This window comes from Grampus griseus (genome assembly GCF_964374135.1).
Source record: "Grampus griseus genome assembly, chromosome: 17".
Classification (NCBI taxonomy): domain Eukaryota; kingdom Metazoa; phylum Chordata; class Mammalia; order Artiodactyla; family Delphinidae; genus Grampus; species Grampus griseus.
The window spans coordinates 78,489,969-78,562,057 of record NC_139011.1 but is presented as its reverse complement, the minus strand read 5'-3'; the positions used below and the strand labels follow the sequence as shown (position 1 = coordinate 78,562,057).

General features: G+C 43.4%; 1 protein-coding gene across 1 annotated transcript; it reads right to left on the bottom strand.

The window, feature by feature from the left end:
* Positions 1–34,735: 34,735 nt before the first annotated feature.
* Positions 34,736–51,662, bottom strand: OPRK1 (opioid receptor kappa 1; the record flags this gene model as incomplete). Its single annotated transcript, XM_082675254.1, has 3 exons — positions 51,400–51,662; positions 40,235–40,587; positions 34,736–35,268 (listed from the first exon to the last, which is right to left on the bottom strand). The coding sequence occupies exons 1-3, from the start codon at positions 51,654–51,656 to the stop codon at positions 34,736–34,738; spliced, it is 1,143 nt and encodes a 380-aa protein (XP_082531380.1). The 5' UTR covers positions 51,657–51,662.
* Between the last annotated feature and the right edge of the window lie 20,427 nt (positions 51,663–72,089).

Sequence of the window (72,089 nt, the reverse complement as noted above, 5' to 3'; positions counted from 1 at the left end):
AATTGACTCAAGCAAGGTTTATCAATAGATAACAAAATTATCAGGTGGAAGATTTATTGGGAACAAGGATATTTGTGTGATGCCAAAATGTCGCTCCAAAGATTACTTGCTAATTTCAAGGATAGAAGATATACATGTATAAAGGAGGAATCTGGTGGTATTATCAAGGAATCAAATTTAGCATGACTAATGACAGGACAACCTGACATTAAGTGCTGTGTGATACTGTGCACTGTAACTTATACATACATGTATGCATACACACATACTGTGCACTCCAACACACACACATATACATGTATGCATACATACATACCATGTACTATAACATATACACACATATTGCATTCACACATAATGTACACTATAACATATACATACATGTGTGCATACACATATACTGTGCACTCTAACATATATACATGTATGCATACACACATACTGTACACAGCATCACTGTGGCATGTTTAACTGTAATTTAATCAGACATTTGACTAACTTCTGGTTAACAGAGAAAAACCAAGAAAGGACCCAAGAAAATATTTGAAGAGATTATAGTAGAAAACTTCCCTAACATGGGAAAGGAAATAGCCACCCAAGTCCAGGAAGCACAGAGAGTCCCAGGCAGAATAAACCCAAGGAGAAACATGCCGAGACACGTAGTAATCAAACTGACAGATTAAAGACAAGGAAAAATTATTGAAAGCAACAAGGGAAAAACGACAAATAACATACAAGGGAACTCCCATAAGGTTAACAGCTGATTTCGCAGCAGAAACTCTACAAGCCAGAAGGGAGTGGCATGATATACTTAAAGTGATGAAAGGGAAGAACCTACAACCAACATTACTCTAGCCAGCAAGGATCTCATTCAGATTCAATGGAGAAATCAAAAGCTTTACAGACAAGCAAAAGCTAAGAGAATTCAGCACCACCAAACCAGCTCTACAACAAATGCTGAAGGAACTTCTCTAAGTGGGAAACACAAGAGAAGAAAAGGACTTACAAAAACAAACCCATAACAATTCAGAAAATGGTCATAGAAACATACATATCGATAATTACCTTAAATGTGAATGGACTAAATGTTCCAATCAAAAGACACAGGCTCGCTGAATGGATACAAAAACAAGACCCATATATACGCTGTCTACAGGAGACAATGATCAGATTTCCTGTCCAGGAAACATTTCCTCTGATCTTCAGACTTGTTTGTCTAACTGCTCCCCACCGACTGTACTCAGATGTCTCAGAGCAGCCTTATGTGAACAAGCCCCAGGAGAACATTTGTGCTTCACCCAAACCTCTGCCCCTCCCCCCCAATCAACACCTCGCCCCTTCTGGAGGTTTGTTCTCAGTTTCTTTCCCTTTTCCTGCATCTGTGTCCAGTTTATCAGCTTTGGTTCTGCCTTTAAAGTAGATCTTGAATAAGGACTCAGGGCTCTGCACTTGTCCCCTGTCTCTCTCCCTCTCTTTTTCCCTCTTCCTCTCTCCCTCCCGCTCTCTCTCCCTCCTCCCTGAAGTCACCCTAGCACAAGCCACTACCCTTTCCTGAAACACCCTGTAACCAATGTCCTGCCTTCACTCTGACTTCTCTCTGATTCACTTTCCATCCACGTAGCAGCAAGACTGATTCTATGAAAAGGTAAATTGTTCCGTTTGCTGCCCTGAATATGCCTCTTAAGTAGATTTTCATCACAGTTTGGATGAAATCCAGATTCCTTGCTGTGTTCTGGGGGACCGCATGGTTCCACTCTGCTCACCCAGCCCTGCAGCGCTGCCCTCACCCCCAAGCCCTGCAGCGCTGCCCTCACCCCCCAGTCCTTCTCTGTGCGGTGCCTTTGCACCTGCTCTTTGCTCGCCAGCGATGTCAGCCAGCTCTCACCTGGCCAATTCCTCCTCGTCCTCAGACTTTGTCCCCTCAGAAGATCTTGCCCTACTACTTACTGCTGTTCTCTATTTCGACTCCCTGTTTGTTTCTGTTACAGTTTCTAGGTATTTTATTTCTTTATTTCCCTGACTGTTATCTGCCATCCCCACTGGAATGAGAGCACCCTGAGGGCAGGCTTGTGCTTCCCAATTACCTGAATCTGTGATACACGTAAAATGGAATCTGTCACATAATGGGGTTAAATTAAACAAACAAGGCCATGAGACTGGGATGGCTCTGGTACCTTAGCATCCTAAAGGGAGCAAACCCAAACCTAAGCCTGTAAATGCCTCAAGGTTTTGAAATCAAACCCTGAAGACGATCACAGCTCACCTTTCCCAATAAGGTAACCTCTTACACAACCAAACAAGTAACTTCCTTGCTTTATTTCCATGTCTTTTCTGTGGGTGGGAGGGTCCTAACCACTCCTGGTTTGGTGCTGCCTGATGCTAGTGGATTTTTTCTCAAATAAACTCTTACATTTTTTAATATGCCTCAGTTTATCTTTAACAGCAGGTACTCAATGAATGTTTTTGAATGGAGGGATAAATGACTGAGTAGCTTTAAATCCAGGCAGTTAGGGTTCGGGGAGCTTCACGGCATCTTTTATCATTCATACCAATTTTCATATCAATCGTTTAGAGTTTTGGTAAATTTTCTTTGCAAGTTTGAGTCCTGAAAACAATTTAAATTCAGAGTAGATGAAAGTCTATTTTTGAGAAAAGCCACCAGAGGGAGCACTGAGATAATTTTTGTAAGAAAAAAATAAAGAATTTTTCAAGTCCATTGGATCTTTTATATAAGAAATTTCACCAGGTTTCTTTCAGAATAGAAAATTTTCTTAGGACTATGTAACTATGTCTGATACAGTAAATCAAAAATTACAAAGTTCAACCCCCCAAATTAAAAATGTTGACAGTCACAGAGTTATTCTTAGATATCCACAATTAAGATAACTCTGGCTTGAAAAGTTCAAGTCATTATGTTAATCTTCTGTATACTTTGGAGTTTGAGAATATGTTTGGATACAATTACTAGGGAATTTAAATTTTCATTCTACGCTTATGTCTACAGGATTTAAACACCAGGATTTTTATTTAACAATAGCTATACTTGGATATCATTTTTATGTTATCTCAAACATTTGGATTTTTCCAAATACAATCAATTTAAACATAACCTTCTTTGTTCTGCTATATGAATGTTGATAAACCTGGTAATTAACCATAAGATAGATTAGCCTATTAGTAATTAATAAGTGATAACTAAGTGAGTAACATTTGTCTCCATATAACTCCTTTTATGGACGGCAATTTTTCTGATAAGTCTGGAGTCGGCAGTTCAGAGTTGATGCAATGATTCCATGATGCTGTGAATGTCCCGGGGTCCTTTAAACCCTTCCCTGCACCATTCCTAGCATATGCTGTTGTCTTGCCACTTCATCGTCACAAGGTGGCTGCCCCAATGCCGTCCTCTTTTCTTTCTTCCTTTCAGGACGAAAGAAAAGAGAAAGAGGAAGAGGTCGCACCTGTGCTGAGAAAGCAACAATTTCCCTGGAGATCCCCGAAGGATCTGCACTTACATACACATCACTGACATTACATATGGTTCACTCTTGGTGGTGTCCATTTTATGGGTTTGGACAAATGTGTAATGACATGTTTCCACCATTATAGAATCCTACTGAATTAGCGTCATCCCCACCCCCGCCATGTTCCCGGTGCTCTACCTACTCATCCCCTATTCCCCCAAACACTGGCAACCACTGATCTTTCTACTGTCTCCATAGTTTTGCCTTTTTAGAAGGTCATATAGGTAAAATCACACAGTGTGTCGCCTTTTCATACCGGCTCCCTTCAGTTAGTAACGTGCATTTAAGTTTCCTCCATGGCCGTGCCACGTGGCTTGCGGGATCTCAATTCCCTGACCAGAGATTGAACCCTGGTTCCCACAGTGAAACTGCCGAGTTCTAAACACTGGACCACCACGATTTCCCCCGAAAGCTGATTTCTTTTTGTACTGAACGATATTCCAGTGCCTAGATGTACCATAGTTCGTTAATCCACTCACCTACTGAACTGTCGACATCTTGGTTGCTTCCAGGTTTTAGCAATTATGAATAAAACTGCTGTAAATATCTGTGTGCAGGTTTTTGTGTGAGTAAAAGTTTTCAACTCATTTGGGTAAATACTAGGAACGTGAGGAAAAATCTAAATGAGAAATTCTTCCCCAGTTAAGCAAAGAACTGAAATTTATCTTATTTGAAATTGCTATGCATTCATGTAAAGGGAATGACAGACAGAAACATGGAGTGTGAATATTAAGAAAACTCTTTAAGAAGAAAAGTAAAAAGTAATGGAAATGCTCTTTCATAAAGGTAAAACCCCTTTGTAATACTTCAACATTATTTTCTGTTTATTTAGGTTTCATAAAACCTTTATTTGTGAGACTATGAATTTTACGGAAAGGGCATATTTATTCAGTAATAGCAAAGATAAATGGCTTTTTAAAAAGATTATATGCCTTAAATATTATTAAATTTCACATCTTCAGCGGAAGCTTCCTGGATTTCCTTCTCTATGAAAACTTTGTAAACGTTCACTAGGTGGCACAAAGAGGCCAGGAATACAGAGAGACCAGTAGAAATGCAGAGAGACCAGTACTTTAACAGATGCTGGGAAGGCTTAAGTGTTATCATGAAGGTTCCGTGAAAAGAATCTCAAGGAATACTCTGAATTGAAAGTATTAGGATCTAGAGAGATTAGAAAATCTTGCTGGGTGTGTACCTTAGGTGCACATTTGGGCTGAATGTGATTTCTGAACTGATATCTCTCTCCTTTTAAAAATCTAAGATATACTGGTCCATATTATGAAATTTAAGATGATATTAGTATATAAACGGAATGTCTAATAATCCACTTCCAAATCGTGTTAGAGGTTAAAATTCAAAGTATTACAATGATCAATTTTTATTTGAAAAATTAAAAGGTTTTATATTATAACATGAAAATAATGGTCCTTTACAAGACCCGGGTGCTTATTCACATTGTTCTTTTTTGACTGAGCCTCGTGGCATGCGGGATCTTAGTTCCCCACCAGGGATGGAACCCGTGCCCCCTGCATTGGGAGCGTGGAGTCTTAACCACTGGACCGCCAGAGAAGTCCCTCTTATCTTCTTTTCCAGTTAAGGGATAAATAAAGGAGATAAGCTGGTAACGGGTTGCAATTTTGGGTTTAGTTATGGTGGGCTTGATGAGTGTAGAAAACAAACAGCAATAAAATCAAGTCACGGTACCAAACTAAATGATACTTATAACGACATCCCCTTACAAAGCCTTCCCCTTACAAAGTGTCCTTCCAATATACGCTCGCACCCTCTTACCTGTACTCAGCACATCATAGTGCTTGCATCTTCTATTCACAGTTCGTTCACCTCCTGCACTTGACTTGCAGCTCCTTGGAGGCAGGAGCTGTGTCTTATCAATCACCATCCTTGTATGTAGGAGACACTCTGTGGGTTTTAGGGATGTGGATTCCGTATTGTCCCCCCACCCACAGATGTTGGTTTGTGTTTCAGCTCCACCACTTACCAGGTATGAATAAAATCCGTGAAGATCACAAGAGTAGCTCTTCCATAGAGTTTTGCAAATGAGATAACAGAGGTGAAGCATGGTATCTGGAACACAGGAGGATCTGCATGACTTGGCTGTACAGCTGAAACCAACACAACCTTGTAAATCAACTGTCCTCGGATATAAAATAAAGCTTAAAAAAGTTACCTGTTACTAGTATTGTTATTATTATTATTATTAAGAAACATGTGTTGAATGAATGAATCTTGATTAAATTCTCTGAAACCAACACTTATCATTTTGGGTTATTGATGCCGCTGTGATGTGGACACTTCTCATCCTTTGGTGCATAGGGTTAGGAACATGGTAAAATAAGTTAGTTGAATATTTTAAAAACCCAGACACACAATCTCTACAAATAAGTAGTCAGAAAACTTATCTGAAACTTGGGAATAAACAAAAGATCTGGCTACTCTTTCAGTGCAGAGCTGGACTTGATTTTATCGTCTGGACAATTTTCCTCTGCAGAAGCAAAGATTAGCTTGTAGATTTTTCCTGGCAGAGACACAAGTAATTTCTGTTCGTTCAGTTAACTCAGAGGTTGTGGTCTATGCTTTCGTTGGGTGGACACCGGTTTTATATGTAACGTAGCAATCTTATTCTAACATTTTCTTATCCAATAGCGTATATACACATAAGTGCTCAAGTGCTTTGGACCTGACCTACCATCTTACTGGCTCCTTCACTGATTAATATGTTAAAAGAAACTTTCATTTTATATCTGCACCAGAGTAATGATTTCATATGTTTGACAATTATACTCGAACGCAGCGCAGTTTAGCAATACTGTAGTAAGCTGTGAATCTCAACTCTGACAGTTAAGGAGTCAAGAAATCTCCCCATGAATCTGAGCTGGGTTGTACATCTAGGACTCTAATCCGTAACATCTGTATAACCATTTGGTTTTCTTTGATGACTTATACTTAACAGTTGGAAGTTAAGTATGAAGATATGACATGTTAAACATTTGTTGACATTTAAACAACCCTGATGACGTAAGTGTTTTTTTGTTTAATTCTCAGGGAAGGAGGTTTAGGAGAAAAAAGCAACAACAGTAACAAACCCACAAGGTTGTCGCAACTCCTTTGCCCTAGCAATGAAGCAACCACTGTTTCTTTGTTTCGTTTAGCTCACAGTACTGATGCTGGAAACTGTGTATTTGGAAACAGTATCTGTAGATGCCTTTGCTTTTGGTCCCAATTATAATCCTCTGTCCAAATATATAAGATAGTAACCAAGCTAACATCTAGATTTGGTTTAATGTTGGCAAAGGAAAATTTCCCTTGTAAAGAGAACAGTTTTGGAACAGCTCCATAAAGCAAGCTCAGAGTCAAAAGGCTCTTATCAAAAATAGTCAGTAACTAAATGCAAAGGAATAAGAGATCTAGGCTCTAGATTTTCCTGAAACATTCCTGATGGGTAAAGAACTTCTTGGCAAGATGAACACAGGATTTTTTTTTCACCAGAACCCAAACATTTTAGCATCCACCACACATAAAACCAATTTTGATTATCTGTATATACTAGTATTATACACTTTATTCATCAGAACATTCTGGCAGACCAGAAAACAGATTCCTGGCATAAGACAAAGGCGTTTTGGTTGGCATTATATACACATATACAGTAGTGTTTACTATAAATCATTTGAGAAACTTGAGGCTTTGGCTAAAACAGTGTTTGCCCGAACAATTTTATAACAACATATTTTTCTATGATTCTAAGGTACTTTAAATTTCTTAATGTCTCTAGTCTGTTACAGGTTTGAATATCTGTCATTGCTTTATAGTGCTTTTATTGACCTGCTAGTTAATAAAATATACCTGCTCTAGTATCTAATAAGCAAGTTTTTACTATATGAAAATGTAAAAATGCATGTTTTTATAGCTGAAGAGACTCTACTTTTTCCCACTTACTTTTGTTATTGTTTCCCAAGGGTGAAAGCACGTTGCTTTTGCAGTGGTACAAAAGGGCATATGAACATTTCTGATCAAAAGTACTTTAAAGGCATGAAACCAGGCCACAGTCACCCCTGGTGACACAAAGTTCTGAGAGGCGAATTATGAGCTGAAATTTCAGGTCATTTCCCAGCGTAGAAGGATAGTTTAGCTAAGAAGGGAAAGCAGAGAAATCATGTGCATTCAGCATGCTGACTTCCCCAGCACAGAAGAGCTCTCATCTAGAAAGGAGCTAGATTAGAAATCCTTTTTTTTTTTTTTTTTTTTAGTTTTATGTAGAGGAGGGCTAACAAATACTGCTCACAAAGGAAAAGATTGTACCTACCCACATCAAGATAGCCAGGGAGGTCTACCGTTCAGTCATTCTCGTTCATAATAGCAAATATCTAGACATATCCACCATGCAGATGTTTGGCAATCCGTGGGCAGAATACCCAAGGGGCCATTTATTTTGTTAGATTTCTATTTGGATATTTGAATACTGACAATAAGCTTAAACGAGTGAAAAAAGCTGAATGTATGCATCTCTTAATTAACATATTCATTCATTCAACAAATACGTATCTGAGGTCTTGCTGTGGGCAAGGTCTGAACTCATATGGAAGATACAGCAGGCAGGAAGGCAGGAAGGGTCCCCGTCCGCATGAACCACACGTGGGGTTCATATTCACTGACTGAGCATCCTCTCTGCCCCTCTGCACCAGGCTGACCAATATAGGAAGAAATATAGGAAAGGTTTCCTACTTCCAGAGAGCTCATGGTCTAATGGTGGAGAGGGCCACGTCCAAGTGCAGATGAAATGCCATGTCATCGAGATAGGTAAGAGGTGCTGTGGAGGTGGTTAGGAACTAGACCTGTAACCATGTTTTATCTCAATAGCTGCTGAAACGCTGTGTCACTCAATCACAAAGAAGCCACTTTAGAGCATTAAGCTGGGTATTTATTATCGATCTGTCGGTTTACGGCACACATCACTATTTGTCTTGGAGATGAGAGTTTACCACTGAGAGCCTATGGGGCTTTATAGAAATGAATACGTTAAAGAAAATGATAAGAGAAACAAATACAGAAATAAATGACAATGGATGTGGCTTCTGACTCAAAAACAAGAGTTCGAGGTAAAAAAAACAGGTTCCCTACATTGGAGCCCATCACGTCCCTGGGCCACTGTTGGAGGCTGGGGTTTGACTGTGGTCACCAGCCACAGGTACTCGGGACCTCACCTTGGAATTTTTTTCTTCTTCCTCAGCTCAGTTTGAGGACAAGAACATGAATAATTTGAGACATAAACTGCACAGCTGTAGAGAACTGTGTAAACCCAGGCAAACCTAAAGGATTCAGAGCCTACTGTTGGCCGAGTAGCCAGAAACCTGCTTTTGTCTTGAGTTATGGCTACGATTGCCTGAGACCTACGGAAGCAAGGTTCCTCAGTTGGATGTTCAAGGGGCGGAGCCCCACCCACTTCCCTGCAGGCCGCAGCTGTCAGGACTTACAGGCTGTCCCCTGGGTCCCTCTGACTCATTTCTGACTCCAGCCAGCTCCCCTCTCTGTTCCCACACGTCTCTGTGGACTCACTGGCCTGAGCTTTATGCTTCTCACTAATTGCATCTATGTCTCCATCCTCTCTCCAGGTCATCACAAATTACTGTTTCCAAACCCCATTTTTATCTTAGGTGCTCATGAAATGATTCTTTTTTAAAGACTGAAAGAGCCTCTGTGATCACATATAACTGAATACAGAACTAGCCTCCCTGTTTATCGGTTTCATTAATGGGGGGAAAAAATGGGAGAAAAATCAGTCCTGACAACTGGGGAGCCTCGTTTAGACAGAACAGCAAAGCTGACCGAACGCTCTGCTTCTGAACTGGATGCTTTGGTCTTGGGTAAACAGTACAGACATAGAAATTAATCATTCTAAAATGTGAACTTCGATTTAAAAAATATTTTAAGGAGTTGTCTATATTATTTACAGGATCCAATCTAAAACCTTTATCATGTCATTCAAGGTTCACCATAATTTAGTCTCAATTTAATTTATAATTCTTTTTTAAAGTTGAGGTGAAATCCTCGTAACAAAAATGTAACCTAAAAATGAACAATTTGGTGGTATTTAGTACATTCACAAAGTTGTGCAAACACCACTTCCATCCAGTTGCAAACATTTTCATCTCCCAGAGTAAACTCTGTTACCCACTAAGCAGTCTTCCTTCACCCCTCTTCCCCAGCTCCCGGCCACCACCAGCCTGCTTTCTGTCTCTAACGAGTTAACTATTCCGGACATTTCATATAAAGGGAATCATACAATATGTGACTTTTGGGTCACATACAAAGGGAATCATATAATACGTAACATATTTCACTCAATATAACGTTTTCAAGGTTCATCCACATTGTAATATGTATTAGTACTCTATTCCTTTCTATGGCTGAGAAATATTCCACTGTTCCGTGTTGTATTTACGCATTCATCAGTTGATGGACATTTGATTTCTACACTTGCCACCTTTGGCTGTTATGAATAATGCTACTATGAACATTCAGGTACAAGTTTTTATGTGGACATGCTTTCATTTCTCTTGAGTGAAAATGAATGGAGTTACTGGGTCATGTGGTGACTCTATATTTAACCTTTTGAGGAATTGTCAGACTCTTCCAAAGTGGTGGTACCATTTTACATCCTAATGGTAGAGTCTAACAGTTCTAATCTATCCACCTTCTCACCAACACTTGTTATTATCTCCTTTTAAAAAATCACAGCCTCCTAGTGGGGATGAAGTGGTATCACATTGCAGCTTTGATCTGTGTTTCCCTAATGACATTGAGCCCGATTTCATGTTCTTGTTGGCCGTTTGCACATCTTCTTTGGAGAAATGTCTGTTCAAGTCCTTTGCCCACTTTTATGTATGTATGTATGTACTATTTACACCTGATGTCACCGTCAGGCTCAACGGTGACATACATTTTTGAAGTTCTAAAACTTGCATTGAGTAATTTACTAAATTTTCGTTTATGTGGGAAGTCTGAAGCTGAGTAGCAGATTAATAGAAAGATTTTCATTGAAAGAAGGTGGTCATAGAAATAGACTGCACCATGGATCTAAAAGTGCGCCCATTTTTAAATTGGATCATTTGTCTTTTTGTTGGTGAGTTGTAAACATTGAATATTCTGGATCCTAGACCCTTATCAGGTATATGATTTGCAAAAATGGTTTCCCTTCTGCGGGTTGTCTTTTAATTTTCCTGATAGTGTCCTTTAATGCACAGAAATTTTTAATTTTGATGAAGTACAGTTTATTTCCTTTTTCTTTGTTGCTCATGCTTTTAGTGTTAAGTTTTAAATTTTAGATCAAAGAAAAGATGAAGAGTGAAAAAGCATCTCTCTGGCTCAGTGCTATTTGACGGCCTTCAAAAAACTTACAGGGAAGGGAATGATGAGTTGTGGCCAGCACTTTCTCTCACTGTTAACAAGCATGAGGAACAAACAACAGAGGCCTTTTAATGTTTATAAATGATACATTTTTCTGAGAACTTGCCACTCATCGGAAAGAGCATTTTTACTTCAAGAGGCTGAGATCTATCCTCAAGGATAAAGTGCAAATTGCTTGTTTATGATCAAAAGGCTGTTTTCTGGAAGTCTGCATTTTATATCTTTTCTTAGAAAATACTGTGGATGTTTTCCCATCCCAAATGGCAAAATCCTAATTCTAACAGCTACATACTAGACGAGGGTCTTGTGAAAGATACTAGCATTTATAGGGTACCTCCAGGTTTTAAGTACATGAGAGATCCTTGACGAGGATTGCCCATTTAATTAGAAATAGACTGTCTTATCTACATGATTGCATTGTTATGACTCTAGTTTAAGGCTTAGCGGGAGTATATAAAATATGCCTTACGTCTTTCAGTTTGTGGCTGGTAACTGGGGCGGGAGCCATACAATTTCAGCGGCTCCCGTGCAGCCCCCCTGAGGACGCCCTGGCAGGGGAGTCAAGGATGGAGGATGAGCCCTCTCTTGGCTGCACAGACAGCACCATGAAAGGACAGGGTGCTGCCCTCAGCTTCCACGGGCACGGGTGTGGGGCAGAAGATAGCTCCCTGCTCAGCCCTGCGGGAACCACAGGTGTGGAGCAGTTTGGAAGGGGTGCAGTTTTCCTGCTGGTGTCTGCCCGAAGTAGGGTGGGTATTGCCAGAAAGGTTTTCCAGTGTTAGACCATCCCAGTCCTTCGGCCAGTGGAGCAGGCTTTTCTCAGAGTCTTTTGAGTCTGTGCCATTGGCAGTTCTGGACCAGAGGCTCTGGAGCGCCATGTCTGGGTGATAAGGGACCCAGGGGACCCGCTGCTGTGCTGTCCTCAATCCAAGGTCCCTGGGCTGCCCTCCTTCCTTCTACCTTCCAGAGTCTTCCTATGCTTGTTTGTTTATTATATCTGGGTTTTTTAGTTGGAAAAGGGAGGAATTGGTAGGAATAGGGTCTTTGCCAGAACTAGAAATCCCCCCCCCCTTTTTTTTTTGGTGGTACGCGGGCCTCTCACTGTTGTGGCCTCTCCTGTTGCGGAGCACAGGCTGCGGACGCGCAGGCTCAGCAGCCACGGCTCACGGGCCCAGCCGCTCCGCGGCATGTGGGATCTTCCCGGACTGAGGCACGAACCCGCGTCCCCTGCATCGGCAGGCGGACTCTCAACCACTGCGCCACCAGGGAAGCCCTGAGGCTGGTATTTTTAACTTCCTCTTTTGGGATTTGGGGTGTACTCTTTTTCCCCTATTCAGAGGAAGTAGAGAGTGTCTTTATTTTTTTTCCCAGACAGGTAGCTCTCCAGTGTTGACACAGAAAACCAAAATATTCTCATTCTTAGAAACAGCTACATTTACTACGGCCAGCCTGCATAACCAAGTTCATTTATAACGTTGTTTCTATGGGAAAATGCATTTAAAGCTCCATAAACTCTCAGTAGAATGGAACTTCGGGAAGAGGAGCTGAATGTAAATTGGAAACACCTGCAGAGACGTAGCCTCCCGACCATGGGGCTCTTTCTCATAAATGTCATTCTCAGTTCACTGTGTTTCACACATCTTCTCCTGTTTGTCTCTATATTAGTAACTATTTCCCTTTTTGGTTATTAGGAGAATATGAAAGTTTAATTCACTGGAATCCTCTCCTTTCTTCCCTCTCTCCTCCCTGCCTTCCTTCCTTCCTTCCTTCCTCCCCTTCTCTCTCCCTTCTTTTTGTAGAGGAGGAAAAACTTTTTTTCTCTACGCTCTTCAGTCCAGAAATTGGGGCCTTGGGCTTCCCTGGTGGCGCAGTGGTTGAGAGTCCGCCTGCCGATGCAGGGGACGCGGTTTCGTGCCCCGGTCCGGGAAGATCCCACATGCCACGGAGCGGCTGGGCCCGTGAGCCACGGCCGCTGAGCCTGCGCGTCCGGACCCTGTGCTCCACAACGGGAGAGGCCACCGCAATGAGAAACCCATGCACCGCAACGAAGAGTAGCCCCCACTCGCCACAACTAGAGAAAAGCCGCTCACAGCAACGAAGACCCAACACAGCCAAAAATAAAAGAAATAAATTTAAAAAAGAAGAATGATAAAAATAATTTAAAAATAAAATTAGAAGAAAACTAAGTTGGAAAGGCAAATTTTATTTATTTTATTTTTTTGGTTGTGCTGCTGTTGCTGAAATATCGGCTTCCCTGGGCACCGAGGCCGAACAGAAATACGGAGACAGGGATTTTGGAGGCAGAGAGAGATGGCTTTATTTTTCTGCCAGGCAGAAAGGAAGACACAGCAGGTTAGCGCCTCAAGAACTGTGCCCCCCTCCTTGGGAATCAGGGAAGATTTTATATGTGGGGCTCGCAGGCCAGGGTCTATGATAAGAATCAAAGTAATGATCCAAAGCCTTGCATTCCTCCTTTCCTTTACGTTATTTCAAAACAGTCAGAGGTGGCGTCAGGCTGCCCGGTAATTGGGGTCCGGCAGTCTGGTAATTGTGTCCTTTGCCTCTGGTTTATCCACCGGTGACCTTGAAATGCAAAAACTATAGGGGGTGATTTGTTACGAGGGGTGTATAGAATGTAAGTGCTGGGGACATAATAAGGCTAAGTGAGAGGCACGGGATGTAACTCACACAGAGTCAGGGGTGACTGGTGCCGAATGTAAGTTACATCGTGTCAGGGAGTGAGGTTAGCTTTGTAAAGTAAAAATCTAGTTACTACAAATGAGTGACAAAGTAAAACAAGAAGTGATTAACTTTCAGGCCAGGTTATGCTTCTTCTCCAGCCTGTTCACTGTTCCCTTTATTTTCCTTGTTCTCAGGGGAGGGAAAACTTCATTTCTATTTTTGCTGCAGCACCACACAGCTTGCAGGATCTTAGTTCCCCAACCAGGGATTGAACCCGGGCCTCAGCAGTGAAAGCACCGAGTCCTTACCACTGGGCCGCCAGGGAACAACTGAGAAAATTGTTAAAAGATAAATCTGGTGAATGGCAGAGCAGAAGCAGAGGGTTTTTCTAAATTTGGCTTTGGGGAAGAAGGAGGTAAAATTTGAATGTGTTCCCCATGCCTTAGAGAGGAAGGAGGGACTGGAGGTTCTGGGGGTTTATGTCCAAGTCCTCTGGCACAAATGGGTCGAAGATGAAGCCAGGGAGGAAAGTATTGGGAGGGGGCAGAGGAGAGGTTTATCCCCCTGGGACTCGGTAGTGCTTGTTAAATAAAAAGAACCCGAAGTCCCAGCCTCCTTCTCACTCAAGTTGTTGCGCGTCCTTGGACTCATAGTGAGATCTGGAAAGCGGAAGTCGACAGCGGAGTCGTGATGTTTTAACGCACTCGATTGACAGTCAAGGATGTTCTTAGCGTTCCTGTTGTCTGCCTCCAGATGACACTCTGGGGACGAGTGATCCTTCAAATTTCTAATTAACAAGAGAAGGTCAATGGAAATTAACTGCACTGCATCCTTCATTATTGTTTTCAAAGGTGCAAAATGCTGGTGATGTCCTTTTTGTTCCGAGTGTTGCATTTATCGCTTTGCCTCATTTCTTACGTCCACTTGAGGCTTATTTTTCCCCAAACCACTAATTCTCTTCCTATAGTGGTGATTTTTATGTTAAGTTTTCAGGAGTATAAATCTTACAGTTACCAAGGGAATGCAGTGTCCTTGTAGCTTCTAAATGCCTATTATTGTTACTGTAATTATCATTATTTTCTCTTTGGCTGCTCAGCGCACCATGTGGGGTCTTAGTTCCCTGACCAGGGACGGAACTCTGCAGTGGAAGCGCAGAGTCTTAACCACTGGACCGCCAGGGAAATCCCTTATAAACGCCTATTATTTCTGAAGTAAGTGGCCTAGACTCCGAGTGTCAGTTGCTTTCCTCCTGACGGCTGAAGGTTAAGTGGAATGCTTCTACAAGCTTTCTTGCCCTTGAAACATCACCTTCTGCCCACACCCAGGAGGAATCTGGGCTGGTTCCTGGTGGGCTCTTGACTTCCCACAGTTCTGGAACTTGCAAGCAGCTCAGTGACTCGTGGAAATCCTCAATTGAATCTGGTCTTCCTTGTTTACCCTAAAACTGGAATGCCAGACGCAAAATGCTGATTTCACTGAAGGGAAGAGACTAAGGAACTCAGATTAACGGCGCACGCACGCCCTAGATTCCATGGCGCGATCCCACGAGAAGCACACAAGAAGTATTTGTACTGATGTGGCCTCTCCTTCCTCACAACCATCCGTGGGATGTCGACAGCAGAACTGCTGGCCTGAGATACTCTAAAACGTTCAGGCTCTTGGCGTGTGCAATATCACAGTAGAGATGTTTTATCAGGCAACACCGGATGTGAGTCATAGATAATTAAGCAGACTGAGCCACCCTGGCTTATGGGTGGGCAGATAATTTGAATTGGAAAATTTAATTCTCCCTGAATTTGCTACTGATCAGCAGGAAAATCAATCTGAATTTCAAGATCAGACACAACTGATCACCTAGAATCTCTTAGTTGTCCATTAAATACACAACTGGATAAACACATATGTGGCTGTCGTGAAATCATCAAATGTTAATTGAGACAAGAAGGGCCTTAGGAGTATTCTGGGGGGAGGCTCTGAGAGCTGCAGACGGGCCCCCCTGAGTCTCTGGCAAGTATCGCAGGAACCACCCAATAATGCCAGCCGGAGAGCACGCGGCGCTCCCACTGGACTGGACGTAGTTCATGTTCACACCAGCTACAGGGAATCAACTTGGTAAAACATGGACACAGCAGAATATCCCTCAGTCGATGAGTTAGCTCAAGCTGCCGTAACGAACACCGTAGGCTGGGTGGCCTCAACAACAGAAGTGAATATCCTGACAATTCTGGAGGCTGGGAGGCTTCTGGTGACAGCGCTCTTCCTGGCTCACAGGTGGTCACCTTCTTGCTGTGGCCTCACGTGGCGTTTCCATAGCCAGGAACAACTTTCTTCCGTGCAGTGACCAGGGGCTCAGCCACTCCCCAGACAGGTAGAAGGGGAAAAAGCGGGGGTGGGGGGAACACAGAAAGAACCTTCTGGGCCACATTCCTTGAGGTCACAGTCCAATATACAGAATGCAGTCACTGGACCATGTTTAACTGCAGAACTATTGGTGTGGATTTTGGTGAGCAGCTGACGGTTTCCATTCCAGAGACCCCCCAGTACCCATCATGCCCTCCACTGTACACATGTGAAACCCTCACCCTCCTCTTAAGAGACAACTCAAATCCCATCCGACTGCTGCACTCAGCTCAACTCTGGATCTCTGTGCCGTCTTCTTTGTTAGGTCCTGATGTAGTTCCCCATAGCCTGGCACTTATGAACTAAAAGGCAGGTGGTCTGTGCTCCACCTGCCATCCCCCATCCCATAATATATGATGGTAGAGCAAGGACAAGGTAAGTGAAGCAAAAACTCTATGCAGTAAAAGGACAGATAGTATCGCAGGGCAGTCCCAGGTTCACAGAAGTAATGGGATTCTCCTGGGTGGGTGTCAGGACTCTCCTGTGCCCTGGCTGGGGTCTGCTCTCTGGGGTACATGCTCTTGTCTAATGTGTCCCCTGGGTCCAGCCTCTGGGAAGTTCTTCCTTCTCCACCATCTTCCTTGGTCAGGTCTGAAGTGGACATTCACGAAGAACAAGAGTTACGATACTAGAACTTGTTAAATCAAATATCCATGTTAAATGTCAAGGGTATCAATGATAGATACAGAAATATAGTTTATAACTCCCAAATCACAGGGGGAGAAGTAAGACTAGTGAAAATCTGATCGAGTCAATGAAAAGGAGTTAGTGCACGCTAAGTGGAAAACACAAACTAAAACGGTAGGAAAAATCAGAATACATCTCTAAGTACACTAATGTAAACAGATAAAACTTACTAAATAAAAGAGATTCTCATATTGGATAAATTGGAGAATCCAGCTATATGCTTTTTACAAGGAAATCACACAAAACATAATTACACAGAAAAGATGAAAGTAAAGGGATGACAAATACTCCATGTTCATTGTGACATCATTTGCAGTTGTTCAAAATTAGAAATAATATACATGCCCATCAGGAGGGAATGGATAAACAAATACAGTTATTGCATTTGGTGTGAATGTGCTCGATTTACTCTTATCAACATGTATGAACCTTAAAAACATAACATTATGTGAATGAAACTTAGTAATGCAAGGATGCACAGTCTGACACCAATTATTTAGAAAAATGTAAGGTGTAAACAATATGAATATATACAAATATAGTACAAAGTTTTAAAAACATACATAAAAAAGATGCAAACTAACTTTAGGATAGTGGTAAACTATAGGTAGGGAGAGGAAAGAGATATAGGGTTGGGATTCGATTATTTAGATACTATTTATATCTTAAAAGTTGAAGTCAAATATGGTAAAATGTTAAGTCTGGGTGTGTATAATTTAATATATATTATATTATATTTCTATATATCTGAAAAATATACTACTAATAAAATAAGTGTTTGGGCTCATGCCCAAACACTAAGTCATCCAACATCATTATACCTTTCTCTCCTGCAAAACTTCCTAGTTAATATTTCCTTCATTCCAAGCTTCAATAAGTGCTTATTCCAGTTAGAAGTTAATAGATTCTTCCTTTTAATATGCACACTTAAATCCAAAACCCCCTTTGTGTTTCTGTTCTCTGTCCCAAAGGAGATGAGGAGAGTGGTGGGTCTAGGTAAGAGTGATGAATTTGAAGCACCTGCTCACTAGAATAGAAAAGCCCTGGGAGAATTCTAAAAGATAAGTTTAGGAACTTCCCTGGTGGTGCAGTGGTTAAGAATATGGCTGCCAATGCAGGGCACACGGGTTCAAGCCCTGGTCCAGGAAGATCCCACATGCCGCGGAGCAACGAAGCCCGTGCACCACAACTACTGAGCCTGAGCTCTAGAGCCCGTGAGCCACAACTGAGCCCACATGCCACAACTACTGAGCCCACGTGCCTAAAGCCTGGGCTCCACAACAAGGAGAAGCCACCGCAATGAGAAGCCCGTGCACCACAATGAAGAGTAGCCCCCGCTCACCGCAACTAGAGAAACCCCGCACGCAGCAATGAAGACCCAACGCAGCCAAAAATATAATTTTAAAAAATAAAAAATAAATTAAAAAACTGACCTGGTTGTTACAGGAATTCCAGTGTCTCTTTTCTCTGTCCTCTCCTTGCAAATAACAATCTACCAAGTTAAAACAAAAAAAAGTAAAATGTAATCTTTTTTGATTCTAATCAGAAACACTCAAAAGTTATATATAAAATCAACATATAAATGTTATTAGGTTAGGGCTTCCCTGGTGGCACGGTGGTTAAGCGTCCACCTGCCAATGCAGGAGACACGGGTTCGAGCCCTGGTCTGGGAAGATCCCACATGCTACGGAGCAACTAAGCCCGTGCGCCACAACTACTGAGCCTGCGCTCTAGGGCCCGCGAGCCACAACTACTGAGACCACGTGGCACAACTACTGCAGCCCACGTGCCTAGAGCCTGTGCTCTGCAACAAGAGAAGCCACCACAATGAGAAGCCCGCGCACCGCAACGAAGAGTAGCCCCCGCTCACCGCAACTAGAGAAACCCCGCACGCAGCAACGAAGACCCAATGCAGCCAAAAATAAATAAATAAATAAATTTATAAAAAAAGATAAATTTAATAGTTGGGGGCATAGAGAAGTAACTTTAGAAGAGAAAGAATATTTCAGGGAAGAGGTAATTTTGTTATTATTTTTGTTGGTGTTGCTGTTAAGCAAAATTATTTGGGTGAATTGATGACTCATCTTGATGTAATAGATCAGAGCAAAACAAGACCTAAATATCCCCGATTTTCAGTGCTTGAATTTTGACCATTAGACTGTAATTCTTATAAGTATGGAACATTTTAGATATTTCTTAATGACTAAATGTTTAAAAGCAGTGAATTCATTGCTTTTCAGAATGAATTAGAGTTAAGATCATTATCTAAAAATGGTTTTTCCATAAAAGTGGAAATTTACAGCTTACTTTAAGAATTTATTGAAAAAGCTCTTTTTGAACAATGTCAGAGAAAAAAAAATTATTGTGTCCTTCTCCTTTTACTGCATGTAGCATTTAATAAATTAGTATTTGAACATTTCAATGCAAAATATATAATATGTTCACATGCATTATTCAGATCTTCTTTGCAATTTATCAGTTTGTAAAATTGATATTTATACAGCATTTAAACTTATTTTAGTTTGAAAGATCATCTTTCTGGAGTTGGCTGTCATCCCAACCAAGGTTGCTGTGAGGCTTTCTCTCAGGTGGGTTAATAAATACAAGGGGAGGAAAAAACTTTAAGACAGTGTAATTTCAGTGTCAGGACATGCTGGCTGGCATAGCATAAATTATTAGAATAAATATGAAAGCAGTAAAATATATTTAGATGTGAGGACTTTGGTCGATAAACATTCTCAGAATAGCATAAGAAAACTACTGTTTTTCAACGTACACAAGTCTGCTTGATAAATACCGAAGGATTCAGTTTTAAAATCCAAAGGAAAAATAATAAAGTTTTAAAAATAATCAAGCCAAACAAGGATCTTACAAACTTGAAACCTGGGGAAAAATTAATTCTTATATGATTAGAATGTGTGGGGGAAGAAAAGGTTTTGCCTTTTACCCTCCTAGGTTCTTCGGCTGGGGCCCTGCAAATCAGACTGACAAAAGACACATTCATCAGAGAGAAGCAAACAGAAGTTTACTAACATGTGCAGCACGCATACATACAGGTGAGCGATGAGTAAAAGGGTGGTTAGAACTGGAGCTTCTATCTATAGCATCTTACCAAAGACCTATACATTTGTAGAGAAGTGACAAGACAAAGGAAAAGGTTTTAGGCTTCCAAGGGTGACAAACTGTGGGTAGGTAAACATGGGGGCAATTATGGAGTAAAGTATGTTTGTGCAGGTGCATCTCTGCACCTCATCTGTCCTCCATGTGGCTATAAAAAAAAAAAAAAAAAAAAAAATCCCTGCAGAGGGGATATATGGCAGTCCTGATTTCTCAGAAGTTTCTGCTTTTGGTCGAATAAGGGAAGCTCAAAAAAGGTATCTTTCTGCATCTATTGACTCTCAAATGTCTTCAGCTAAAAATAGTCCTTATGCCAAAGTGGTGTATTTTGGGGTGGCATATTTTGATTTTATAAAAATGCATTTAAATTAGTTTGGACCCTAACATTGATCATAATACCTACCCTTAGCCTAACATTAATCCTAACTCTATGAAATGACATTTACCTATTATTATGCTTCCTTTTGTGTTTGCTTACTTTGCTATTTCTCCCCAGAGGTGAAGAAATGCCTCTATGTAGGGGGCATCTTAAAATTTTATGAAAAATACTTATTCAACCAAAAGAGCTTAAAAATAGAAGTACGCTACAATAACGTTGGCTTACAAAATCTTTTGGCGTTACATCCTCCAAATGCTGCAGCCGCGCTTGTGGTCAAGTGCACATTCATTGGAAGGAGTTTTGGTGCTCTGGTATAAAGGGTAGACATTTGGGGGAGCTGAGACTTTTAACAGTGCTCCAAAAATGTTTCCTTTCCACGTGTTCCTCCCACGGCCCCTCAGGCACCGGCATGTACTTCAAAATATGCCAGCGTAGCCCTGCCCTCAATTTCAGTGGGGTTTCAGAAGGTAGAAAGGGTACTTCCCTGCAAGAGAGGCCCGGAGAGGCAGAGGGCTTTTAGGAGGACTGCTCAAATTATGCCACAGTTGTCACCTTCCCACTTTGCCCATGAATATTGTTTGCAAAATGAACACGTTCTTTTCTGGAACACAAAATTTACCTCTCAAGAGGTGATTTGACAAGTCCCAGACAGGAGTAATAGTTTTCCCTCTTGGTTATTTATTTGAGGATCGACATTTCAAAGCCCTGACCCACAGATCCTAGAACATTTTCAAGTAATGCTTTTACATGCAATCAACAGAAGTGCTTTTTCCTTGGAACTGAAGCTTCAGTGGCGCTTGGTGGTCTTTAATCATGAATTGTTCGTGATGGTTGCTGGCCTCTCACCAGGCACTCTGCCCAACTTCCCGCCATCTACACCAGTAATTGTACTTCACTTGTGCTGGAAGCTGCCAGCTATGTGAAGACAACTAGTTTCCCAAATAATTGGCCTAAAACATACTGCATTTTCACTCTGCATTGCATTTAATAGAAGTAAATCCCCCCTCCTGTGCACCACAAAAGACTTTTATTTTTGTCTCTATTATAGCATTGCTGTCATTCTATCTTAAATCATATCAAGCTGTTTTCAGACCTACCTCACCATTAGACTATTAATTCCTCACATGTAGGTATGTTTCTTATTCATTATTATATTTCTGACACCTAGAATATGGTACCTGGTATATATCAAGTGTTGTTTAAATATTGTAAATGAAATAACTTTCACCTTATGGTAGGGTAGGATAATTTGAGGGGCTCGTGTGTGCACATGGTGTTATATGGAGATGTATTTAAAATTCCACGTGTTGTAAGAATAAAAGTAAAAGATGCCTCCAGATGAGAGAAAGGATTTGAGTGAGAAGAGCTGTCAGTGGCGAGCAAGGGAAAGCCTTGTCTGGTTATTCCTTACTCTGGAAATGAACAAGTGCTGGAAACATTCCAGCAAGAGTAGCTTAGTGGTGGCCCAGACAGAGCTGCTTTCAAAGCACAAAGAAGGTTTTCAGCTGAGCCTCGCTGAAGAGCTCTAGGTAGCAAGACCTCTGAGATCACTTCTACACCCCCCTTTTAAGGGCAAGAGTCTACCTTGTAATAGAGACCTTGCTGAGCACCCTCCATAATTAGACACTGCTGGCCTTCGCAGCTGCTAAGTCAGCAGCGCAGGGCGGAGGTTAGGGTGAGGCCTCCTGCAGAGAACCACAGATCCTGCTAGGAGGGGGAGGGGTTGCCAGGACAACCTCAAAGCCAAGGAAGTTGGGGTTCTCTAGTGAGTTAAGTGCATGCACTTTGCTCGCAGTCAGATCTAGGTTGCATCTCGTTCTACCACTCAGCAGATTTTGACCTGAAGCAAGTTAAGTAAGTCTTCCTTTCTTTATCCGGAAAGTGAGGATGATTCCTGGCACAAAGTCAGCACTAAATACTTGATGTTATTATTTTTACGTTACTTTTATTATTGGAGTGGCAAGAGCTAGGCTAAAGAGAACAAAAAGGCTCCAGGATAGAAGAGCAAAACAGCCAGGAGCCCAGAGGGACAACTCGTTTATCCACAACTAAAGATAAACCGATTCAGGAAGGGTCAAGGATTCCACTTGGTTTTAAGATGTTATCAGCTCAGACTCAAAGTTCGAATCAATTTAAACTGAAAGATAGTAGCGCAGCTCAGCCAGATAATGTTGAGGAAAAGATAATAAGGGTTGTGTTCTCCACCTGCTCTGCCGTCCCAATTGCCTGTACTGTACAAACACGTCCATGTCTTTGCACTCATGGAATTTTCTTTATTTTCCTTTGCTTACATTTTCAAGGTTACTTCTGGAAAATGCTAATCTCATGGGAACAGAGGGTCTAGAGAAGGCTCATAACCCAGGGAGTAGACAGGGCTGAGCAGAAGTGAGCTCACAAGACAGCAAGGTTGTTTCTCCCTCTCAGGCTCCTCTCTAAGCCAGAAAGAAAGAACTGCCGAGAGACGTGATCTGGGCTGCCTTGTGCACGTCCTGAGTGATGACAAATCCAGTCCTACTGAGTTAATAGGAGCTGGCTTTTTAAATATCTTTTGCCAACATATACTGTTGTAAATAAACACCTGGCTGTGTCAGCCTTTAAACTTCTGTGGGTAAGTGAAAATTTACTGTTAGAGGGTATTTTCTTAGTCCCATACTGTAGATTTCATACACATTTAGCAGATGAAAGGAGAAAAGTTTCAAAATGTTGGGTCATATATATATATATATATATATATATATATATATATATATTTTTTTTTTTTGGCTGCGTTGGGTCTTCGTTGCTGGGCACGGGCTTTCTCTAGTTGCGGCGAGCGGGGGTTACTCTTCTTTGCGGTGCACGGGCTTCTCTTGTTGCGGAGCTCGGGCTCTAGGCAAGTGGGCTTCAGTAGTTGTGGCACGCGGGCTCAGTAGTTGTGGCTCGCGGGCTCTAGAGCACAGGCTTCAGTAGTTGTGGCACATGGGCTCAGTAGTTGTGGCTCGCGGGCTCTAGAGCACAGGCTCAGTAGTTGTGGCGCATGGGCTTAGTTGCTCCGCGGCATGTGGGATCTTCCCGGACCAGGGCTTGAACCCGTGTCCCCTGCATTGACAAGAGGATTCTTAATCACTGCACCACCAAGGAAACCAGTTGGGTTGTATTTGACAAAAGCTTTTTAAAAGCTTTAAATGTTACTTTAAATCCATTTCTTTATCACCCTTTTCCATTTTCATAATATCTCACTTCATTCCTGATGAGTGGGATGCTTTTCTACATATGCCTGGGACGGAAAACTCAGCTTACAAGCTCGTGGGAACGCTGCGCTCTTGCAAGTGCCAGGTCAAGACGTTAAGAGGGCTTTGCTCTCAGTCTTTTTCCCTCCAATTAACGTGCTGTTCAAGGAAAAAATCCCAAAGACCGTAGACAGCTTCTCCTTCTTTCCTTTCAAATCGACTGCATGATTGCTTGCAAATAACATTTGTTTTGCAAACTGGCTGCAGAATCTTTACGTGCAAATCATTATAAGCCAAACCTGGATCTCTCGGGGTTGATTTTCGACTCTTATTTTTACATCTTGTTCTGAAATTTGATGAACTGGAAGTAGCACAAGAAAACTGTTTAAAAAGCTCTTGCTGGGGGGAGGTTTCATGACTTACGGTTACAGAAGGGATCTCTCTGGAGCCCAGAGGTGGTTTCGTCAAAGATAAACAAAGCGGACGTTTGTGAAGGTGGTGAGAATACTTTACTGTCACTACCGGCAGCTGGGAGAGTGGAGCCCCATTCCGATTTGTGCTGAGTGACGGGATGTTACAACGGGAGGGTGAGGGAGTGAGCGGGGCACGCAGGGTCTCAGTAGAGTCAGGGAAGGGAAAAACCACAGAGCCTTGGTCAGTGTAAATGCATCCAGGCAGCTGTGTCTGCTGGCTGACAGCTAAGAAAGTTAGGATTTTATTCTCCCACAGAGACTGGAAGACGGAGGCCCTATGCTTCCTGATTCTTTCAAAGAGTGGCTTTCAGGTCTTTGAGAAAGGCACTCCTGAGTTGTAGGAGATACACGCCCATCTCAAGGGCAGAGAGGAAGGATTCATAATGGTAAACCCTTTTCAGGAAAAGCTCTAAGAAACGGAGGTCAAGGGCCCATCCCTTGGTGTTAACTAGAACAAGCAATAGACAGCCCTGAGCAACTCCAGACAGGAACTCAGAATGGGCTGGGTCTCCCCAGAAGCACTACCTTAAGCTGCTGGAGGCCAGTTTAAAGTCTGGTCCAGTCTGCAGCCTGGGGTCTGAAGGAGCCGTCACTGCCAAGAAGTTCTGTGGCTCTGGGTTCATGCGAGAGACCCAGTGCTTCGGTTTAGACTCGTTTTTCAAAAAGCTTTCTACAGTATTGTAAATCTAAGCTCCCTATTTTTGAATGGCGCGAATGCCCTTGAGTTACCTTGATACTGTCAACAACATCAAAGCAAGCACAATTTGCATCTGTTCCTTTGAATACTTCACGTATTACTTCTGAGAAAAGTATTTGATTAGAACCCGTGAACTCGGAAGAGCAGAAGGAAAGAGTATGTTCTGTCCAAGTTTGCACCCACTTCAGTTACATCTGCTTTCTATGAATAGTCATCAAGGGGTTGACTTAATACGTAAGAGTTCATCTTTTTTCATACTTTCAATTCCTTAAAATTTACAGCTCATACACTACTGTTTCATGATACTCGTTTAAACCACCCTTTAAAATTATTCTTCTGTCTTAGGATTTATGTTAACCCAGAATAGATTTTTAAACACTCCTTGATTAGTTCTGTAGAAAATCTGTCGCCTCTGAAGTCAACTCAGCCTTAACCCAATACCTCAAAGTTATTTATTATTCAATTAAAGTGTTCTGAAATAAATGTAAATGGCTGCAGAATTTTAAAATATGTTGATAATGGCTCCCCATGAGACAAGCTGTCAAAGAAATGACTAGCACCTAAAATAAACGTTTCCCCACGAGGGCTTCAAACCGCTAGGCTGAGGCAGTGCATCTCAGACCCTCACTATTCCGAAGTGCAACGTTTTGGAGAAGCAAGCTTCCTTTTCAGACAGGAAGAAGCTCCTCAAAGTTTTCAGAAGAGCCGTGTTTTAGGGCGCTGTTAACAACCTTTAAAAGCCCATTTGCAATCACAGGAGGCAACAAATGACATTTAGCTTGTAAACTAGCAAGACGCTTTTGCTTCTCTGCGTGTGTGAATGTGACTGTGTGTGTACATGTGTGTGTTGTGGATGAGAGAGACAGAGGCAGAGAGAAGGAGGCAGGGAAAGGAGGAGGGGAAGGCAGCCACTCTGAAATGGACCCAGAGCAGCTGCTCTGTTACGTAGAATTAGTTTGCTAGGGCAGCCGTAACAAAGTACCATGGATTGAGTGGCTTAAACAACAGAAATTTATTTTCTCACAATTTTGCAGGCTAGGAGTCCGAGATCAGGTGTCACCAGAGTTGGCTGTCTCCTTGGCTTGCAGATGGCCACCTTCTCCCTGTGTCCTCACTTTCCTCTGTGTGTGTCTGTGTCCTAATCTCTTTTTATAAGGATACCAGTTCCATTGGATTAAGACCTACCCTAATGACTTCATTTTAACTCGAGGACCTCTTTAAAGGCCTTATCTCCAAACACAGTCATATCCTGAAGTTCTGGGGGTTAGGACTTCACCATATGAACTTTTGGGGGGGGACACAGTTTAGCTCATAATATGTGCGTTAATATTTTACTCTCAAATTTCAAATTAACATTTATCACGAATTCAGTATAGGCGATACACAGGAGTGAAGGAGAAAAGCTTTATTAAAAAAAAGTAGCCCTCAGGAGATGAGTTTTTTTAAGAAAGCACTCAGAAGGGCCAAGCAGGACAGCCACCGTTTCTCCCAGTCAAGGCCATAACACCATCTCCTGCTGCGCCATTTTCAGCTAAGCTTTGGAGTGACAAACATACCTGTTATCATGAGGACTCTAATGCCTCAAGGAGAAACCCTTTCATGACGACCCTTCCTTCTCCCCGCTGCCCTTCAACACCCCCCTACCCCCAACCAACTGGGTCACAGTAAATCCGACAGGAATGAAGTCAGAGGCAAGGATTAGGCTTACTCACAGGATAAAATATTTGTGACTTTTGTTCACACCTTCTTGTTTACAGTGGAAACAATACATGGATACACAGCTAGTTAACATCAGAGCCGAGTTCCTAATTTAAGATCATTGCGTACTGTTCAGGATTCTGTAGCTTCTATGTAGAAAGTGGAAACATTTACACATCTGTTCCACATACTTAGTTGATCTTACCATATACAAAGCACTGTGCTAGCCTCTGAGAAAATACAAATTACCTGTAAGATTCTGCAGCTGGATTCAGAGAGCCTGTAGCTGTTGGGAGGTGGCTGATGGGAAGGGGATTGGGACATGTTCCCAAATGTTTCTAAAAGAGGACAGTTTAAGATCAGCATCATATGAATGGATAAAGAAGATGTGGCACATATATACAATGGAATATTACTCGGCCATGAAAAGAAACGAAATTGAGTTATTTTAGTGAGGTGGATGGACCTGGAGTCTGTCATACAGAGTGAAGTAAGTCAGAAAGAGAAAGACAAATGACCTTGAGAGGGTCATCTTATCACAGTTTGTTCATGTAAGCAGAACTCAAAAATGAAAACAGGCTACAGAAAAAAAATATTTTAGTTTACAAAAAAAAAAAAGTGAGCACTAAAAAAACAAATCAAGTCAGTATCTATTGGTGCATTATTCCTCAAATTATCTCAGCATACAAACACTCTTAATTTTCAGTCAGATGGAAACACGCTCCAGCAGCCATGTGTCACAGTCTTGTGTGCAGTTACCGGAAGAACGGCAGAGCCCTCTCCTCTGTATACTGATGGAAAACACATCGTTCTATGAATTTTCCCCTCACTGCCCCTGTATCATAATCTCTTCTCCATGGCAATGTAATGCCTGGCTCCATCCTCCTTGAAATGATGTCTAATTTAGACCTGATAATTGCAGGATAAACATAAGTATAAATACCCACCATATGACCAAGTGTCATCTTTATGGAAGATATAAAAAGTTGTAAGACACGGAAGGTATGGCAGGTGCAAGAAAGCATAAATTTAGTCGGCAGTGATAAGCAACTGTACACCATGTTCTGTATTGGCAGTGCCATTTTTAGTGTTATTCCAACATCTGAAAATATTAATTTTTTTCCTAACAAATGTCACCTTGTATTATTTATAAAATAATGTCAGTGTTAGAACTCTTCAAAAGTATTGTTCTGTGGCTTATGTGCTAAATTTTACTTACTAATTTTAAGAACACTCTATTCTTTTTTATTAATCCAAAATGTGTAAATTTGAATACTAATTGCTATTAACACTCAGGAATATAAATATTTTTAGTGTGGGTTTTCTTCTTGGTTAACCATAAATCCAGAGCCCAGTTCCCAGAACAGAAGGAGAGAAGTGAGGTAGTTTGTCGGAGTGCCATGTCCCTGGGTCCTGTGCTATATACTGGACTATACTGCTGCTCTCCACCTGCAGATACCTTTTACAGGTACATTCCTTTCAAAGCTGCTGTCTCCATTTTTCTCTTCCCGCCAGTTTCTTCCCCTTTCTTCCTGTAGAGCCCTTGAGGAAAGGGCGAAAGTTTGACCAGATGGATACACTGGTGGATAGCTGTTGTATTTCTCTTCCCAGGGTCCATTTCCTGTCTCTGGTAATAGATTCTTCCTTCTAATGGAAGTCCACTCTATGAGGTTCAAGGCAAACTACCCTTCCCCAGCCCCTCCCTGCTAGTACACACATGGGGCTGGATGGGGGGCACATAAACCAGGTCCGGCCAGTTGGAGTATTGCATCCCTCGGTAACAGTGATTGACGCAGGGATGGGGCAGTTGGAATCCCTTCCTTGGATGTGTGGGTGCTGGAAAAGAGAGGGTCCCTCTGTTTCTTGGGTATCATGAGCGATAAGGACCATATGAGCCTGGAGCTGCCAGTACCACAGAGAGAGATTTCCCGAAAATGAAGGCAACACAGAAGAACAAAGATATGAGGAGCAAAACAAAGCCCTGACATCATCATTTGAGCGTTGAATCCATTCATGTCTAGCATCTGAGACACTCAGCATCCCTGAGCTACAAACAAAGCCCCTGTGCCTTATGCACCAGCTGCGGTGGTCCCTTCAGGTTAGAAAGTAACCAGGTCAGTCCTTTCCTGTTCCCAGTACAAACACACCCTCACTTACAGGAGGGATCACCCAATGAGGATAAGGCAGTTCGTTTCTCAGGAATGAATACCTTCTAAGTTTGGAGAAGGAAACAAAGCCCTTGGACTGGGCCTCTCATGATGCTGGAAGACAAAGCCCTGTTTTCATCATGCTGGAATACTCAGACCCCTCCCCAGGACACAGCTGTGTCCACGTTTTATTTTGCAACGACTGATGGGAAGGAAGTGACAGTAGATGTGAGTTGTGTCCTCACTACCTGCTAGATACCACGTGTCCAGATTTGTCACGTGGTGATGTGATGCAGCCCACGGGGATCTCAGAGTTGTACGACTTTAGAATTGGAAGAAACCATAGAAATAATGGAATACAATGCGTTTGCAGTGAAGCTAATGGAGAATAATAATTATTATATTAACTAACACTTGCTGAGTATTGACTGTAGTATTGTATGAGCCCAATAATTCCAGGTGGTAGATATTCTTTCTGTCAATGTCTTATAGAGGATGCTGCAGTGCAGAAAAGATAACATCTTGCACAAGACCACACAAATCTCACCTGGAGCTGGGATTTAAAGCGAGGTAATCCAATTCCCAAGTCTGTACTAGTTTTTATCCTCCCACTTGCATCTGTTGCAACTTACCAACCTCTCGTGAACTCTGACCCTAAAAGAGCCCATTGCTTTGCATGTAATAATCACATTTTTTCGCACCTCTGACACTTACTAACATGTGACATGGGCAAATTTTCGTGACATCTCTGTTTCACACAAGTAACTCATAGGTTTGTTGAGAGTATTAACTCAGGATCTGTAAAGCACTTAGTATAGCAAAAAATGTAAGGTTTTATAATGATTAATACTCTATATTGCCATAGAAGCATTGTTCTTTCTAAATCAAAAATTAACCCATCTTTTCCTTTAGTAACTCTCAGCCTTTTGTTGTTTTTTTTTTGACACGAAGCTTGTAGGATCTTAGCTCCCTGACCAGAGATGAAACCCCGGCAGTGAGAGCGCCACTGACAGCTGGACCGCCAGGGAATTTCCCATCTCTCAGGCTTAAGCTGCATATTTTCAGCCTGAATTTCAGGTTGAGGTGCGTTATGCCATAGAAATATCAAGTTTTATTGGTAATTTCAAGAATATAGGAAATCTACAACTGTGATGGAGAGACAACTGAGACTTCAGTGTGCTTCCCTGGTCCTTCTTTTTACATCAGACATGGACTCTCTTCCCCTAAATAATATTATTATTTAGATCACCTCGAACAGCATGGAAAGTGTATAAGTTATGAAACACATCCATTTTATACCCCACCCCAAACCATAAGCCTATAGATTATAGGTCTATTCCAAGTAATCCTCTAGCCAGGGACATCCTGCTAAGGGCATTCTCCAGATAAGGTCTCTCCCACGGAGCAAAAATCATTAGTTAGCAGAGCTCCAGAGGTCCCGCTGAGAAGGACATTAGGCAGAGTCACCTGGCTTCACTCTCCCCACTCCCTCCCCATGAGCAGTGCGTTGACTGCAGACCAGCTGTTTCAAATCTGTACTCTCCAGTTCCACTAAAAATATGAAAAGCAACTACATTAGACCCTGTAGTTTGGTCTGTGTTTTATATACATCTTTACAGCACACCTCATAATTATCAACGTCTCACCCTCTGGTATAATCCCAAGACTGTACTGTTGCTAAATTATTTGATTTCCAACATATCGGCTTCCTTGACTATTTGAAACTCAAATAAGTCACATATTGTTTAGTAGTTGCCATGTTAGTTATCTCCAATTATTGGAATACTGTTATTTTAAATTTTCTAGTAGTTTTAAGTGTATCATAAAGACATGGATAGAGCAATTGTAAAAATATATCTAGGTTGATGGATAGGTAGACCTTTTGGAATAGGCTCCATTCCACTAATTCGTGCCTCCAGTGCAATACATCATAATTAATTCTTTAGTTGCTTGTTTTTCTTAGACTGTAAGCCTCAAAAGTGTATCTGTTTTGTTCACCTGTCTATCCAGAATCTAATATGACTCCTGGCATAAATCTGAATGAACACTCTTTCAAGCACCAGTTATTGAAAAAAATTAATTATAATGCTCATTTGTTATTGTTATCACTAGTTTCCACAAACGTGGACACTGTCCACCAGAATGTGTAGTGCTGTCAATTAATTACTGAGAGGAAAAGATGTCATAATGCCTACAACTTGCTGCATACTGAGTTTTCCCTCCAGTCAAGTATGTTAACAATTTCCTTAAAAACTAAATTTCTAATCACGTTCAGCATAGTCCAACATTTTGACAACCAAATATATAGCATCCAGCCCAAGGAAAGGACCTTGTTTCAAATGAATAACTATTTGCTTCCTTAGACTTTTTCCAATTCTATTTGGAAGGATCCGCCAAAAATGGAGTCTTAAAACATACTTGAGCTCCAATCACTCATGAAAAATTGAGTTAGCAATTAAAAATAGTAGGAAGAAATTTGCAGTTTTAAATGAGAATAGGACTTGCTAGTGTGTTGTCCCCAATTAGTAAAAGGAGTTCCCCTTTTCACTTCCCTTTCCTAAGTTTTTGTTTTTATTTACAAAAAATCTTTCTTTTGTCAAGATACTGTTTTATAAATTGTTCTGTGAGTGTTCAAATACCCTGAGGTTTAGAAACAGTTCACGGCAGTGATGTGGTTGTATTTTATTGGGAGCAGGGCGGAAGGCTGCTTGTGTTTCCAGAAGAGTTTGATTTTTTCATGTTTTTATTGGTGGAACAGTTCGATTTTGAATTTTGCGTATTTTTAATAGTGAAAAAGTGGCTTTTCATAGGGAAGGCAGTATGTACCATTGATTCTGGGATCTTGGTAGCATTACTCTGGAAACAAGTGCATTTTCCTAAGTGATTGATAGGTTTGGGAATTTACACGGTTTAGATTCCTACATGTTCCGTTCCTTTCCATTAATCAACAACAACATTGTCGTGGGTGGAAAATTAAAGCAACAGTTTATATTTTTGAGAAACAGTGAGCATCATTCTTGCCGAAGTGCAGCATCATTGAAGCCATTAAAGAATAAATGACTGATTGAGCACAATAATGGACTGAAGTGATTTTAGGTACAGTTTTTATTTTATTGCAAGGCACACAATCATATACACAATGCATAATTATCACCTTCTAAGTACAAGATATAAAGAATATACATTAGAGTAAAGACCATATGGATATGCTTCTGTTTCAGAGAAGAAAACCGCCTTAGGGCAAGCAGGTTCATGCCCTCTTGGGAAGACATTTTCATATTTATGCTGAATCTTCCAGGCAGCTCTTGCTTAGAAAATAAATCTACTGAGTGGACATACAATCTTGTCACAGTTTTCTCCTGAAAAAGCTCTAATTTAAAGCCAGCCAATGTATTATTCCTTTTATTCCAGTTATTCTTATGTCCCAGTACTAGATGAAACACCTATAAATTGCCTGATTAACAGCTATACAGATTTAAGAACTTTATTTCTCAGTAATGCATCACAGAATGAAACCATGTTCTTAAGACTTCTGTGAATTTTCCTTGATTTTTTTCAAAACTATCTTTGCAAACTATGCTTCCTTTTTAGTATTAAGTCTGGAGTTTTGACTTAAACTCTGCATAGGGGATGCATCCAGATTCACAGAGTAACACAAAACACTGACTTCTACTCTTCTTCCAGTCGGAATTATGGTTTTTCATCCTCATTGCCGCCTCCTGCACAGTTTTATTTGTCTGCATTTTTCTGACCCCTCACTAGGTCCTGTCTTCCAGTTCTTGCCAGGGAGGGGAGAAGGGGCTCATGGAGGAAGCTGAATTCAAGGTTAGATACTGGTCCCAAAGAGACACAGTGGACAGTACACTCCTTGCCGTGATTGGAGAACAGGCACATGACGAGATGGGACACAGACACACACTCTCACACACTGTGCATGCACACAGTATCCACACATGCACACACACACACACATAATGCACGCACACATACACTCAACTCTCACACACATGCATACACATCTTTGACAAAGAAATATATTGGTGTAAGAGATATTTTTCCTAACATACATGATTCACTTCAACATCCTTTAAAGTACTGCCCTAAAATGACATAGCCGTCCTCTCCTCTTCTGGTTTGGGGACTCTGGTGCTTCCAACAATGGAGAGGCTTGGAACACCATGACCTCACGGGCACTGAGAGCTGTTCCTCTCTCTCCTGGGGCTGCAAACTTAGACACGAAGAGACGCAGGACGCTCAGGCTAACCTTTAGGCTGCAATAATGGCAAGATGCTATAAGGGTATGTGGAGTGTGAATCTGAAGAGATTGTCATATTTCCCACCTCAGCAGGGTTTGTTCCTGGAAACCTCCATTTAAATATCCCTCTCATATGATGGCCAACATTTTTAACCATGGGGTGAATGTCAACCAGTATTTAAGCCATTCCTATGTACTTTGAGCTATAAGAATACAAGGACACCTAAGAAAATCAATGAAATGTAGGAAGTGCTCGAAAGGACAGCTCATTTTCACCAGGGAAAACCTTGCCCACTGCATTCACGCAGCGGTGCTACATGCCGTGAACACCTGCAAAGGAGACAAACAACACTGCATTCACGCAGCGGTGCTACGTGCCGTGAACACCTGCAAAGGAGACAAACAACATCACAGTAAAATTCTGAAACCACGTACAAACTCTTCCATGCAGGGTATGTTTCCAAAAGGAGCGAGTACACACACAGGGGAGAAGGTACTCAATGAACAGAACTTATCGATGTAGTGATGACGGGAGTTATATCGTCTATACATTTGATTTTCCTATAAATTCCACAGGATGCTGCCCTAATAACATACAGGCTTAAAGAAGAGATGGGTGTTATTTCTAAATTAGCCCTTTCTTCTGCCCAGGCAAATTGCAGAAAAAGCCATTACCTTGAAACCATACGTTTCAGGGGAAAGACAGAGGAATGTATATGTCATCTGGAAGTTTTAGCAAAATCACCCTAAATGTGCTGCCCGTTGGCATTATCCTCAGCAGGTGTGCTCCTCGTGCAGCATGGTGCCAGGTATGTCCAAGCCCACGAGCGACATGATGTCCTCATTCAGCCCACAATTAGGATCAATTTTACTTCTCGCTGAAAGCCACAAAATAGTACCTCGAGATTTACATGAGCAAGACGCCCTCCTTCCATGAATAGAGAGAAGCTGGTAGCAGCGATATATTCATACAGAGACGCTGCTTAGGAGCTAGACTCTGCCGAGGCTACAACCTGGGAGCGAGTTAAGCATTTCCTGATTCCTTAACACATGAGTTCTGGGCTCAGAACACCCATTACAGGGCTAACGGGCGCTCAGGGAGTCATGGCGCCGTGACTGATCCCCAGACGGAAGCTTATGCAGCAGCAAAATACGTCGGCATCAACCCTGAACGACTTGGGATCTCATCAGCGTGCCCTCGGGAAACCATCTGGCGGGGAGGCAAGCCCATTCCTTATTTGTACGTACACTGTTATTTACAGAGGAAGCTCTATGTATAGTTGGTGGTATTTAAACCACTTTGTGTCTCTTGACACCAGGACATGCTTTATCATGAGGTTATTTATCTGAATAGCATGCTAAAAACAAAGAAACCATAGTTTTCAAGAGGTTAAACGATAACCACCTCTTGCATGTTTAAATGACTTTGTAAACATCAGGACAGTTTCCTACTACACGTGAACAGCAGACACCCCAGGTGTGGGTGTCTTAAGCGGAACTCCTCACCATGCAGCCACAGGAGATGCGTGTCCACACGGCGGTAAGCGAGCTGGCCACGGGCCCTGGACACGGTTTTCCTTCTTAATGACGTTGCTGCTGTCAGTGTTAAGCGTCCGGATTGGATGCCCGCTAAGCTCTGAAACCACTTTTCTTTTCTTTTCTTTTTTCCTAAACAGAGCTTTGGACTCCACGTTGCATAGAAGGTCACAGCAGATGGGTCCTGAACGAGATCTAGGCAACCGGAAGGAAAAGGCTCGTTTCTTGGTCCCTCAAAGGAACTGGGAGTCGGCCTCGCTTCCCATCCCTAGACAGGGGCTACATCTCCTTGCTCAGACCTCTTGCGCTCTGTCCCCACAGCCTTGATGTCTCCACTGACCTGGGTCGCTAATGCAGCCTGCATCTCACCACCTCGGACCATGAGATTTCTGAAAGTTTGTTAAAACTGCTGCCCTTCCAGCTCAGACTGCAGTAGTAATCTGAGTTAAACCTAGATCGTTGAACTCCTCTCTACCCGGAGAACTGCAGGACGACATCTCCACGACTAGTCATACTGGTTTATTTATCCCATCAGCATCCCTCAGGTGGGCAGGATCCTGAACGGTGTTTCTGACTCTGTCAGTGCCCTGGCGCTCCATCCTCATCTTAATTGGAAAGCAGAAGTCCCTGAAACACCGCTTGAAGTTTTCATCGAGAAACGCATAGAGAATGGGGTTTAGGCTGCTGTTGGTGTAGCCTAAGGCGATACAGAAGTAATAGCTGGAGAGCGCAGCCGTGCTGTAGGAGCTGCTGCCCAGGGCCTCCACGAGGATGAAGATGTGGATGGGGGTCCAGCAGATGACGAAGACCGCCACCACCACCAGGACAAGCCTGGTGATGCGACGGAGGTTGCGGTCTTTCTCTCGGGAGCCGGAAAGGAGCCGGACGCTTTTTAAGCGCAGGATCATGAGGGTGTAGCAGACGATGATGATGAAGACGGGGATCACGAAGGCAAAGACGAAGACACAGATCTTCATGACGAGGTCCCACCAGGAGTAGTCGTCATCCGGGAACTGCAAGGAGCACTCGACGACGTCCATGTCTGCAGGAGGTGACAAAGCAAAGCCACGAGAGGAACATCAGTGGTTAGCTCTCCCTGCAATTTATATAGCGCCTTCGGTTGCAAAGGTCCAATCATGGTGAGACGCTATTACCTGAAGCAGATCACCAGTTAGGAATGAATGCCGTGCATATTAACCGTGCTATCTCTGCACGTAGAACAATGGAGCTGGAAGGTCACCATCCACTGCTAACAAACACAATGCTACAGAATAAATACGATTAGCCAGCAACACGAATTATCTCGCTGTGGAATGGGCTGACGCGGAGGATTCTCAGAAGAGCTAAACTGTTCATTTAACGCATGAGTACCTGTTTGCATTCCCATACATTAACAGTTCTCCCAGATCAAAGGCTCTGACAATAGAAGCTAGTACCTATTTGTAATAAATGATTAAATATTTCAAACCTAGCCATTCGATTTAACAAAAGCCAACTTGTCCAAAAAACATCAAGTGGCTTACAAGAAATCACTATGTGGGTCCATAAAAATTTAAACAACATTTGTCTAAATATGACCCAGCTGTTGTGATTTAATGGAACCAGTGGTGGTCATTGTGATTGAGAGCATTGTTGAAACATGAGTAAACTTTTGAAGAAGAAAGAGACGGAGGAGGACGAAAAGGAGGAGAAGAAAATGGAAGAGGGGGGGAGAGAAAGGAGGAAGAGAGTCACCGTCATCACCGTCATCAAGGAAGTTCATAAATCAGACACGTTTTTTACTTTTGCCAACGTTGACTATGTAACAGGTAAAACGACTATGTTTATAGGATAGCTTAGAAAATGGCTTTATTTGCTCTGCTTCTCTTTGCTGGACAGTATTCTCTTTGGAGTGACCATAATATTAGAAAGAGCAGAGACCCAGGATAAGAACATTTTATAATACAGAACTCCCACTGGGGGCCCGCTTACCCCTCCCAGGCTCCCTTTTCCCCAGGCATCAGCCACTGAGCACGGAGCAGGCTAAACTCTCTTTGTCCTGATTCTTCTTTAGATAAAAGAATCATGAACAATACTAAGTTGTAATTTTTAGAATGAAAATATTTTCTTCTGACACTGGAAAACCCGCTTCGAAAATAGTATAAGAATATTTTTCAAATAGTGAAAGAGCTCTAATAGTGGTGTTTTCTAAAACATCTTCATGCGCCCTTAATCGTATATCCCTTAGTAAAACAAGATCTTAGAATTTCGATTAGACAGACTTTAAAACACAGAGAGTATAATCATTTTGGCCAATTAATAGAGATGACTATCTTAGAGTCATTTTCTATCAACTAAATACCATATCAAACCTTTCAATAGTAAATGAAAGCTCCCAGAAGAACTTGTAATTTTTGATTCCCTAAAAAAGCCATTGTCCAAAGTACCATTACTAGGAAGACTCCAAGAAACAAACAAGGATCTCTCTTATTTTTGGCTTTAGTGTTTATGGAAATAAGACCAAAGTCATTTTTTAAAAATCATCACTATCACCATAGAAGAAATGCATTTATTCAACACCTTTTTAGGGTGGCACGTTGCTACCTGGCTTCCTTGAAGGTTGTTTCTTTCCTGCTTAACTTCTGTGTGTTCCAACAGTGCCTGCTTCTTGTGGCTGGCCTCAGCGTAGACGTCACCTTAGAGACATTTATACAGAGGCTGACCCATGTGAACAGACCTCTTCCCTGCAATTCATATTTTCTATATATTACACTTATTCTACTTTTATCGTTGTAATAATAACAGAAGGTAGACAGAAACCAGACAGAAGCTCTTCAGTAATAATGTGTTGCCTTTCCTAACGTTTCTCGCTCCATCCAGAATGTAAACTACCTGAGGGTAGGTAACTATCCACCTTGAATAATATTCAGTCCCTGCCACATAGGGAGGCAGGAATACATGGTGTTTGAGGAGAATAATTTGCTAAATAAACAAATTAATACCACAAGGAAACCGTTGAATGAACATATGGACTCAGTACAGTAGTTACTGTGGAAGAGTAACCTGTTAAGATAAGCAAGGCAACGTAAGGGCTGACGTTTATGATTTGGAGACATCTTTTAGCTCTGAGGGTCAGCTTCCTCTCCCATGTAGTAGGAGCTCAAAAAACGTTTAATGAATGGGTGAAATAATCAACTGCAAGACTTTTACAAGACTTTGGAAAACATCCAGTGATAGAGTCGTAAATAGCGTCGGGAACGTCCATGAAGCTGAACTGGTACCTACAAGGGGAAAGGAGAGTACGGAGGCGACCACCAAGGAGATCCAAGTCCAAGCACCCATTCTTATTAAATGTTTGATTTCAAGAAAACAGAGTGCATCTTTATCTTTAAAGATATATCTAGGCTGAAAGTGAAGGGACAGAAAAAGATATTCACTGAAAATGGAAACCAAAAGAGAGGAGAGGAGTAGCTAGCTATACTTACCTCAGACAAAACAGCCTTCGAGTTAAAAACTGTCACAAGAGGCGATTTTATATAACGATAAAAGGGTCAATTCATCAAGAGGATAAACAATTGTAAATATATATGCACCCAACACTGGAGCACCTAAATATAAAAAGTATATATAAACGGAACTGAAGGGAGGCATAGACAGCGATACAATAATAGTAGGGGACTACAATATCCCACTTTCAACAATGGGTAGATTAACCACATAGAAAATCAGTAAAGAAATGGCAGACTTGAACTCAACAAATATACACAAAACATTTCACTCAAGAGCAGCAGAACAGGGGCTTCCCTGGTGGTGCAGTGGTTAAGAATCCGCCTGCCAATGCAGGGGACATGGGTTCGAGCCCTGGTCCGGGAAGATCCCACATGCCACGGAGCAGCTAGGCCCGTGCGCCACAACTGCTGAGCCTGCACTCTAGAGCCCACGAGCCACAACTACTGAGCCAGTGCGCCTAGAGCTGTGCTCCGCAACAAGAGAAGCCACCGCGATGAGAAGCCACGCACCACAACGAAGAGCAGCCCCCACTCGCCACAACTAGAGAAAGCCCGCACGCAGCAACGAAGACCCAATGCAGCCAAAAAAAAAAAAAAAAAATGCCAATGCCAATCAGCTCTGATACAGTGTGTGGAGATCACCTAAAGTACTCTTCTTGGTCACCCAGGAGTCTTGACATGCAGTGTGAAGTACACACCAAAATGAGCACGCTAGCCGGTCTGGAGACAATCTTTCATCACATAAACAAAGCATGCTTCACAAAATAAAAGACACACGGAAAGGATGGAGCCCTCCTACAAGACTACTCTTCTCTCATTTCTCCCTCTATTAGTTTTGCCACACAAACTAATCTTCTGCTGACACTGGGGACTCTTTTCTGCCATTGCATCTGCACTCGTCCATCTCCAGCACCTCCTTCCTGGAAAACCCACATCTATCTTCATTTCCTTTCAAAAACCTAACTGAAATCCATTTCTTCTAGAATGTCATTTTCTGACAATGATTACAGGCGTTGTGGTTAAGTCGACAAGTATAACTATTTACAAGTAGAACTGTAAAAATCAATTCTTTGTTTGCCCTGGGAAAAAATCACCCATCTTCTTATGTTACTTAGCCCATCGTTCTCACCCTCCCAGTGCACGTGCAGCATCTGCTCTTGAATCTAAGTTATTACGCACCAACCCCTAGGGCTCAGAAGAGTTTCCTGCAATTTTATTTCATGTGTTGTGTGTATGAAGAAACAAAATCCTGAGTGTAACTGATCATATTTTAAAGTGCTTCTCTGGTAAAGTTTGGCTTTTCTTAAAATTTACCAAGTATTATAGCTTAACACTTGCAGTGCTTATGCTGTAAACTCATTTTGTAGTTTAAGAGGAAAAAGATTATGCTTCATTTAAAAATGTGTGCCATGCAGGATAAGCTATGATTTTAGCACCTGCCTTTTCACGGCCACCTGTACTCACAGGTGTCGTGAGCCCGCAAAATAAACTGGAGCATTCAGACAACTGCTGAAGCGATAAACAGCATTTATAAAGTCCAGAGTGATCATTCTGCTCCCCCAGCCCAGTGAATTTCTATTAAGACCAAAGATATTTTCACAGCTTTACCTTCTACAAGTAAAGCTAAGCTCCTAGAGCGGTAGTTCTCACCTTGGTTACAGGTCAGAGTCACCTGGGGAGATCTTAAACATCTTGACACCAAAACTGTGCCTCAGGTCAATTAAACCGGACCCTCCGGAGTGGGACCAGGCAGCAGTATTGTCTAACGTATCCAGGTGATTCCAACACACGTCCCAGGGTCAGGACCACTGTCCTAGAAATACAGGAAAAACATCAAATGTCCTGTTTGCATGGGGTAGAAAGTAACAAGTCCAAAATCTGATGGTTTTGCTTCTCTGTACTACCATCCATCTGTGAACCTAATTTTGAATGGCCTACGCCCACATGAAGCTGCCACGATAGTGGCCCGGAGGTTAACCCCTAGGGAAAAAGAGTAAACAGCCAGCACGACTCTAATGACTCAGGGTGCTTTTGGGGAGGAAGGAGCGGAGCAAGGAGGTGTATCTTAGAATTGCCAGGACGCAACAAATTGTATTTTAAAAACCCACATGACTGTGGTTCCTTATTTCATCCCCACCCCTCCAGATTCCAGTAAGCGCTTTCTGAATAGGGGATAGGTTGGGTGCCTGTGTTCCGGTCATGCCATTAACCCATCCTATGTTTAGATGTGGAAAGGAACACAAAACTGTTTTATTTCTCATCTTCCGTGGATTTAGCATTATATTTCCGTTGGCATTTGGCTTTTCTTCTAGCTATGTGGCCTACTCACTCCCACATTAAGAGTTTGTGTAATTAGAAGTTATATTCTAAAAAATGAAACGATTTAACCAAATCACTTTGCTGAACACCTGAAACTGACACAACATTGTAAATCAACTCTACTTCAATAAAAAATTATTTGTTTTATGAACAATGATAAAATCAACAATTTTTAAATGAAATTTAAAAAGTCGCCCTTACCTTCCCTGACTCTGGTTCCTCCAAGGACTATGGCAGAGATGCCAACAGATGAAGACAGGATCCAAATACAGATGTTGATGACCTTTGCCTTCAGGGGCGTGCGGAAGTCGAGAGCCTTGACTGGGTGGCACACAGCGATGTACCGGTCCACGCTCATCATGGTCAAGGTGAAGATGCTGGTGAACATGTTGTAGTAGTCGATGGAGATGACGATCTTGCACAGCACGTCCCCAAAGGGCCAGGAGTTCATCAGATAGACCGTGCTCTGGAAGGGCATGGTCGTGGTAACCAAAGCATCTGCTAAAGCCAGGTTAAATATATAGATGTTGGTTGCCGTCTTCATCTTTGTGTATCTAAGAGACAAGAAACAAGATTATTTCTCTCCATCTTCCTGTCATACCCATGATGTAAATGTGCCGCTGGGTTTTTGAGTTTGTTTTTCATTCACTTATTCTTTACGTATTTATCATCTAACATGTGAAAGGACTGTTCTAGACATTAGGGGTAGTAGAAAAATGGGCAAACATTTCTGACTTTATTTAGCTTTTATTCTAGTGCTTTGTTCCAAAATCTATTTAATTTTAAAAGGGTAAAGAAACGAGTATAGACAGACAGATGAGCATACATATAGATCTTTTCAACAGACTTGCGTGTGATACAGGTCTTTATTTTGTGACTGACAATTCATTTTAATCCTACCCAGAACTGCTTGGCTTTGTTCATTTTTTAATGCTTTATTTTGTTTCACTGTGTGAAACAAGATAAAACGTACCCAACTTTTCCTCAAGGAAGGTTTACCCAACTTTACTTTGAGAAATCACTCTTTGTAATTATGTCTTTTAAAATGGTTTTTAGTTTTAAATACATTCAATTTCAATGACTACAACACAACTAAGTGTTGATTTTTGTCTACCAGTGTCCCACTAGCTTTTCATTTTAAATGCATTATGTAAAAAAAGCAGGCTGAGTTCTTCCCTTGTACACAGTATAGCATAAAACATAATCTGGTACGGTCGGTGAGAAAGAAATCTGTTTTCCTTTACTTTCATCTTGAGAGATTTATAAAGCACACAATGTGTTTCATTTTCCAATTGAGGGAACAAAGAATTTCAAAATAGGTCAGAAATATTGCCTTTCAGCCCAAATTATTTCTTTCAGTTTTAACATGAAGCTTAGAACAATTCCATTTTCTACTAAAACTGAATTAAGAAGATTAAGAAGATTGTTTTACTCAGAGAACGCTTCCTTAGAGACCTGCAGGGCATGAAGTGTACCAAAGTACATCAGCGGGTTTTCTGAGGCCAAATGCTAAAATATGTTGGGAAAATCCATATATTAATTACTTTCTACACACCTCACATTTGTGGACCTAACCGCAATTAATTCAGCCAGGTCCCATGTACCCACAAGGAGCCAGACATCAATGTTAGGGCCTTGATTTTAATTAAAAAGCTTCTTTGTAAGGAGCCAATTACGGAAAACGACTTCTATTTTGCCTGTAAAGTCAATATCAGTGGTATTGATTGATCACTGTGTCTGTGCTGCTCAATCCATAAACGTCCACATGACACTTCCGTGACAGGTGGTGACACAACAGCTCTGTCTCCCCTTTTGTAGTCCCTGCGGTCTGATGCGAAGTCAGACAGTCCTGAGTCTGAACTCAGTGTACGACTTTTCTGAGTTTCAGGTCCCATGAAACAAGGACAATAAAACCGAACTGACAGGACATGAGATAAAGGCAGGAGACAACCTGACTCAAAATACCCGACACACAGGATCACACTGCATTCAGGGTCCCACCCCGGCACCAGTCTCCTTGCCTGTTTCCTCTTCCTGCCTGTGCTTGGATGAAAGCATTGTGAACACTTGTACACAAGTCAGTACCTCTTGGCCTCCGTTTTGATGCTCTGTTAACTAAAGAGTGCCTTAATCTGGAGAGCGAGGAGTTTATTCTAAAATATGTTTTGCTTTTACATTTTTTACTCAAATATTATTAAATGGCCCATAAGTTTTAGAAAGTGATTGAATGTATACGCCCAAGACTCCGGGCACAGGCTTTTAAAGGCACAGATAACTAAGCAAGTGCATTTCCTGAGACAGAGACAAATGTTTCTTTTTTTTTAAAACCATTTTTTAAATTGAAGTATAGTTAATTTACAATATTGTCTTGGTTTCAGGTGTACAGCAAAGTGATTCAGTTACACCCATATATCAATACACATATACAGGTATTCTTTTTCAGATTCTTTGCCATTATAGGTTATTACAAACTATTGAGTATAGTTCTCTGTGCTGTACAGTAGGTCCTTGTTGATTATCTATTTTATATACAGTACTGCGTATCTGTTAATCCCAAACTCTTAATTTATCCCTCCTCCCACTTCCCCTTTCGTAACCATACATTTATTTTCTATGTCTGTGACTCTATTTCTGTTTTGTAAATAAGTTCATTTACATCATTTTTTTAGATTCCACATATAAGTGATATCATATGATATATGTCTTTCTCTTTCTGACTTACTCTGCTTAGTATGATAATCTCTAGGTCCATCCTAGAGATTACACAAGCCCCCCTTGTCACCATCCTGCTGCCACTCTTATTATGCTGTTAGCGTCACCGTTCATCACCCACTGCAGTCCTAGTAACTGTTACAATCCTGCAAGATACAGCAGCCCCACTTCCTCTGAAGAGGAAGCAGCCTTAGAGATGACTCTCAGTGCTTCTCGGAATCCATCCCTAATAAGTAAAGGAATTCGGGACCATAGTCCAAAGTTTCTTAAGGAGTCAGAAATTTTATCAGAGGACTAACGGGATTCTGTGAATCCTGCTACTTCCAGCAGCCAAAGGTTGAAGAACATTCCGGTAAGTGTGGTTTAGTGTGCATGATGAGGGCAGAAAACAGGTGACAGGATGAAACGGGGCCTGGTCCAGGGAATGCAAATATAAAATATTAGCATCTCACCCCTCGATGGACAAATGCCGTCAGCACGTTACGGTGTTTCAGGTTCTCCATAAGCAATACCCATTTTTTTTCAGGTGAGGAAACTCAGCAAAGAGGTAGTAAGTGATTTCCTCAAATTTGAGAGACAGTGGGAATTAAAATCTGAGCCTTCCGAGTAGTCGTCAAACTACTGCTCCAACATCATGAAAAAACAAACACCCTACTGGCCATTTTTCTGAAGAGACTCCTTTAATACAGCAAATAGCTAACGGCCGATAGAAAGCTCCTGAAGAAACACTGGTCTGGCGAAAAAAACGAGCGTGACCAAAGGCTCCCGCCCCACGGGAACCTGGCCACTACCCCACAAGCCGGAGCCGCACCACGAGTCTGAAGGCCCAAACGCCAGACTCAGGAGGAGGACAGCTCTACAGCACCTGGGAAGATGCAGCCCTTTTTGACCAGCGGTGGGAGAACAGCACAGTGAGAGATGGGTTTCGGCACTCTTTTCCCTGCATGATTTATTCATCCTCCTGGGCATGCTTTCCAGATACACAGCATTCTAGATTTTATGTTTAAAATAACCAGACATGATGGCTGTACTGATGTGAATTCTCAGGAGAACTTATTTGAAAACATAATAAGTTTGCTTCATTAAATTCTCCAGATATTTCCGGTTCATCTCAATGAAATGAATTTGCTATACATCCTTTTAGATTATTTACTGCTGAAATTATGGTTCTTTACTCAAGGGCAGTAGCTTATTAATTTTTTTTTAAAGAAGGGAAATTCAGCCATGGTTTCTCCAGTGATCCGACTTTGAAATTGCCTCAATCTATAGTATTTTAAAGGAGTCATATTCGCGTAGGTATCATGTCCCTGATACTCTCCTACCTGCAAAGAGCAAAAGCTCTTTTAATGAGACAGAGGAGTGGGGCGTGTCTCCCATTCCTGCCTCTTGTGACTGCAGGTACCAGGCTGCTAGTGATGGACAGCCAGAAGGGCGGGCAGGCATCTCACTGGGTGCTGCAGGAGAAGGGGAGGAAGGCCGATGCAGAAGTAATGCTTTCACTGCAATAGCCAGGGCCCCAGAAACTACTCATCCTCCCTGCACTCACGGCCCTGAGACCCAGAAGGAATGTTCTAGTGCGTTCGGTGGTGCACGCTGGGTGAGTGTTTATCACGCCCAACCACACCTGGTAGAAAACTACAAATCTCAAATGACTGACATGTTGCTTTCTAGTGTACAACTATCTGGATACCTAGAAGAACATAGAATTCTTAAGTGATTTTTCCGTTTTTATACAGAAAACTGACCTAGCTAAGGTGAACCACAGGGTGCCACAGAGAGGTGACACAGTCACCCTCCTCTCTCTCTTTCATGGGAAGGAAGTGCCCCTACAGTAGGTGGAAGCAACACAGTAAAGCAGAGACAGTTTAGAGTTGCATTGTGAGGTTAAAAGAGTTAATACTCAACAGAACCTTGGAAAATCGCTCCTATTGCCACAGCCGATCGTTAAAGCCTCAATAACTCCAGCCGTTCTTAGTCTGAAGGCTGCCCCGCTCAACTGCAGACCAGTTCCTTTGGGGTATCTCAATTCATCACGTTTTATGTTTTTCTCATTTTTCATTTAAATTCTGACTTGCTTGGCCAGTGGAGTGGGTTAAAAAAAAAAAAAAAGACATAAGCCTTTTATAATATTAGCTTCACTCCTAAAACCTATTCTTCTTACGTTAGTCTTCCTTATCTAAGACAAAAGCCAGCATCCCCTCCAAAGAAAGAAAGAAACAAAAAAGCATTGGCTGATTTTCTGTTAAGGAATAAATGAACGTTATTCTGAAACTATCTTTTGTTAACACGGTATCTTGTTAAGCCTGTAAAACTTGCACCACTGAAACCATGTTAAGGCAAATCTTAGAAAGGAAACCGTCCTGCCGACATAGAATTTTAGGGTTTTAGCTGAGCACAGAGCACCCCGTCACCCTCCCACCTTCAACCGCCAACCCCCGGCAGCGACAATTGAGTGTGTCCACAGGTTAACCTGGAGTAAAGGAGATGCCTGCTGCCCAGTCCTCCCGAAGACACTGCTGGCTGCCCCAGAGACACAGCTGGAGACACGGTCAATGGAGAGGTGCTAGCTTCTCCCAGCGAGAAGTCAGTGCCTCCTGAAACTAACTCTAACACAGGCACTGGGAAAAACTGTAAAGGCAACACAATCCAAAAGGGATTCTGAAGACTACAGTTTTGCCCAAGTCTGTTAAAGCTTAAGAGCTCTATACCTGATCACCACCTTGGTTTTTTTTTTTTTTCTCTTTCTTTCCTTTTCTTTTTTCCTGTTTTTTTTTCTTCCTTCCTTCCTCCCTCCCTCCCTCTCTCTCTCTCTTTCTTTCTTTCTTAGCAGTCATTTAGTCTCTGCTCTCTGAAACAGCTCCATGAGGATTCGGACTTCTGCGATGTCCCACAGCAAAGAAAATAATTCCATTTAGCTAATCCATATAAACAGTGGCAGTGAAGCCAATTCTCTCTTTTAAGAGCTTATCAAACAATAAAATTACTTCCAGAAATTCATGATAGGCTCTTCTGAAAATAATTTCTGAAATTATTTTACTATGCTTGCTTTAATGGAAATGTTGGGTATTGATTCAAAGAGAGGATTCAGGATAAATTACAACATATTTTTTTAAACCAAAGCCTAAGGTACGACTGCTATTGGATAGCCACACCCCTCTGCCTTTCCTCTCACACCTCCCAAGGTGTCCCTTGGTGACACTATCTAAGGTTGGCTCCCTTGACATTTTTTTTTTTTTTTTTTGCGGTACGCGGGCCTCTCACTGTCGTGGCCTCTCCCATTGCGGAGCACAGGCTCCGGTTGCGCAGGCTCAGCGGCCATGGCTCACGGGCCCAGCTGCTCCACGGCACGTGGGATCTTCCTGGACTGGGGCACGAACCCGTGTCCCCTGCAACAGCAGGCGGACTCTCAACCACTGGGCCACCAGGGAAGCCCACCCTTGACATTTGACAGAACCTGGAATACCTTGCACATACAACTGCAGTGATTACAAGCAACACTTGCAGGAGGGGGGGCTAGGACACCTGTCGTGGAAAGAGGCAGGCAGTGTAGCAGACACTCTGACTGGCTCACCCCATCCCCCCTTCCATACTTCCCCAAATTGGTTATACCACACAGTTTTGGCGGGACGGGCATAAGCTCAAGCATGGGGTCCCCACTGACTCAGAGGTGGCCTGAGTGAGTCAGATGTTCTCAGCAGAGTGGAGCGTGGGACTTCCGTCATGCCTGGGGAAGAAACACCCTGCCCCCTAATTTATGAGCCAGAGAACGGGTACCTTCGTGAGGAACAACTCCATGCCCAGCAAGCTTGGGGGCGTTAGCTGCCTTTGGAGAAGAAATCTGAGATCAGGAAATGGAACGATTTCCAGAGGATTTCTGTGCTTCTGTTGTTTTCTAAGCCCCTTACAAAGTTACCTGTTTCGGCAAATTCCAACACCGCCCAAGATGAATTATAGGGAAGCCAAAGTCTTCTACTCCAAGGGCAAAGTCAGCAGAATGATGACCCCTAGAGGTCCTTATTATGGTAGCAAAGTATTAATGGAAACTAATGAGAAAAGGAAAAGGCAAAACCTAAGACCAAGCACCAGATAATTTTCCGATTTCTGTTATTTTTTTCCTAATAATTTTCCTTGCTTATCCTTACACTCAATCTAAAAAGAAACATACCTTTATAAGAGTAAAGCTTTTCTTTAAATTAAACAAAAGAAAAAATATATGTACGTAACTTCATAAAGACTGAAGCTTGAAGTGTCTTCTTAAAGAGAACAGGAAATGGATAAGCGGTGTTTAGAGCTGAATTGTGTCCCTCCAATTCATATGTTCAAGTTCTACCCCCCAGTACTTCAGAATGTGACTGTGTTTAAAAGTAGGGTCTTTAAAGAGGGGAAATGAGGTAAAATGGGGTCATTAGAGTAGGCTCTAATCCCACATGACTGGTGTCCTCATAACAAGAGGACGTTAGGACACAGAGAGTAGGGATGTTGTCTACACAGACGACCGTGTGAGGACACAGGGAGAAGGCAGCCGTCTGCAAGCCAAGGAGAGAGGCCTCAGGAGAAACCAAACCTGCCAACGCCTTGATCTTGAACTTCCAGCTTCTAGAACTGTGAGCAAACACATTTCTGTTGTTTAAGCCACCCGGTCTGTGGCACTTTGTTACGGCAGCCCTAGCCAACTAACACAGGCAGATGTCTAGAAGTCTGAGTTACCTGTGAGATAATCGCATAGAGCCATCCAGAAGGAGGCCAGCTGACTCTGCAGCTGGGGATGAATAAGTGGGAGAGAGATACACAGACTCAGGACTGGTCAGAATTTCCCTGACAGTTACGGCCACAAGCATGGACGACAGCACTAAGAGTGATGGTCAGTTTGACAGGCCATCTTGGCCAGGCTACAGTCTCTGAATATTCAGGTACTTACCAAGGTGCGGCTGTGAAGGTGTTTTGTAGATGTGGTTAAAGTCCATAATCAGTTGACCTTAAGCAAAGATGACCCTAGATGATCTGGTGGGCCTGGTCCAATCAGCTGAAAGGCCTTAACTACAGGGCTGCGGCTTCCCTGAGAAAGAAGAGATTCTGCCTGGGGAGGGCAGCCTGCCTCTCCCGATGCCTGCGCTCGGGGCTGCAGACCCGCCTAGCCAGCCCCGCAATCGCGTACGTCAATTCCTTGGAATAAACCCTCAACACACACATCCCCTACTGGTTCTGCTCCTCTGGCTGAATCCTGACTAATACGGAGGGTGTGCAAAGTGAGGGCAAAGAGAGCTGAGAATGCTCTGGAAAAGAGGAGCATTTAGGGAACGTCAGGGAAGAGGGGGCTGTGATGGAGGCTGAGGAGAAACCCAGCGGATGTGGAAGGAAGTCAAGGAGAAGGTGAGACTGGTCCAGCATGCCGAATCCCCAGGGGAGTCAAGGGACAGCCAGGCCGAAACAAGCATCCGGACTGTGGGAGCTTCAGCTCTGGGAGAGGAGTGTCACATCACAGGCACCCCCAAGGTGTTGGTAGGACCCAAGGACGTGGATCAAGGGCTGAGGTAAGAACATCCTACGCCAGGACCACAAACCCCAAAGCCTGGAGAGGGAGGCTGGAGCGCTTAAATTTTAAGGTTTTCAAAGTGAAAGGTTAAAGTACCCTACCATTAGGCAATTATAGCAGTTGCTACACATTAAATGATGAAAATCCTTGAAATCCTAGATTATCTTCACAAGATACTGGACAGCATTCCAGGTGTTCAAGGTGGGAAAAGCTATGTGTAAGGCAAGTCTAAAAACAGTCAAAGCTTTTTCCACAACCCTCACTTTCTCCCCAGGTCTGAGCTGGCCATCCCAGACCTGCACCTGCCCTGCCATCCAAGCGTCCAAATTCCATCTCCAGAGTGACTTCCTAGAGAACTCAACCAGGACTCTTTTGCATGTACAATATTTCAAAATGACGTCCTTGTTGACACAGGGAGGGGGAAGGGTAAGCTGAGACGAAGTGAGAGAGTGGCACTGACATATACACACTACCAAATGTAAGGTAGATAGCTAGTGGGAAGCAGCCGCGTAGCACAGGGAGATCAGCTCGGTGCTTTGTGACCACCTAGAGGGGTGGGATAGGGAGGGTGGGAGGGAGACGCAAGAGGGAGGGGATATGGGGATGTATGTATACATACAGCTGATTCACTTTGTTATACAGCAGAAACTAACACACCATTGTAAAGCAATTATACTCCAATAAAGACGTTAAAAAAATAATGTAATGTCCCTCTCAAAAGTGATCCCCCATCTTTTCAGGCGATGCTGGTCAGCCCTCAACGTCAATCACCAAAGCTGCACTTGAATTCCACACTCTGGCTCTGCTCTGAGTTCTGATGAGCAAACCACCGCCTGCTGCAAACCATCTTCAGCCCTTTTCTCTCCTGAGCAAAATAAACCCAAGTCCATCAAGTTTCCTTCTGAGGTTTCATTTTTCAATTCTTTGACCCTGTATCAGCTTGAACAAAATGCTCCGTAACACTCTCAGCCATGGATTTAAGCCAACTATTGTTTCAGTAGGTTGGCTTTCCAGGGTGAGAAGAGAACTCTTCCCTCTTCATTTACTATCAAGTGGGGTGGGAGGAAGGATGATGTTATGTGAACTCTCTAACTCCTATTGTATTTTTAGCTGAATTTATCCCCTTCACACAAATTTTAATCTTGGATATCTTTGGAATAGATATATTCAATTTATAATTATACTTTTTTATATTTATCATTAAAAATCCTAGTCAATCTACAATGATTCTTTCTTTCTGACATGTCTAATGCTCCCCGTGGAGTTCCCTTTGCATATATTTTAAGATTCTTTATTCTTTTTAATCCTAGACTGCAGGGCTATATAAAAAGTTGTAGAGCAACTAAGAAGCCCTTCTCAAACTCAGAACTTCAAGTTCTCATTCAAGTGACAATAAGATGTATCTGTCTCACTCAAGCACTTAAATATGATGAGAAGGAACAGAGTGGGTTTGTTTTTAGTATCCTCTTTTCATGTAACAATGTTTTATTATAAGACAACAGCCGCTGTAGCAAAGATCTTCTAAAAAATTTAATTATAGTCTAGAATACAGCTGTCTTTTCTTTTCTTTTGGTTACTATAATCTTCCCTCCAATGGAGAGCAGCCCTAAAATTACTAATGACTTAGGAAAACAATGTGTTTTTAAAATATTCCTCCTTCTGTATCTTGTACTCATCACTGATAGAAATCCTGTAAAATGCAATAAGCAATTATGAAAAGCAAGGTTACCAAGCTAGAGACGCTAATTGTAGGTGAAAAGAGCTTTATAATATGTAATCGGAAGCTTAAATGATGGTTTTCAGTTCCAGAGCACAGATGAGGATAAAAGACTCGACATTTCCGAGAGAGAGAGAGAGAGAGAGAGAGAGAGAGAGAGAGAGAGAGAGAGAGAGAGAGAGAGAGGGAGAGAAGAGAAGAGAAGAGAGAGAGAGAGAGAGAGAGAGGAGGGAGGGAGGGGGAGGGGGAAGGAAGGGAGAGGGAGGGGGAGGGAGGGGAGGGAGGGAAAGAGGGGGAGGGAGGGAGGGAGAGAGAGAGAGACAGAGAGAAAGCGGTGTTTGAAACATTCATGCTACTGCAGGTATTGTTCTTAAAGTTCATAATAAAGAGATATTAGTTCTTCACCCTTTCAATGTCCCTAAACAGCGTGACTTGCAGCCTTCCTTTACTTCACAGGAACTTCTCAAAGGAATCTCAGCTTTGTAGTCACTCTCAAAGGTGCAACTGCAGAGCATTAAGTCTGCCAGAAAGGGAAACTTCTCAAAGAGAATCCAGACAATGTTAGGATTTTTTTTTTCTCTTGTTTCCTATGTTGCAAGAGGCCAAAAGAGAAATCACTTCACTTACCAGAAAATTTGCATATACGTGGATATCTGGATATTTATTACTGGAAGTTGACATCAATGTATCCACAAAAGAACAATAAAATCAAACCTTCAGTTCTCACCGTGGAAGATAAAAAGCAAAGCAATTTTTGGAAACCTCCAGCAGCTGTACGTTAACAGATAAATATTAGGGGGTTTATGTACAAAGGTCACTGGTATTCTAAACAAATAAGACGGCGTATCAGTACTAACAAGGCTCACGTATGGATACCAACCACCCTCAACAGTATGCGGGCTTTGCTTCATAAACCATAACAGCAGTCTGACGAGCCACAGGAAATTCTTCAGTGCATTAGGTGGGCATGAATTTTATCTAAAGAAACATTTGCAAAGGGCAAAACGAAGTGCTCCAAACGGGCGCAGGGGCAACCAGGCAAAAGGCCAGGCAAATGGACCAGTTTCCCTCCCACGAGACACTGACCTTGCCCCTTGCAGGGACACCCCCTGCACTCTCCCTGTCCGTAGGGTTTTCAGTAGGGGTTTGGGGGAGTCAGGGAGGGTCACTCCTAAATCCTCAAGACACCTCCGGCTGCTCGGCTTCGCTCTCTGTGAACCTCGAAGTCCCGCACCAAAAACTCTCCCAGGAAATCTCACTTCGAGGAGGCCACGCTCTGAGGCTTTGAGGAGCCCGACAGAACGGGATCCCCATTACCGGGCGGGCGCCCTCCGCGCGTCCTGGTGGCCGGCCCGACCTTCCCTCCCTGCTGCGGCCACTGCGGCGCCCGGACCCCGAGCTCACCGGACGATCACGAACATGACCAGCGAGTTGCCCACCAGGCCCACGACGAACACCACGGAATAGACCGCCGTGATGATGACCGGGATGACCGGCGAGATGTGCTCGGGCTCCGGCGGCGCGTCCTCGGAGCCTGCGCTGCCGTTGCGGTCCGGCTCGGCCCAGCCCGGGAACCGGCCGCTGCCGTTGGGGGGCAGGCAGGTGCTTGGGGCGCAGGTGGAGCCCGGCTCGCCGCGGAAGATCTGGACAGGGGGCTCCATGTCGGGCGGCTGCAGCTGCGGGGCGAGGACAGGCGACACCTGCGGGCTGCGGGGGCGAGAGAACCGGCTGGACCCCGGAGGCAAACTTTGGCTGCGCCCGAGTCAGCGCGCGAGGCCGGCGGCGCCGAGGGCCCAGGGCCCGCTGATGCCCACCCCGGGGGACTGGCCTCTGGCTGCCGCCCGCGCCTGCAGACGCGCCGCGGATGCCAGGAGGGGCGGAGAGCGCGCCCGCCTTTCCCCCGGTTCCCGAAATCCGCCACCCTTGGAACCGTCCCCGGACCGCGACCCGGAGCCCCCAGGGACACGAGATCCCTGGAGCATAGTCCTCGCTCCCAAGCACGGCGCCTCGAAAGCCCAAAGCTCACCTCTGAGCCCAGAGACGCGCGGGGCGACGCAGTGATGCCGGTCCGCGCGGGTCCTCGCGTCCCCGGGTCCGCTCGGCCCTCGGGTCGCCGCGCTCCCGCAGCCCCGCGCTCCGGCCGCGGACGCCTCCCCCCGAGCGCGTCCCCGCCGCTCAGCGCGCGGCTCCCACGAGCGGAGGCGGCTGAGCCCCCGGGACGCAGCGAGGACGCGCGGGCGCCAGGGACCCCGCCCCGCCCCTGCCGGCCCGCCCGCCTGGGCCTGCGGCGCCCCCGGCCCCGCGCGCAGCCTCGGTCCGACGGCCCCCGCCGCCTGACAGTGAGCAGGTGGGCGTCGGGAAGGGTGCGCCGGTCCAGGACGAGTCAGCAGCTGGGGTACTCGCCGTGTGTCTAGAGCTGCTGCAGGCCCAGCTCTCAGGACACGTCTGCCTTCAGGTGAGGGGGAAATCGTAATTCTATTTGAGTGGCCCGTCCAAATACAGTAGCGAAATGATGCAATTGGAACGAGACCAAATCACAACATTCAAATGACTGAATATACATACATAGAATATTCTGTCTCTTTCAGCCTCCTCTGTCGGAGACGATGCACAGAACGCACCTTAAGGCAGCACCTGCGTTTCGTGGTGCTACCTGCGGAAAAGCAAGACCCCCGCCTTACTCAGGCCTCGGTGTAGGTGCAGGTAGGTGACCGTGTCTCTTTCTCCCACGTTAATCTCTGCAGCCCTCACGGTCCCTAACTACGGCATCTTTTCTCTAAAACCTCCGAGGGCCTGAGCCCCGCAGAGAAATTCGATCATCCTTCCTTCCGGTGACTCTGCCAGTGCCAGGATCAGGTTCTGCTGATAAAAGAAACCCTCAGCACAGCGACCAAAAGGTAGGAAAGCCGAGGTCAGCTGGAGGAGGGAAACAGGACTCAGCCACTGAGATGAGGGCCTCAAGGAGACCGGAGAGGTTCCCCTTTCCCAGTTGGGTACTGGCGGCAAGATGCCTGAGTTTCCTGGGAGGACTCCTGTCTAAGACTGGCTGACTTATTGAGACAAACACGGGCCCTCGCTTGCTTCCCACAGATCACGTCGGTGCCCACACCTGGGCACCATCATGGCCCATACAGTCATTCCATCCGCTGGCTGACAGCAGAAGGGAACCCCTACCTCTTCCGACACACTGTGACCCCCAAAGAGGGACGTGCCCACCAGGGCCCTACCCCAGCCTGGAAATGTGCGGGTCTCCTGGGAAGCGTGATGTGGGCCCCGCAGCACCCCTCCAACCCTGGTGCCCTAGGAGTCCTGAAAGTAAGTTTTGATAAATCTTATATTTAAGTCTGACTGCAGATTTTCATTAGAAGATGACATCTGCTTTCACAAAACATCGGAATGCTGTGACCTCCGTGGGTCTGAGGGTCCCTGTCTGTCAGGAAGATGGCAGACACATCTCGAATCTTCTCCAGATGTCTGGGGGCTCACGTCCTGACGGTGGGATCCCAGGCTGCCACCAGAGCAGCCCAGCAAGACGTTTGTTTGAAGTTCACAAAAACTGAGCAGTACCCATGTCAGAAAGTCGAAATAATACATTAAAGGAAAATAACTGAGAAGCGCGTGATTATCCGTCTATCATCCTATTACCTATCTGTCTATTTATCTGTGAATTCAGCACTGAGATACAACTGCCTCTGTGCTACACACTTTGAAAGGATGTGGACAATATCTATCCTCCTCTTGCACTTATTTATCACATAGAGGTTTTGTTTGTTTTGGTTTTGGTTTTTGTGCACACACACAGGTGGCTTGCACAGCTGGTAACATTAGAGCTGGGTTCAAACACAGGTATTTCTGTCTCTTGCCATATGTTGATTGAACGGAATGATTTCATGTAAAGGAGCCTCTCTTCCCCAAAAGACAAAACAATATAGACGGGGATATTTAGCAAGAACAAAAAAGAAGAAAGGGAAGGGTATTACTTGAAAAGATTTAAGGAAAGTTTTGTTTTGTTTTGTTTTTTTGCGGTACGCAGGCCTCTCACTGTTGTGGCCTCTCCCGTTGCGGAGCACAGGCTCCGGATGCGCAGGCTCAGCGGCCATGGCTCACGAGCCCAGCCGCTCCGCGGCATGTGGGATCTTCCCGGACCGGGGCACGAACCTGTGTCCCCTGCATCGGCAGGCAGACTCTCAACCACTGAGCCACCAGGGAAGCCCTGAGGAAAGTTTTAAAGTGAAAAACTTTAAAGAAGTGTCCAAAAGTTGGTACAAGTCCAATAATTCAAATTCTTGATGGCCCCTTCCCATATATATATATACACACTATATACAGTGCGTGTGTTAGGAGGGATTTTGCTGGAAAAATACCTCTCTAATGGAAACAGAATCCTGGAAAAATACCTCTCTAATGGAAACAGAATGCAGGACTCAGACCCTTCTGTCTTTGGTGAAGGAAGCCTTTGAGCTGTTGCAGGTGTACACGCTGCATGTGTCTTTTAGACTGCAAAATGATGTTCTAATTTTGATCGTTGGTAAGAAACCTCTACTAGTTGGGACAGTCTTTGAAGGCAAAAAATTACTAATTATGATAAAAGTAGTTTTGTTTCATCTGAGTACTCCTATTTTTTTTACCAAATTAATGGCCAAAATAAAGTGAAGCCGAAATGGACAGAGCGTTAAGAAGCCTTTAGACAGCTCTGGTTGCCAGGAGAATCTGGCCTGTGTCTCTGGACAGAGAGGAAAGCTACCTACTCCGTGGAGTCAGGTTGACATGAAATGTTATCATGCTCTTGGAGTAAAGCTTATAAAATAGGAAGGAAAAAGAAGCTGTTGGCACTCCGCACCCTGTTATACGCTGATGTGAAACAGGTTATTGAACTTACTAGCACTTTATCCCCACCTGCCATTCTGCTCGATGCAAACGCTATGTTTATAACTACAAGTAAAGCTCTTGTAAAGCTGAGCGTGTGTTCAGTGATTTTTACTGACTGGTGCTATGAGCATCTTGGGTGATGGGTGCTCTGGCATTTCTGTCACATAGACTAGAGAACCCACCAGCAAACTGTGTCCGTTTGCTTTCTCATGTCTCCAACGGTAGACAGAAACCTGCAATGGGTGTATAGCTGAAGGGAGCAGTTTCATTTGCGTAGACCCTGGGTGCAGCCAGTGCAGCCTCCAGAAAGCCAGAATGCAGCGCCCTCCAGGTCACTTCACTCCTCAGACGTTGCCCAATGCCCCCAAGCGGAAGATGATGAAGAGGCAGGATTCTGAGGGTCCAAAAATAAACAGGGCAAAGGCAGTCCCTTCCCAAAGAGGATGTGCAATCTGGTGTGAGAGACAGATCGAATTTTTTTTACCTTTATGAGTAATTAATTAATAACAAACACAGCTAACCCTGGTAAGTGTTCTAGAGGAAAAGTGTTTAATAAAACAGACAAGCCGACAGCCAAGGCAGCAAGTTTGTGCGAGATGAAAAATGGCGTCCCTTCCTCGAGACACTTTACTAATTAATGTCTGTCAGCAAATTGCCACGTTAAGGATTCAAGTCCCCTTCTGTCTTTGGCGTGAAGGAAGCCTGTGAGCTATTGCAGGTGTACACGCGGCACATGTCTGTAGGGGCCGTGAAGACCGGGCGTCAGGGACCCCGACTCAGTACGAAGTGGCGTCGAAGCTGACATTGGAAGACTGTGCGGCAGTTCCCCAGGTGAAGGGGAAGAAAGGGACCGTCCTCAGCAGGAGCCACACCTGTGGCGGCCGTGATGGGCAGGAGAGGACACATACGTGGGCCTGCGGCGGGGGGGGGGGGGGGGGGGGGTCAGGGAACCTGAGTCTGGGGACCGGGGAGGTGTGACACCAGATAAAGGGGCAGCCGAGGCCCAGATCACACTGGGCTCTCACAAACACTTGGATTTCAGCCTGAGAGCAACAGACACTGGAGGATATCAGGCGGGGGCGGGTGGCATACTCAGATCTGGGATTTTTGAAACATCACTCATCTTTAATGAGTAGAATGCATTGGAGAGACAAGAGCAGATGTGGGGAGCTTCACACTGAATCAGCATCACGCACTGTTATAACCAAAGGGCATCTTGATGCGCCCCATACCTGCGTGTTATGCAAGTGACGACTTTCCCATGGTCACAGAGCAGGGATTTAAACCTGAAACTTCCTGCACTGAAATTCTTGATCAAAATGAATCCATGGATTTGTAAATTCAGTGCCACTCCCACGTCAGGCCCTAGGTTACGGAGTGAAAGTATGGCAACACAAAGCAACACGTGGCATAAAAGACTGATTAGTCCAAAGGACTAATTGGACAGAATTAGTGCAAAGGCATCAGGATTACCTCCGGTCATAGAGGAAAAGTGGGCGTCCAGGTAGGGACCGGCGTCTGAACAAGACTTACCAGGAAGAAAAGGCACAGAAACACCTATGCCGAGGTGTGAAAGCTGGGCCGTGGTGGTCGTGTGTCTGCAGTGTTACCAGGGCGATGGTGCTGAGGTGAGAACCACGGGAGGTTGGAGGGAGACGGACGCAAAGAGGCCGCCGGTGCCCAGACGGCGGGGCTGGGCTAGGGCTTGAGTGGCCTGCAGGATGGAGGTGGTGGGGGTGGGACCGCGGGGGCCGTGCTGGCGGAGAGAGCAGTGCTAGAGCTGTCGTCATGGTCTAGGTGAGGGATGATCCAACGCTAAAGCAAGGCGATTGCTGAGACAGCAGCGAGGAGATGATCGTTTTGAGAACCGTTTAGGAAATTAGATTGGCAAGGCTCGTGGTTTGAATAAACATGGAAGTTAGGGAGGAGGATGAGCCTAGACGTACTTTAGGCTTGTGCTTGGGTGACCAAGGGCAGGACGGTCCCATTAACTGAAACAGGAAACACAGGAGCAACCACAGCAACTTGGGGAGAACGTCACGAGCTCAGGTTCTGCGAGGCTGTGTTTGGGGCGCGGGTGAGACGTGAGTGTGTGTATGTGGTGTAGGGCCCTCTACCGCTGGGAGCGTCCGTGTTGGAGAGATAAGGGGCAGGTAGAGCCGGGGCAGGAATAAGGGCACCAAGGTGAGCACGGGAGAACACCACGCTAATGAGAAAACGCTACAGAAACCACACCATTTAACAGGGCGTCAGCAAAGGGGACTGATGACAGGCATAGAGGAAGGAGGAGAATCGGACTCAGAGAAATCAAGAGAACAGAGAATTCAGGAAGGAGAGGTAATCAATGGTGTCCACATGACACGGAACGTGAAGTAGGACATCTGACAAGGAGAATGTCACTGGGGTCCGGGCATTATATAGGATTAAGATCGTGATTTATAGTTGAACATCAGAACTGAAATGAACAGATAATACAGCATCACAAAAGTTGCTACTGAGTTCTCTGTTGAAGGACGTCTCACCTGGGAGACAGGGTTATGTCAGGTGGCGGGTGGCAAGGCGATTCCTCACATTCTATTTTATTTCACTTCATTTCATTTCATTTTTTGGCGGTGCCAGGCGGCATGCGGGATCTTAGTTCCCCCACCAGGGATCCAACTCGTGCCCCCTGCATTGCAAGTCCAAAGTCTTAACCACTGCAGCCCAGGGAAGTCCCTTTGTATAGCCCTGCAGGGAACAGAGAGGCCCACCCATCTGGGCCGGCTGCTGGGTGGGGGACATGCGCGCTCTGAAGGTGGAGGTCCATCTGTACTAGACAAGGTCCCAGGCTGTCAGCTCCTGTGATGTTTGAAGGTAAAGGACTCAGCCCAGGGGCACAAGGACACCAGCTTTCCGGTTCTCCCTCCCCATGTGGATACTCTGTTCCCCCTGCACATCACTCTCCACCTGCTCTGAGAAGGGAGCGTTCCGGCTGGGTCCAGGTCTGGAAGGCACCTGGGAGAGATCGGAGGGCAGGTGGAGAATGAGGTCCTATGTGACCTGATGCGCTCCAGCCTGGGCACCGCGGTCGGCCTACGACCCCCGCCGAAGGGGCAGCTCCCGCCTAGGCCCTCTCTGTGCGGCCGTCCTCTCAGAACGACAGGGCTCGCTCCTCCCTCTGCCCTTCAGGTCAAGGGGTGGCAGAACCCCTCTCTCCTGCGTCCCTCACTGCGGTACTGAGCTCATCCTTTGCTGGTTCACTCAGCTCTCCCCATACCTTATCGACAGACTTTTACTAATATCTCTCAGTTCCGGAGTTCAAGGTGCTGGTCTCTCTGGCCTCAAGACCCCCATGCCTGATTCACGCAGGGTCTCTGCTAGGTGAGCTCAGCCATCTGCAAGGCGGTTCTGGGCAGAACCTGCTCATCTGTCCCCTGGGGCACATTTAACCCGCATCCACAGAGAAGGAAGGCGATGGTGACTTCCTCTAAGCTCGTTTTGGAAGATGACGCGTTTGGGTTTGATCCTTTGTGTTCCCAGCGCCTGGATTGAACCTGAAAAGTTGCTGTCTTGCCCGGCCTTGGTGTCCGAGGGAAGAGCTTGCCTGTGGAGTGTCCTGGTGAAACATTAGTGCCTAGAACAGTATCCACACGCACAGGCGCCCCGAGCAGAGGGCCTGCTCCCTTTCAATCATCCCCCTTAGGAGGTTTCCAGTGAGGTTAAAACAAACAGCTCCACACACCGGAGGTCATGACTAGATCGGATAGTGTCCAAGGAGTGTCCTCACTGGCTGTAGGGAGAGACGGCCAGTCCAGGGGGTCACACACACCACACACATTGTGTCAGCCCGTGAGAGAGGAGACTCAAAACTTGCCCTGCGGTTCCTAGTGGTATCGTAGCTCACATGATTGCATTTGTCTAAAGTCTTTTGCAGAAACGTATGAAAATGTCAAGGGATTCTTTTATTTATTTTTTCTTTCTTTCTGTTTGGTTTGTTTTCTGTCAAACCAGTGGGGTCTCAGACATTCAATGCCTTACGTCTTCATTGCTACTAAGACGGAGACTCTGGGAATTTTCGTCTCTCCCCCAGTCTTTGTATCCTCCTCGTGTGGCTTTGAAAAGGCACAGTAAGAAGGGGATCCCCTGGAGATCCTTTCCATAGACATTTTCTAAACCCATCCCTCCGTCTCTGAGACTCTGCACCCCGAGCGGGTCTGGAGGAGAGGAACGTGCCTCTCTCCACGCCTGTCTTTGCTCCTTGAAAACACTGGCTTGGAGTGTAGCAGAAGGACTGCAGATCCTCAGCTTCTGAGAACTACATCGGAAAAGCCATTTTAAAAACATGAGGACGTGTGACGTATTGCTCAGAGTTCACAGGATTTCACTTTATGTATAAAAACATGAGTTTCAACGGAGAACGAAAAGGCCAGGAGCTTTTAATCCTCAGGAATAACCATGACCACTGTTGCACAACTTAGCACGCAAGGACATTTAGGGCAGGTTTACAAAGGCACTGTCCATTGAGGAACTGATGGACTCCTGGTTTTGGGGATAACTGGCTTCCCAGGGACTGAGGGAATCCTGGTCCCTGAATGGCTTTCTGCCTTGTCCTCAAATGGCCCAGAAGAGGCCGTGCAGAACCCCCGAGTGTGGCCAGGGCCTCTCACAGACACAAACCCCTGTCACCCCCTCACTCACTCACTCGACCTCACCAAAGGCACCCTTCTGTGTGCAAAGAGTGAAAAGCATTTGACTTAATAAATAATCATAATGACATTACTGCTGATATCCCCCATATAGTATCCAGCGTCTACAGCACATATATTGGCTGAATGAATTAAGAATACGGCACATTTCACAGTAAAGAAGCAAATGGCGGGTGGGCGGGCTTGGGACCAGAAAAGATGCTGATAGAATGTCAGCATGTGTTTGAAACGTAGCATTAACTTGAGACAGTAGTTATATTTGACTTATCGACTTTAAAAGCCTTTTCTTTCCCTTTTTTCTCACATACTTCTTAAAGCAAGATTATGAGCAAAGGGCCAGCACTCAAGGGATAATAGATCTAGAGAACACGAGCTGGTGGATTCCCTTGAATACCACGTAGCGCCGCGCACTTTCAAGATCAATACAGTCACTGAGCTTAACAACACTTAGCGGTTCATGACTCCAAAGAGTTCAGACTCAGAACAAGCTTTGTATTTGGAGGCTGTCCTTGCCAAAAATGTTTCTTGTTTTGCAATAAATTTCATGATTATTCAATTAGCACTCAGAGTCTAGAAACAAACATCCCCTGAGTGGAGAAGCCACAAGACATCCTGAATCTAGTACCACCGTCTCTGACTGACTCCTTTGTTTTATAAGACTTCCTTCAACTTCCAGCGTTTTTAACGCATGTGCTATTAAAATTGAAAGCTTTTAGACTGCACCCAAAGGGTGAGGTTTTAAAAGAACATCAAAGCCTCGTTCTATCAACTACCCAAAAAATTACAGAATGTTTGAATCATCTACCCTTAGAAATAGATCATTTCAATACAGGAATATTTCAGGAGACACAGAGGTGAATCCTCTTTGATTTTATTCCTGACCCCTACCCCCCAGCCCCCAGTTTAACAGAATATGAAAACCAGGACAGTTGAACAGCAGAGGGAGTAGGTAAAGAGATAAAAGTAAATAAAATTTCAACCGACACACAAATATTTTCAATAAAACAGCAAAGTTTGAAGCCAGCTTTATTTCAAAGGTACAGTTTTTTTTCTGATTTCAAAATCTATGCAGCATATTAAAAGATCGCTTTGTGCTGATGGCAGCAACAATATAAAAATGTGTACGAGCCTTTGATTTTGTCAAAGTACTTCCTACGATAACATCTCATTTGGTCACGTTAACTTCCTTGCGCTTTATGCAGAATAACCCTATCTCTGCTTTATAATTAAAAACAGGCTTTGAGGGTTAAGTTGCATAACCATGATCATTTAGTAAGTGGAGGAGCTAGGAATAGAACTGTTCCTTTGAATCCTACCCAGTGATCTTCTCACCTTCCCAGTTTGCACAAAAGCTGTAGCTTGAATGAAAGCAGAGGTGAGTCACACAAGTAAAATTAAAATGTGAGAAGAAGGTCAAGTGTTCGCTTTGACGCTGAAGCGTGAGCCGTGGCTTCACTGTCTACTGTGCAAGAGGTGGTTAATCTATTTTATGGAACAGAGACAAACGCGGTGGCAATTATTTTGAAAAATTACGTCAATGTTAGTATGTTAAACTCCCCTATAAAGGTGGTATGTGCACACAACTAAAGCAAGAAGGGAAGACTGATCAATTCTACAGTCAAGTCAAAGAAAGATATTAAATAAGTGAATACTGAAAATACGCTAATTCTGGGGAAAATAATTGATATGAACAGGATTATATAGCACATGTGAAAGTAATATACTACAATTTATCAAGTTTAGTTGGTAAACATTAAGAAAATATCATTTATAGTTCAAAATGGACAGTGATTTCTTTTAATTGGTTTAAAAAGATTGTTACTTTTGCTCATACATTCACATGGGCCAAAAATCAGAACTACTTACAAAGGTATTGTAAGTAGCCTTATCTCTGTTTTCCACATCCAACCCTCATCTCATATAAGAAAACTATTTTTTTAGTTTCCTTTGTATTTGGGGGGGTGTTTCGTTTTCTGGTTTTTTTATTTATTTTATTTTTGGCTGCGTTGGGTGTTCGTTGCTGCGCACGGGCTTTCTCTAGTTGCAGCGAGCGGGAGCTACCCTTCATTGCGGTGCGTGGGCTTCTCTTTGCGGTGGCTTCTCTTGCTGCAGAGCACGGGCTCTAGGTGCACGGGCTTCAGTACTTGTGGCATGTGGGCTTCAGTAGTTGCGGCATGCAGGCTCAGTAGTTGTGGCTCGCGGGCTCTAGGGCACAGGCTCAGTAGTTGTGGCTCACGGGCTTAGTTGCTCCGTGGCATGTGGGATCTTCCTAGACCAGGGCTTGAACCCGGGTCCCCTGCATTGGCAGGTGGATGCTTAACCACTGCACCACCAGGGAAGTCCCTGGGGGGTGTTTCTTTATGCAAATACAATTAAATTGCTTTCTCTACATTTTTACACAAAAATATTCATTGTTCTGCATTATGCGTTTTTCATGTAACAATGTATACTGGAGATAGTTCTATATCGATACATAGTTTTCTCATTCTTTTTAAAATAATTAAACTTGTTCAGAGCATTTCATTTTGTGGAAATATCAGAGTTTATGTAACCAGTCCTTCTCAAATAGAAATCTGGATTGTTTCCGTCTCCTGCTAACACAAACAATGCTGCAATTGTGCTTACGTGTCCTTGGGCGTGTGTGCAGGTACATCTGTAGGGTAAGTTCCCAGAGGTGGGACAATGTGATCAGAGAGTAGGTAGAATGGTGTACTGAGATCAGCTGTTAGAATCTGGGTAATCTTTTGACCAGCTGTTAGAAACAGATACTACTAAAAGTTAAATTACATAAACTTACAATTAAATAAATTATATTATAAATAAAGCTAATAAATACTTAAAAATGAATCCGTGCCACTTACTGTACTATGTTTCACTATAACCTCTGCTTTGGAGGCTGTGACTGTTGCATCGGTATGGGGGAACCACAGAACGGGTTAGTAGCTGAAATCAGTACTGATGGGGTACCTACACCTCCGCAACCGGCAAATGCCTCAAACCAGGCTTTTGTTCTGCTTCTTCCGGAGAGCCAGTTGTGAAACATTTACTTGCATACCATTCATTGATGACTTTAAGTATTTATAATCCATAACAGTGCTGTAGACTTTATTTTGATAAACTGAAATTAAATATTTTTAACTGATATGGGATTCTCACTTTCCAAGAATTCACTTCTTTTATTGAATCTCTTTACCTTTCATGGCAATGTAGTTATTTGCATAAGTTCAATAAGAATTTGGCCTTATTTTTACCAGGATATAATTGGAAAAATTAGTGTCTTTTCACATGTCAGTTTTGGTAAACTGTACTTTCCTATAATTTCTCATTTTGCTCCTTATGATTTCTTTTTTTTTTTTTTTGCGGTACGTGGGCCTCTCACTGTTGTGGCCTCTCCTGTTGCAGAGCACAGGCTCTGGACGCGCAGGCTCAGTGGCCATGGCTCATGGGCCCAGCCGCTCCACGGCATGTGGGATCTTCCCGGACCGGGGCACAAACCCACGTCCCCTGCATCGGCAAGCGGACTCTCAACCACTGCACCACCAGGGAAGCCCCGCTCCTTATGATTTCTTATCTTTTATATTTGAAATTTCTCCCCTCTTCAAAAATAGGTTAGTAAGTGTTTTACCTACTTTAATATTTATCGTTATTGTTTCACAATATGAACTTGAATTCACTCTATTGTTTTTTATTTTTTAATTCCATAATTTTGGCTTTTAACTTTACTAATTCCTTTTGTTTTGTTTCAGTTAACCTGTTTTTCTTCTTACTTTTCCATTTGGTGGATAATTTATTTCTTTCCTTTTTTAAATAGGTAAGAGTATTTAGGGCTATAAATTTTCCTCTGAGCGCCCTTTTCTTTTTATTCAAAATGATCTTAAATAAAATGTTTTCATTATTTGCTTTCAGGAGATTCTCTAATTTTGATTCATATTTTCCCTTTGATAGAAGAGTTGTTTAAATGAGATTGATTTTTCTTAAATGTTCCTATGAAAAAATCTTTTTTGTTTTCTGATTTTTAAAATTAACTTCTATTCCTGTGACATTGAGATCAAAATCTTGCCTGCAGGAGTGACCAAAAGGATAACAAAGAAGGCTAGTGAACTTCTCTCCTACGGATGCACCCATTCTGTCAATACAACTACATACAGAGAAATTCCCTTTGAAAGAAATCCAGAAACGAAGTGACTCCACACATCAGGTGAAAGAGAAAATACCCATGTTGAAACAGACAGGAAACACTGAGACACACTCACCGCGGTCCCCACTCTCAGCACAGCTCCTCAGAATTGGGAGGAGACTCCTAATTCCAGCTTCTCCCTGAGGACTGAAGCATTTAGAAGACACAGCTAGCACCCCAACCACCAAGACTCCCTCCTGAGGGATGGGCCCCCAAAACACCTAGCGCTAAAAGCCAACAGGCTTGCCTCCATGAGACCCACAGGACCGCAGCAAACAAAGAAGCGTTTCCTAACAGTCACACGAGCACTCACTGAGAACGTCCCTCCAGGGCTCAGGGTGGAAGGAACAGGCAAAAACGCCCATGTGCTCATCCTTCCGCACAAAGGGATCTAACTACAAGCATCTCCAGGATGCTGCCTGATCATCCAGGCTCTAACGTTAGCATGCATCTAAGGGCCGCCTGCAACCCCCCCTGGAGACTGGGGAAGCCTGCAGACACCTTCCCCATCTTCCCCTCTGGTCTGCTCCAACAATAAAGCCACGGCGCCAGTATCTCTTGGAACAAGCTCATACGTACATCTGATGGCCCAGCGTTTGCGGCTGCTGACCAAGGATAAACACCTACATCACCTGGCTCTAACAGCCAGTGGGGTTTGCGTTCATGAATCCCACAGGTCTGTAGCAAATAAAGAAGCAGTTTTTAAACAGACGCAGAAGCACTCTGCCATGGCAGGACATCTGGGCGCAGCGCAAAAACGTTCATCTCCCAGGTTCTCCCCGGAAAGGATTCAACTAAATACTTTCCCAGCTGCTGCCTGGGGGTCCAGCTTCTAACCAGCCTACATCTAGGTGCTGACTGTGACCCATCCCTTTGGGACACGGATAGATCGTGGCACTGCCTCGGACACTGGGAGCCACTAAGCACAAAGAAGACGGGCTGGATTGTCACAGTGGTTTGAGAGCAGCTAGGAGCTGGGGTGGGCAGGTTTATCTGCTAAATGAGACAACTCTGTAAAGATTGGGAGAGGCAGCTGTCTTCTCTGACGCGCAGAAACCAACACAGAAAGTCAAGGAAAATGAAGAAACAGAGTAATATATTCTAAAGCAAAAGAACAAGATAAATCTCCAGAGACATCTTAATGACCAACTCTTTACAAACGCTTCCAAAAATACAAGAAAGTAATCCAAACCATTCTATGAGGCCCGTATTAACTAATATCAAAGTAGTTAAAGATATCACAGGAAAATAAAACTACAAACCAAAATCTCTTACGAATGTAGATATAATTTGTAACATAAAACTGCCTCTTACCATAAGCCCAAATTTTATAATTATAGGCCCACAGCCCCACATATCAAGCCCTTGGGCTCTCATGTACTTTAGAATTTTAAATTTTTCACATTTTCAAAAAATTATCTGGGGACTTCCCTGGTGGTCCAGTGGGTAAGGCTCCGTGCTCCCGATGCAGGGGCCCCGGTTCGATCCCTGTTTGGGGAACTAGATCCCGCATGCCGCAACTAAGTGTCCATATGTCGCAACTGAGAAGTCCGCATGGCGCAACTAAAGGATCCCGTGTGCCGCAGCTAAGACCCAGCACAGCCTAAATAAATAAATATATTTTAAAAATTATCTGGTATGTACACCATGTTTTACATAACGTCTTCACTAGGTCTGAGGCAGCCCTCTTGTAATCAAACATTAATATCTCTGAAGTGAAACAGAGTGGGATAAACACCACAAGACGTCTCACTTCACTTCAGACCAGATTTTTGCCTCCTTACGAACTTGCTGCTAATTTCTGGGGAAAAAAATTGATTTTCAGAGCTTCTTGCATTTTAGAATCACAATTAAGTGATCCTACACTTGTAATCTAAATGACTAGGGCACTTCCAGAGAATAACTCTAATTCCAGAGAATTAGAGAATAACTAATTTGTCACGTGACAACTGTAACCAAAGAAATGAAAAAAAGCTGCAGTCCTTCAAGTCTAATAAGAAATCATACTTAATTCCCGTATCTTCTCACCATCCTCATCTACCCTCACAGAAACCAGAATCAAGCAGGTTTCATACTTTAGAGATGCCATTTAGCTACACAGTATCATGACTCTAATATATTTAAAATACAATTAACGTTAGGATTAAGTCCACTTTTCTTTCTCTCTCTGAGCACTTTATCACTAGTGTTGCCTGTGACCAGCCTTATGTGAGGCCCAGAAGTAAGAGAGGATGTGACCAGAAAAGGGATTTGGAGACACACACAACTCCAGTTGTACTGTGAATTGATAGACAAATAAATATATTGTAAGCGTTAAATTTCATTGATATATATGCTAGAAAACAGATTTTCTAAAGCTCCCCCACAGGACAGAATTTGGAGAAAATTATTTCAAATCAGAATTCAGGGATTTCTTCCATGCAAGTAGCACCATTTAGCTCTGAAGCAAAAGATTACATTTTAGTTTGTTTAAACCATTCGGTGGGTGCACAGGTAATAACCCAAGTCAACAGTTGGTTGGTTGTACATTTTTATAGAAATTATAAACAATACTATATCAAATTTTGATCTGATGATTAGTTTCTCTGGGGAAGAAAAGGATTACATCGCTCGTTCCAGCGTTCAAGTTCAGGAATGGTACAGCATGTAAGAGAGTGTTTCTCTCACAAGTGATTCAGTGGGACTCTCACTCTCTGGCCTTTGAGAAGCCTGTTGTACAAAAGTTCCAAAGGAGTCTCGGCAGAGACAAGGCACCAGTCCTGCTATGAAACACATTCGGCTCATGTTTTGAGAGTCAAGTCAATTGACTGACGCTAATTTTAGGCACATTTGCTTGTGATCCTGGCTTTTGGCAGAGACACTAATATAAATTAAGTTATGGAATAACTTTAGTTTCTCTTTTAAATATGCAAAATTTCTCGAGTTACGCTTGTTTGATGAGAAGATAGAATGTCCTGTACAGAATTAATTCCATATATACAGCTCTTAGAATGAAGCAGAAGTATGAAATTGATTCCCAATACACAATATAAAAGTGTAATAGATATACAGTTTATAGGGTGATACTGAAAGTTCCTCTCTCTCTTCATTTCTCTGTCTAGAATTGCTGACTAATCAACTTTTTAAATTATCAAACACATACAAGCATCTAACCACAGACCGTACTTTTTTGGATCTATGAGGCAAAAGTGAGTTGCTATAACCTTAAAGCGATTGATCTAAGAAAGAAAAAAAAGGAAGTAAGGAGGAAAGAAAGAGGGAAGGAGGAAGGAAGAAAGAGAATACATAGATTCGTATAAGGGTTATGCTTATACCAACAAAATTGCTGTTTCTCAAAAAATATTAGAATACTGTTCCTTTTATAATTTCATTCAGAAACTCTGTACATGTAAAAATCATGGATTTTTTAAAATTTAAATGCCCTTTCGGTATTTGGAAATAAATCACTTTTAGGCTTGTACAGGCATACCCTGAAGATATTGCAGGTTTCGTTCCACCACAAGAAAGCGAGCGTCACAGCGCAGCAAGTCACACACATTGTTTCATTTCCTAGTGCATATAAAGCTATGTAGTCTATTGAGTGTGCAATAGCATTATATCCAAGAAACAGTGTGTGTGTATATATATATATTAATTAAAAGATACTTTATTGCTAACAAATGCTAACCATCATCAGAACCTTCAGTGAGTTGTAATCTTTGTGCTGGTGGAGGGTCTGAAATATTGTGATCATTACCAAAATGTGACACAGAGACAGGAAGAGAGAAGCGCTGTCGGGAAAATAGTCCTGATAGACCTGCTTGATGCAAGGTTGCCACAAACCTTCAGTTTGTAAAACAAAACAAAACAGCACAATATCTGCAAAACAACACAATATCTGCAAAGTGCGATAAAACGAGGTATGCCTGTGTAGTGAATCAAGTTAATCAGACTGTTGTTTTGGATGGTTCTTGAAACGTGTTATGAGGACATTTATAAGAGACGAGTCCGAAAATGCTTTTAGCAATGGCAACACTTGGAAATACATGTTTGGGTCAGTCAGAGTCCGGTCAAAAGCCAGATACCACTCTAGGCATTTCAAACAGGAATATTTAATCCAGGAAACTTATTACATTGAGGATAGAAGAGCTGAAGAGAGAAACAGGATACAGACAGAAAGGGGGCCAGAGAACAGAGGGATCTGTACCAGCTCCAGGACTGGAAGACTCTGGGGAAACGGTCTGGGAACATACATATGTATGGCAAGAGATAAAACCACAGGAAGGGCTGCCCTGAAGGAGTTCAGACCCCAGAGGGAAGGACTGCTCAAAGGAGCTGGGGTGACAGGGAGGTGTAGGTACTGCCAGAGATGCCGCTCAAAACAGGGAGCTGGGGTGGGGGGGAAGGGATGTCTTGTCCTCTTCACCCCTCTCGAACCCAGACTTGTCCAGGACGCCCTGTTGGTTGAACTGCCTGGGAACTAGAAAGTGGGGAAGCATGGAAAGGCATTCCTTGCCACTTGGAGGAGAGAGTGTAGAATGCGGCTGAGAACAAACCCGCACAGGTTCGCCACCTCTTTGGGTAGAACTCTGGAAACAAGACTTATTTCGATGCTTCCGCATGTCTGTTCATTTGTTCCCCAGACAACTGAGCACAAACACCTGACAGCCTCGTTCTTTCAAGGAAGAAGGAAGTAGCTGGAGTGATTTCAGCGAATGAGGGAGGTGAAGGATGAATGATGAGGCTGCAGAGAAAGCAGGGGGCTGAGGAGCCAGGGACTCAGAGGTCTTGTGAAGGAATCTTATCTGAAGTAGAATGAGAAACCCAAACGCAGTTTAAACCGAGGAGTGGCAGGATCTGATTTTTTCCCAAAGATATTACTCATACTGCTGTATTTGCAAAATATTAAGGGTGTGGGGGGGCAAGAGGGAATGCAGGAAAGCCAGCTGAGAATACATTTATGTCATCAAGGCAGAGATAATAGTGGTATGGAGTCTGGGCTAGTGTTGGAAATATAAATACATGAATTTTAACATGATTTAGAAGTTAACAAAAAATGCTGGTGGAGTGACTGTGGAGAATGAAGGAAAGGAAGGAATCAAGGGTAGCCTCCAGATCTTTGTTTCAAGTAACTGGGAAGTTGGGGGTCCCATTTACTAAGAAGAGGAGGGTGGGATCTTTTAAAGCTTCAGAGCTGAAACATCATGATGCTTTGGCCATGTTAACTTGTAGGTTACTCCTCAGCTTCCAAATGAAAGTATTTTATTCAGTTGGAAATAGAGTCCTGTTAACAGAGGAGGGAGCTAGAACCTGAGAGATAAATCTAGGAATCGTTGATGTTTAAATAGTCATGTAAAGCCGCAGGACTAAACAAAAGAGAAAATGTAGAGATTGTGTCACTCTGACAGGAGCATGACCTGCTTAAGGGAAGATTCAGCATAAAAACGTTTTGGTTGAGGGATTCATGGAGCACCTCTTGGGACAGATACTCCCATACCTGAGTTCCTCTCTGTGGGCACGCTGGGGAGCAGTAACTGAAGGGCACGTTGAGCTTTTGTCACATGAAAAACTACACTCAAAACTTGCTGCTTAGCCACTCCCTCCTATCCTATTTTCAGATCTTTCTGTCTTTCTCGAGATTTTCATTAGATTTGGAAATGTTTCATCCATTATTTCTTCAAATTCACTTCTCCTGCATTTCCCTTCCCTCTCCTTCTAGAACTCCAATGACACACAGGTTACATCTTTTGACCATATTCCACTATATCTCTTGCACACTCTGTCCTGTTTTTTGGTTTTTTTCCCTTTGGATATATTCAATACATCTGTCCTCTTTTTTACTAGCACTCTCCTCTGCTCTGTTCAGTGTGATGTTATGAAACCATTCACTATGTTCTTATTTAAGATATTTTCTAAGTTCTGTAATGCTCATTTGATTCTTTTAATAGATTCTAATTCTTTGTTGAAATATTCCTTTTTAATCCACTTTGGCCAGCCTTTTCTCTACTTTCTTTAACATGGAAATGACAGTCATATTAGAGCCTCATCTATTATTTCAAAGATCTGACTCATCTTTGGTGTTCTACTAACCAAATTGTCTTTTGATTATTGATCACATTTTCCTGTTTATTTAAATATCTGGTCATCGAATGCTGGGTGGTGTGGGTGATACCTTCTGAAGCTGTGGACTGTGTGATCCTCTCCTAAAGAGTGTTGGCCTTTGTTCCGACAGGCAGACAAATTACTGGCAGATCACCTGTCAGGCTAAGGCAGTTCAGATGTGCTTTTGTGTTTCTTCCTAAGGCACAGCCCTTACTCCTACTGTGTGATCCTTTCTCCTAAGGTGTGGTCTTTCTAGGGTTTCAACTGAAGGTATGGGATCTCTCCCCATCAGTCTCCTCACTCTAAGCTTGAACTTGAGCGTCTCCCTCAATACGTATGCTCTGAAGGTATGGGATCTCTCCCCATCAATCTCCTCACTCTAAGCTTGAACTTGAACATCTCCCTGGATACGTGTGCTCTGAAGGTATGGGATATCTCCCCATCAATCTCCTCACTCTAAGCTTGAACTTGAGCGTCTCCCTGGATACGTGTGCTCTGAAGGTATGGGATCTCTCCCCATCAATCTCCGCACTCTAAGCTTGAACTTGAGCGTCTCCCTGGATACGTACGCTCTCCAGAGTCTCCACTTAGCGCTCAGCCTCCTAGCACCTGCTTTCTGCTCTAGGCTCACAGAGCTACGAGCCACCCAAGGACCCGACATGAGTTCCCACTCACATTCTGAGGGCCCTTCTCTGTGGCCCACCCTCTCTGTCAATCTGGCCCCCAAATCTCAGTCCCCTTAGTACCTTGGACTCTCCTCTGTCTCTTCTACCCAACAAGACCTCTGCACTCATATTCCCTGAGCAATGGCCTGGAAGCACGTCCCCAGGGTGAAGCCTGGGTGAATCTGGGGCTCACCTTGTGTGCCCCTATGTTTCCAGCATTGCAAGTCTGCACCAGTTGCTTTCCAGTGCCCGCAAACCGCTGTTTTTTTAAATATATTTTTCCAGATTTTATAGTTGTTTGTGACAGGATGGTAAGTCTGATTTCATCTTCTTTCTTTTGGCTAACAACCTAGTTATAGTTTTATAATTTATTTCCAACTTAATCTACTTTGATTTCATAATTTGGTCTCTCTGATATCACACCTTTGAAATTTGCTGAAAGTTTTTTTAAGATTTAGTACACAGTCAATTTTTATAAGTAGCCATGTGTGCTAGAAAATACATGTTCTTAACAAGTGAATATGGGATTCTACATGTACCAATGATATGAAGCTCGCTAATTGTGCTGCTCTTATCTTCAATATCATTACAAAGTTTTTGTTTACTTAATCTATCAATTACTGAGTCACGTTAAATTTGTCATTTTCTCTTTGAGCTTCTGTTCATCTTCACTTTATGTCTTTTGAGGTAGTACTGTATATTTATACAAGTTTTTTAAAAATATTAATTAATTAGGCTGTGCCAGGTGTTAGTTGTGGCATGCAGGATCTTTTGTTGTGGCATGCGGGCTCTTAGTTGCAGCATGCATGTGGGATCTAGTTCCCCAACCAGGGATCGAACCCAGGCCCCTGCATTGGTAGCGCGGAGTCTTACCCACTGGACCACCAGGGAAGTCACTATACAAGTTCAGAATCGTTTTCTTACCCCATGTATTTGATCCCTTAATTATTCTCACTTAGTGACTCTTTGCATCCCCAACGATACTTTCTGACTGAAAGCCCACTCTGTCTTCTAATAATTTAGCAAAATGCCATCTTTCTTTTTTTAATCCCTTTACTTGAAACATTTTTGTGAGCTTTCATTTTAGGTGTATGCCTTGTACGGACATATTAAGAGGTGGATTTTGGTTTTCGATCCGAATGACATTCCGTGTCTTCTCACTGTTTACCATTTATATTTTGTGATTACTGACATGTTTGAATTTATTTCTATCATTTTCTTTTTCTTTCTATATTTCCAGCGTTGTCTGTACTTCTCCTTCCTTTCTTCTTTTAGATCGACTTGGAGTTTAAAATTTCATTCCTCAGCCTCTACCCTTTCGCCAATTATACACTGTTTTCTCACTTACTGAGTAGTTATCCTCAGTGTTAACATGCTGCATAAGTCAGGGTGCTCTCAGGAAGTTAACTGCTCAAATGAGAACATCTTAGTAAGGGATTTTTCCCGAGGTATAGTCAGGGTTTAGCAGAGGACCAGTGAGGGGTCATTAGCACATGTAGGCTTTAAAGGGCAAGGTAGGGAGAGTGGTTTCCAAGCCCAGAAAGAACACATGTGGCTCTAGGAGCTTTGAAAGAGCTCTGTCCAATCAATGCTGTCTTTGGAAAAGGGAAGCAGTCC